At 36.1% G+C, this 72,089-nt stretch overlaps 4 protein-coding genes across 4 annotated transcripts in view; 1 reads left to right on the top strand and 3 right to left on the bottom strand.

Moving 5' to 3' along the window:
• Window positions 1–5,523: 5,523 nt before the first annotated feature.
• LOC130451982 (uncharacterized) lies at window positions 5,524–9,190 on the bottom strand. Its single transcript, XM_056791341.1, has 4 exons — window positions 8,859–9,190; window positions 8,087–8,579; window positions 6,516–6,570; window positions 5,524–6,035 (listed from the first exon to the last, which is right to left on the bottom strand). Exons 1-4 carry the CDS (start codon window positions 9,188–9,190, stop codon window positions 5,524–5,526), a joined length of 1,392 nt encoding a protein of 463 aa, XP_056647319.1.
• Window positions 9,191–45,675: 36,485 nt separating this feature from the next.
• Window positions 45,676–47,283, bottom strand: LOC130451981 (uncharacterized). Its single transcript, XM_056791339.1, has 2 exons — window positions 46,660–47,283; window positions 45,676–46,599 (listed from the first exon to the last, which is right to left on the bottom strand). The coding sequence occupies exons 1-2, from the start codon at window positions 47,281–47,283 to the stop codon at window positions 45,676–45,678; spliced, it is 1,548 nt and encodes a 515-aa protein (XP_056647317.1).
• Window positions 47,284–47,359: 76 nt separating this feature from the next.
• Window positions 47,360–49,866, bottom strand: LOC130451980 (uncharacterized). The gene is made up of 3 exons (XM_056791338.1): window positions 49,456–49,866; window positions 48,876–49,309; window positions 47,360–48,626 (listed from the first exon to the last, which is right to left on the bottom strand). Exons 1-3 carry the CDS (start codon window positions 49,864–49,866, stop codon window positions 47,360–47,362), a joined length of 2,112 nt encoding a protein of 703 aa, XP_056647316.1.
• Window positions 49,867–72,051: 22,185 nt separating this feature from the next.
• Window positions 72,052–72,089, top strand: part of LOC130451979 (uncharacterized) — a 1,296-nt gene continuing 1,258 nt past the window's right edge. Inside the window, exon 1 of the mRNA XM_056791337.1 lies at window positions 72,052–72,089. This exon is cut by the window's right edge and continues 1,258 nt beyond it. Coding sequence (XP_056647315.1) covers window positions 72,052–72,089 — 38 coding nt within the window.

The following is a 72,089-nucleotide window of genomic DNA, read 5'->3' as shown; positions in this document are numbered from 1 at the left end:
CGTCGGCTTCCATCTCCTTCTGCATCATATCAACGAAAAAACTCCCGTCCAGATCTGGAGTATCCAGTGGAAGGTTATTATCCCCTTCATTCACTTCCGTCTTGTCCTCTGGAATCGCATCTTTTTCTATGTTACCTTCCTTACTAGAGCCCATGTCTGTCCTTAGACCTCTAAACTTATATCTCAGCGGCGTAGAACCATGTCCAGCATGCTTCTTCTTCTTCGTTTCCACCTCTTCATTTTCTGTGTCGTCCTCCGAGTCTATGGTTTTTGTTCCAGTAGCATTACCCAAAAAGTCGCCCTGGTTCCCTGGCGGACATTTCTCGCGATCGGTAATCTCCAAATCTTTTCCCACTTCCATTGCCAATTGTCGTTGTGGGTTGGGGGGCAGGGCAGGCGCACATCCACCCGGAAAGGATTTGGGAAAGGGGAAATTGGTAAGTAATTAGGAAACCCCTAGCCCTCGTTTCCCACTAGCATCGGGGAAGAAACAGGAGGTAGGAAGCCGGAGCAAGGTTAGGGATACCGTCTAGGCTGGGAATGTCCTAGACGGGAGGTAAAGTCTTTTTTGTCCGCGGGCAATTATTGGGGAACGGCATTTGTTCCTTATTCATCGCCTATCCGAGAAGGTTGGTCGGTCATGTTTCCTCTTACAGAAAGTTGAGTGATTCAAGACCGACCACTCCTTTCGGAGACACCCTATAAGCCATTGGGACGCGTCGTGTCGGGTAGACCAAACCCCATCCCAGAGATCTCGCGACGAGGATTTGGGGTGAATCACTTTCTGCCTCCTCGACTAGACCCCTCCGAGCACGGAACCTAACCAAACCTAACCTAACCTAATCTAACCTAACCTAACCTAACCTAATCTAACCTAATCCTAACCTAACCTAACCTAACCTTTTTTTGCCCCCAAGGTAGGGTGGAAGCTAATGCCGTCCTCACAGCGGGCGGGTGCAATGCTGTGAGTTTGTGTGGGACTCTCACCCACTAAACCACCCTCCTTGTTTACACATCCCTGGGGATTTGCGTGCGCCGGGAGGACAACAAGTTGTCATTACATCAGCGCACATCCCCTTTGAAATCCCTTTCCTTATTCTACTACTTATCCCTGAGAGTTTTTATATACTGTTTCCTTTCTGTTCATTACTACGGTCATGTACGTCGTTACCGCGTTCCAGGTTGCTTTATCCTCCAACATTTTCCCTATGATCTCGGTTGCCGTAGGCAAGTCACATCCTAGTTGTTCTTTTAGTCTGGTTCTCTCCTCACCCCATCTCGCACATTCGTATAGGACATAGGCCGGGTCGTCCCTTTGCCCACATTTTTTACATGTGTCATCCTCGGTTTTACGGATTCTTTTAGTGAAGGTTCCGAACGAACCATGTCCCGTCAGAATCTGCGTGATGTGGTAGGAAGTGGTTCTGTGTTTACACATGACCCAGCTTCTTATGTCTTTAATCAATGTTTTTGTCCACTGGGCCTTCGTCTCCAGACTATCCCACCTCTCCTGCCACTTTTTATATGTTCTTTCTCTTGCCATTCGTCTATTGCCGGCTAACCTGCCTCCTATATTATATAGGAAACATCTCTCTGCTATCATGAGATCAATCGGTGGGAAACCTGCTATAACCTGGACTACCTCGGCCGATACGTTCCTATAGGCAGCGGCAACCATCAGTAAGCATTTTCTTTGCGCGGCCATTAATCTTTCCTTGTAAGATTGTATCTTCATGGCTTCGCGCCAGGCTGGCGCCGCATACAGGAGGACGCTGTGCATTACTTGGCACAGAACCCTGCGCTTGCAATAACCAGGCCCTCCCACATTCGGCATCAGTCTCCGTAGTTGTGAGATCTTTTTATCGGCTTTTTCGACCGTGTATTTCATATGTTCCAGGAAGTTGAGGTTTTTTGTTATTATTACTCCCAGATATTTTATTTTATTTTTGGCCTCGACTCTTTGTCTTTCCACTACCATTTTGAAGGGACCATTTGTTTTCCGTGGTACCTTCACCGTCAGTATCTCCGTTTTCTGAGGAGCAATTTTAAGTCCGTTTCTTGTTATTCAACGGACCGCTAGAGCTACAGTAATCTCTGCTCTATTCCTGACCTCATTTTCTTTGTCTCCTACGATGTAGAAGACGAGATCATCAGCGTACGCGATAGTGGAAACTTTTGGGCCATAGTCCAACACTAGGATACCATTGTACATGATGTTCCACAGAACCGGTCCAAGGATGGAGCCCTGCGGAACACCCATCGTGCACCTATGTGAAATGATGCCGGAGGTCACCCTCCTGTCACTCAGGTAGTTTTTTATGTAGTTCGTTAAGTAAGGGCTTTATCTTTACAAGCCATGACTATTTTATGCCATTTCGCGGTATTGAAGGCATTTTTCATATCAACAGCCACAAGTACATCCCATTTGTGGCTGGTTTTACCTACTATTTCTTTTAGTTCGTTTATTGCCGACACCGTTGATCTTTTGGGTCGGAAGCCATGCTGATGCGGAGATAGGAGGTTCTTATTCTCGATCTCCTCAGCCAATCTATTTGTAATCATAAGTTCTAGTAGTTTTCCGAAAGAGTTGATCAGGCATATAGAGCGATAGCTGCCTGCCTCGTTTGGGTCTTTACCCTCCTTCGGAAGTAGAACGACTCTGGCTGTTTTCCAGCAGTCGGGAAACCGTTGTTGCTTCAAAAGTTCGTTTAGATAGTTTAGAACTTGCAACGGTTTAGTTTTCACCGCGATTTTTAGAGCTTCGTTTGGCAGGCCGTCTGGTCCAGGTGCCTTGCCGTTTTTAATACCTCTAATCGCTATATCGAGCTCGTCACTGGTGAAATTTGATACCTCATGTAGTGCGGGTTCGTCATCGTCGTCATTTGTTATTTTCCCTCTTGTTGTCGGGAAGAGGGTGCGGATAATATTTTTTCTCCTTTTCGCGCTGAGTTGGCCTTGTGTTCTATTAGCCAATTTGCCCGTCACTATCCTGTAACCCTGGCCCCATATGTCGTTTTCAAGGTCTTTCATGAGGTCGTGCCAACATCTCTTTTTGGCTTGCATAATTAGTCTTTTTAGTAGTTTGCCTTGTAACTTCATACCGTCTTCCCATTTTTGTTTTAAATGTGGGAGCTTTTCTCGGGTGTATTTACGTCTATGTTTATTATATTCGTTTCTGGCATTCTCGATTTCAGGATTCCACCAGAATGGTTGCATCGAGGTATTAGCGTCGTTATTACTGGAGGCATCTTTATATGCCTTCAGTATTTCCTCATCTTTTTTATTGCTCCTTTCGTTTTTATCTGATATCGAATATGTCCATGGTGTGTGTAGGGATTGACATATTCTATACACCAGTTGGTAATCTTATTATTATGACTGCTATGACAGAGAGTAACATCTATATGTGTTTTAGAGTTACCTCTTTCAAAGGTGTGGTGGCCGTTATTGATTGCTACCCATCCTCTTTTGGGCCAACCACTCCTCTACCATTTGTCCTTTTATATCAGATATAGGAGATCCCCGTATTGCGGATTTCGCGTTTATATCTCCGGCCATTATGGATAGTCGTCTTCCGTTGTTATTGGTAGCCGTTTCAAAAGTTTTATCTATGGCCTTTTGGTATTCACCAATGTTTTTGTTTGGCTCGGATATTATCATAACGTCGATGTGATGTTTGTTTGCTTCGTCAAAGGCGATATCATGCGCTATCTTGGACCTCCCCAAGTTCACTTGCAGTACGTTTATCTGGTTTTTGCCTATTTTTTTATCGTTAGCTATTTTGCTTGTATCAGGCCCACATTCTCACCACGCTGTGCAGCAAGATACGTGACCCCGGGCTATCATCATATGGGAAATTTATTCTGATATTAATCTTATGAATAACCGAAGGTATCCTAGTTGGGATTTTGTAATAATGGTCGGGATATGCTTTTCTAAAATCTAGATTAAAATAGGATAAAATGAAATAAATAAATAAGTAAATATAAAATAAATATATAAATAAAAAATAAATAAAACCTTTGTTGTCGTCGTGTTGAGAGTATAGGGATCAACCGACGACAACATTCTAAAATAGGCCTCCGGTGTATATTGCCGGAACCTTGGAGCAACAGCGACGATTACTAACATATTAAAATCTGGGTTACTTCTTTTGGGGTCTAGATCCTGGACAAAGAGGTTGTAAAAGGACCTTTTGTCCATTTTATAGATTTAGACCTCTTTAGTCCTTGTTCTCAGGGACTACTTTCCTATATTCTGGACACCTCATGGTGTCCATCCTATGTCCTTCTACTTTGCAGGCCATACATTTCGCTACGGCCTTACAGTCCTGGGCTCTATGGTTGCGCCCGCCACAATTGAGGCATTGTTTGCTTCTGTCCTCCCCCTTACAGGAGGTCAGACTATGTCCGTATTCCAGACATCTATAACACCTCAGAGGGGCTATTCGCTCCCTCAGCCTACATGCCGACCATCCTATTTTGATGGTTCCCATCTCTCTTAACTTGCCGGCTTTGTTATTCGGAACGGAGAGAGGACACATCTGCCCTCCGAATTTTGTTTTTCTAAACAATTTAATTTTGACCAAGCCTGCTAGGCCGGTCTGTTTTTCGACCTTAGCTTTCTCCTCCTCCGAGGTGACCGCCGGGTCAAGGTCAGTGACGCTAAAGACCGTCCCCCTATTTCTGGTCGTTACACTGACCTCCTCCATTTTATTCATTATTGCATTTTTTAGGATCTGTGCCTGACCCCTGCCTTTGAGGCGGATGACAATGTCACCGCCATTTGTTTTCTTGTTAATGTTGACGTTGAGGCTCGCAACGTCAACTTTCTCTTGCATACTTTTCAGTACTTCGGCGAAGGGCCTGTCTCCTGTCCTGACCAGGACAGATTCCCCCTCCTCCGACCTCTTATCTCTGGAGGCTCTCGGGTGTATAATAATGTTATAGATTCCACCGCTATTAGCAGAGAATTCTATAATTTTCCTCGTGGGAGCTATCTCCCCACCGAGTATGAGGACATTCGTGTCCTCGCCCAGGTTCTCCCCGACCATAGCGCTGATCATTTTGAAATCTTTACCGGGTTCTCCATTAAGTCTGGCGACATAATGCCTCCAGGCTTTTTTTGTTTTTAAGGAGGTTACCGAATTCTCGATAACCTCGAAATCCCCGGGATTAAGGGCTTCCGCTAGCTCCCTGATTTCAGGAGTCATATTCTCCGACTCTTTTTCAGTGCTTGGATTTATTAGGACCATACAGTCCTTTCTATCCAGCGCGTCTTGGCTCCTCATAGGGAGAATCTTGGTTTTGGAGAACACTTTGTCCTCCCAAAATTTATCTTTGATTCCTTCAAAATCTTTGAAGGAACTTCCCTTTTCCAATGCTGCCACTATTTTTTTGGTAGCCTCCGCTTTTTTAATCTTTTCGGCTTCTTTCCGGCATTCATTACATTTAATGCCGCTTAATGTAATATCGGATGTATTTTTTCCATCTGTAGCCTTGTTTAATCTTTTTGTGTGGGTTCTCATTTCCCCCATCCTCCTTTTAATATCTTCGTTTTCAATATTAAGGCTCGCGAGGATCTGTTCGACCTCGCTGAGCTTTCGTTTAATAGCCTCTGGGGCTGTTTCTTCGTTCCTGGAGAATTCCTCCCTCCAGGATTTTTTTTGGCTTTTTTTTCTTCTTTATTGGTGCTTTGGCACCAATAGGGTGTGGTGACCTTTTTCTCGATACCTAGTAGGATCGAGAATAGGTCAGTCTTTCTGAAGTCAAACTCGTCACTTGACTCCTTCTCCTCTTCAACTTCCTCCTCCATCATGGTCGATTTTCTGACAGATGCGAAGGATTTGTTAACCATTTCTTTATGTTTTTGGATTAGCTCCTGCTCGAAGAGCTCCCGGGCGAGGTCATCCTCGACCGTTTTTTTCTCCTCATCAAATATTTTATTGTCGTCTTCGCCAGAAGACGACGTGCATTCCTCATCAACTACCTTTCTTTTTCTGTCGTGAGACCTCTGTCTCCGACGAGATATTCCTCCTACGACGTTTTTTGTTTTGTTTGATAAATGAATCCATACGAATCCCACGAGTGGGGACGAAGTAAAAGTCCGGCGAGGCAGTGCGCCTTTACCTCGCTAAGGCTGGATTCTCTGGGAGGGCGCCTGGTATCCCAGAGGCACCGTTCAAGGCTGACTTCGCGCATCATTCATCCCATAGCCACGGTGGCTAACAGCGTAGGATTACGGATTTTTTCTCCAGGTTTACTCCTGTTTTTTGAGCTGTTTCTTAGCTTCACTCCCCTCCACCCGTCCGTCAAGACGTACCGAGAAGAGAGGAAGTTACTGAGCCACTCCACCAACGTCAAGGTCTTACAGCTCTTAGGAGTGGAACCTAACCTAACCGAACCTAACCTAACCTTTTTTTTGTGGGTGGAAAAATCTTCAAAAGACTTCTGGGAAGGTGTCCCAGGCGTGCTGGATTCACCCGTTACCCGGGCGCCTACCAGCTAAAAACCCACCCTCTTCTCCGCTGACGCGAGCTGTCAGTTTTGCCCTTTTCTCCTTTTCTTTCTCCTGTGAAAAATAAAATAAAATTATAAAAAATTATATTTCTTTGATGTTTATATTGTTTTTATTATTTGTAAAGTTGATTTTTTTGGTTTTGATTTTTATTTCGAAGGTGATGAACCTATGGTGGGTAAACACCTGATCCTCGAGGACATCCCAGTTTGCGATTTTCCTGGATGACCCCTCACTAGCAAGAGTCACGTCAATGTGACTCCTGCTAGCGCCTCTCACAAATGTTGGTTCTCCGTTGTTTATGCAAATTATATTGAGTTGGTCAGTCATCCCATAGGTCGCCCCTCTCGTCATTTGTTGGGGAACCCCACTGGGATGATTTCGCGTTGATGTCCCCAACGATCAAGTAATTTCTTTGTTTGATGGCGGCGTTCATTATGTTTTTTACTTTTCTCCTGTATTCTGTGACAGGGATGTTGGGCGATATATAACAGGTCACTATCGCGATTTCCCTATTAAGCTCTACCACGATGTGGCCCGACTCTCGAATGATTTTTCGTATCCCAACATCCCTATTTCTAAACACCGCCACATCCTTACTTTTGTCTTGTGCCCACCCGCACCTCTCAGTCAGTTTCTTGTTTGGTTCGGAAACAACGAGAAGATCCGCTTCGAACTCCTAAGCTTTCACGTGGGTTAGGTCATGCGCTAGCCTGGCCCTCCCCACGTTAATCTGCAAAACCCTGATGCCGTCCTTGTAGTTGTTAAGGGCCATATTTTTTCAACATGACGATTGTTGTATGCCTAGCCTAAAACCTAACCTAGCCTATTTTCTAACTCCTTCCAAACACGGCTCCCCTATATTTCGGAGAGTCCATCATATCTGTCCGATGACCCTTTTCGTCTCATGAGAGACAGTGTGCTTCATTCTTGCATTCATTGGCCCTGTGCCCTTCCTTAAAGCACTTAAAACAACTTCCACTCCTGTCCTTACCCTTACAGGAGTATGTGTATCGTACAAAGTTGCCAGTGTACTCTTAACTTGTTCGTGGCCCTTACCACAGCCGCCCTTTCTTCTCTCACCGCGACTGTGGCCGTTTGGCCTCCCCCCTGCTGTCCCTCATGCTTCTTATGTTTATATCGTCGTCCTTGAGGCCTGTCCACTCACAGATGGCCGTCTTAAGTTCTTGTGAGTTTACCGACGGGTCCACCTCCATTATTGTAAAGACGGCCCCTCTTCTTTTTACCGTCATTGTCAGGTCCCCTGATAGGGTACCTTTCAACTTTTCCGCTGTCCACTCACAGATGGCCGTCTTAAGTTCTTGTGAGTTTACCGACGGGTCCACCTCCATTATTGTAAAGACGGCCCCTCTTCTTTTTACCGTCATTGTCAGGTCCCCTGATAGGGCACCTTTCAACTTTTCCGCTGTCCCCTGGCCTTTGAGTTTAACCAGGAGGTCTCCCCCCCGGTTTTCTTTACCACCTTGATTCCTAACTCATCAACTTTAATGTTGGATTTCATGTTCCTTAATACGAAGAGTGATTCTCCCCCCGTACCCCCATTATTTACCTTTTCCCCAATTTTAGATATAATTTTGTATTTGATTTCTTTCTTACTGTTTACGAATTCTATTATTTTTCTGATCAGTATTTTATCCAATCCCTCCCCTATCACTATAGCCACTTCCTTTTCGGCCCCACTGTTTATTTCCTCCGATATTTGTTGACAGATATTAAATGTTTCCAACCTCCCCTCTTCTTCGTCGCTTACCTTTGCAATATGGTTGTACCATCTTATTTCATTTTTTTTCGTTTTGATTTTATTTTCGATGGATTCCCACTCCCCCTTACCCAGTTCTTCCCATACCGTCCAGATTTCTTCTTTCGTTTTTCTTATTATGTCCGCCGTTTCTCCGTTGTTGCCCAGTTTTCCTAGAATTACGCACGTTTCCCTCCGTTTCAGCGCTTCTATTACGCTACTCTCGTGCCATACTGTCTTAGAGTATACTTCTTCCTCCCATTCCTCTTTTGCCAGACTGGCCCATTCCTCGAATTTCCCTCTGCTTTAAATAATGCTTCCTTTAGTTTCTCTGTTCTTTTTTTTTCCTTATTTTTTCTTCTTCTTCTTTGCATTTTGATTTAGTTTTATCCTCAATTATTTCCTTGAGTTCTTTTATTTTTTCTATTACGTTTTTTTCCGTCGTCATATTTTCAATTTCAACCAATTTTTCTATTAACCTTTCCTCCCATATCTCCCCGTCCCCCTTCCTTTCCTTTTCCTCTTCCTTCTTCTCTTTTTCTTCTTTTTTTTTCTTCCTTTGTTTCGCTTTCTTCAATCTTACTTTCTTCCCTTACCCTTTTTTTTGCTTTTTCTCCCTTTCACCTCCTCAAACATGATTTTTCTCAGTATGTCCCCCTCGCTGGTGTCTGTGGTGGACGTGTCCTCTTTTTCTTCTCCTTCTTCTTCTTTCTTTCCTTCTTCTATTATGGTTGATTGTTGTGTTACCAGGTCCCTACTCCTGTTCACTTTTTTATTCTTCTTTTGCCTAAGTATTAACTCTTCTTCGAATTTCCGCCTTTCCTCTTCCTCCTCCTCCTTCCTTCTTACCTCTTCCTCTACTGTTCTTCTCTTCTCCTCTACATTATATCCTAGTTTTTGTTTTTGTGATTCCATATGATTCCCACGAGTTGGGTCGAAAGAGTGTCCGGCGGGGCAGTGCGCCCTTACCCCGCTAAGACTAAAATACTCTGGGGAGGTCGCCAGGTATCCCCAGAGGCACACGCTCAAGACTGACTCCGCGTAGCCATTCACCCCGTAGCCACGGTAGCTCACAACGTGGGATTAGGGATTCTTTTCTCGAGGTTTACTCCTCTATGTCTTTTTGGTCCGCGGGCAATTATTGGGGAACGGCATTTGTTCCTTATTCATAACCTATCCGAGAAGGTTGGTCGATCGTGTTTCCTCTTACAAATGGTTGAGCGACTCACGACCGACCACTCCTTTCGGAGACACCCTATGAGCCATTGGGACGCGTCGTGTCGGGTAGACCAAACCCCATCCCAGGGAACTCGTGTTGAGGATTTGGACTGAATCAGTTCCTGCCTCCTCAACCCGACCTTCCTGAGCACGAAACCTAACCTAACCAAACCTAAACTAACCTTTTTTTTGTGGGTGGAAAAATCTTCAAAAGACTTCTGGGAAGGTGTCCCAGGCGTGCTGGATTCACCCGTTACCCAGGCGCCTACCAGCTAAAAACCCACCCTCTTCTCCACCGACGCATGTGGAACCGTTCTTAGCGAACATCGCGTCACATGCGCCGGCTGTACTCTTCAACTCCGTGTTCTCCTAGTTCTTCATCTAGTATGTATAAATAAAACACATGCACTACACATTAAAAACATCACATACAAAAATAAAAAAAGAGGGGACGTACACATAATAAATATAAATAAAATAAAAACCTGCCTAATTTAACTGTATAAATAAAACTTAGCCTAACTTATCCTATCTTTAAAATCACATCTATAGATTAAAACTGAGCCTATCTTAAAATTTGTAGAAAAAATAAATTTAGAAATCTAATATAAATAAAACTTAAGTCTAGTTTAAAATTGTATAGATAAAATGTGAAGTATAAATAAAAAAGTAACCTAAATGTATAAATAAAATACTAAATTTAATTTTAAAAATTTGTATGAATAAAATTTGTCCTAAATCTAACTTTGAAATTGTATAAATAAAAATTCCTAACTCTACTTTGTATATATAAAATTTTAAAATCGGTGTATAGACAATTAATAAAAATTTAAAAACTTGTATAAATAAAATCGTTAAAATTAATAAATAGAGACGTCACACACTACAATTACAAATACATATTAAAAAGTCACGCTTTCATTCTTTTTCCTCCTTGGCTTTTATCATTCCCGTAACAATATCTATAACCCTGTCGTACACCTTCTTTTCTTTGATGGCAGCGATCATAATATTCCTGCATCTCAGGGTGCCATTACTTCTTATTACTTTCTTAAGTTCATTCTGTTTCTGCCGGTGGACTCGACATTCCGTCACCACGTGACGGGGGTCCTCCGTCACACCGCAGATGGAGCATAAGTCATCTCTGGTTTTTTTTATTCCATAAGTGTATTTTCTGAAAGACCCATGCCCCGTCAGAAATTCTGTAAAATAGTAATTCGAACCTATCCTAACCTAACCTAACCTAACCTAACCTTTTTTTTGCCCCCAAGGTAGGGTGGAAGCTAATGCCGTCCTCACAGCGGGCGGGTGCAATGCTGTGAGTTTGTGTGGGACTCTCACCCACTAAACCACCCTCCTTGTTTACTCATCCCTGGAGATTTGCGTGCGCCGGGAGGACAACAAGTTGTCATTACATCAGCGCACATCCCCTTTGAAATCCCTTTCCTTATTCTATTACTTATCCCTGAGAGTTCCTATCCACTTTTTCCTTTCTGTTCATTACTACGGTCATGTACGTCGTTACCGCGTTCCAGATTGCTTTATCCCCCAACATTTTTCCTATGATCTCGGTTGCCGTAGGCAAGTCACATCCTAGTTGTTTTTTTAGTCTGGTTCTCTCCTCACCCCATCTCGCACATTCGTAGAGGACATAGGCCGGGTCGTCCCTTTGCCCACATTTTTTACATGTGTCATCCTCGGTTTTACGGATTCTTTTAGTGAAGGTTCCAAACGAACCATGCCCCGTCAGAACCTGCGTGATGTAGTAAGAAGTGGTTCTGTGTTTACACATGACCCAGCTTCTTATGTCTTTAATCAATGTTTTTGTCCACTGGGCCTTTGTCTCCAGACTATCCCAACTCTCCTGCCACTTTTTATATGTTCTTTCTCTTGCCATTCGTCTATTACCGGTTAACCTGCCTCCTATTTTATATAGAAAACATCTGTCCGCTGTCATGAGATCAATCGGTGGGAAACCTGCTATAACCTGGACTGCCTCGGCCGATACGGTCCTATAGGCAGCGGCGACCATCAGTAAGCCTTTTCTTTGCGCGGCCATTAATCTTTCCTTGTATGATTGTATCTTCATGGCTTCGACCCAGGCTGGCGCCGCATACAGGAGGATGCTGTGCATTACTTGGCACAGAACCCTGCGCTTGCAATAACCAGGCCCTCCCACATTCGGCATCAGTCTCCGTAGTTGTGAGATCTTTTTATCGGCTTTTTCGACCGTGTATTTCATATGTTCCAGGAAGTTGAGGTTTTTTGTTATTATTACTCCCAGATATTTTATTTTATTTTTGGCCTCGACTCTTTGTCTTTCCACTACCATTTTGAAGGGACCGTTTGTTTTCCGTGGTCCCTTCACCGTCAGTATCTCCGTTTTCTGAGGAGCAATTTTAAGTCCGTTTCTTGTTATCCACCGGACCGCTAGAGCTACAGTAATCTCTGCTCTATTCCTGACCTCATTTTCTTTGTCTCCTACGATGTAGAAGACGAGGTCATCAGCGTACGCGATAGTGGAAACTTTTGGGCCATAGTCCAACACTAGGATACCGTTGTACATGATGTTCCACAGAACCGATCCATGACTATTTTATGCCATTTCGCGGTATTGAAGGCATTTTTTATATCAACAGCCACAAGTACATCCCATTTGTGGCTGGTTTTACCTACTATTTCTTTTAGTTCATTTATTGCCGACACCGTTGATCTTTTGGGTCGGAAGCCATGCTGATGCGGAGATAGGAGGTTCTTATTCTCGATCTCCTCAACCAATCTATTTGTAATCATACGTTCTAGTAATTTTCCGAAAGAGTTGATCGGTCATATAGGGTGATAGCTGCCTGCGTCGTTTGGGTCTTTACCCTCCTTCAGAAGTAGAACGACTCTGGCTGTTTTCCAGCAGTCGGGAAACCGTTGTTGCTTCAAAAGTTCGTTTAGATAGTTTAGAACTTGCAACGGTTTAGTTTTCACCGCGATTTTTAGAGCTTCGTTTGGCAGGCCGTCTGGTCCTGGTGCCTTGCCGTTTTTAATATCTCTAATCGCTATATCGAGCTCGTCACTGGTGAAACTATTTGGTACCGCATGTAGTGCGAGTTCGTCATCGTCGTCATTTGTTATTTTCCCTCTTGTTGTCGGGAAGAGGGTGAATATGTTTTCTCCTTTTCGCGCTGAGTTGGCCTTGTGTTCTATTAGCCATCTTGCCCGTCACTATCCTATAACCCTGGCCCCATATGTCGTTTTCAAGGTCTTTCATGAGGTAGTCCCAACATCTCTTTTTGGCTTGCATAATTAGTCTTTTTAGTAATTTGCATTGTAACTTCATACCGTCTTCCCACTTTTGTTTTAACTGTGGGAGTTTTTCTCGGGTGTATCTACGTCTTTTTTTTATTATATTCGTTTCTGGCATTCTCGATTTCAGGGTTCCACCAGAATGGTTGCATCGAGGTGTTAGCGTCGTTATTACTGGAGGCATCTTTATATGCCTTCAGTATTTCCTCGTGTGTTCCATTACTTTTCTTTAGTATTTCTACGTACTTTTCGGTGTCCAAGTAGGTCCTTTTCCTGTTGTTAGGGCTCATCTTTTTTATTGCTCCTTTCGTTTTTATCTGATATCGAATATGTCCATGGTGTGTATAGGGGTTGACATATTCTGTACACCAGTGATCTTATTATAATGACTGGTATGACAGAGTGTAACATCTAGTGTTTTAGAGTTACCTCTTTCAAAGGTGTGATGGCCGTTGTTGATTGCTACCCATCCTGTTTGGGCCAACCACTCCTCTACCATTTGTCCTTTTATATCAGATATAGGAGATCCCCATATTGCGGATTTCGCGTTTATATCTCCGGCCATTATGGATAGTCGTCTTCCGTTATTTTTGGTAGCCGTTTCAAATGTTCTATCTATGGACTTTTGGTATTCCCTATCGCTGATATTCGGTGAGATATAAACGGCCGTCATAATGGTGCCCTTGGTTTCTATTTATACGCAGTTATCACCTCGAAGCGTCTTGTTTATTTCCAAGTTTTTATTTAGGATGGCTATCGCCACTCCTGCGTTCTTATCAACGAGCCATCCTTTTTTTCGCGATGTTTTTGTTTGGCTCGGATATTATAATAACGTCGATGTGATGTTTGTTTGCTTCGTCAAAGGCGATATCATGCGCTATCTTGGACCTCCCCAAGTTCACTTGCAGTACGTTTATCTGGTTTTTGCCTATTTTTTTATTGTTAGCTATTTTGCTTGTATCAGGCCCACATTCTCACCACGCTGTGCAGCAAGATACGTGACCCCGGGCTATCATATGGGAAATTTATTTTGATATTAATCTTATGAATAATCGTAGGTATCCTAGTTGGGATTTTGTAATAAATGTCGGGATAAGCTCGTCTAAAATCTAGATTAAAATAAAATAAATAAATATAAAATAAATATATAAATAAAAAATAAATAAAACCTTTGTTGTCGTCGTGTTGAGAGTATAGGGATCAACCGACGACATCATTCTAAAATAGGCCTCCGGTGTATATTGCCGGAACCTTGGAGCAACAGCGACGATTACTAACATATTAAAATCTGGGTTACTTCTTTTGGGGTCTAGATCCTGGACAAAGAGGTTGTAAAAGGACCTTTTGTCCATTTTATAGATTTAGACCTCTTTAGTCCTTGTTCTCAAGGACTAATTTCCTATATTCTGGACACCTCATGGTGTTCATCCTATGTCCTTCTACTTTGCAGGCCATACATTTCGCTACGGCCTTACAGTCCTGGGCTCTATGGTTGAGCCCGCCACAATTGAGGCATTGTTTGCTTCTGTCCTCCCCCTTACAGGAGGTCAGACTATGTCCGTATTCCAGACATCTATAACACCTCAGAGGGGCTATTCGCTCCCTCACCCTACATGCCGACCATCCTATTTTGATGGTTCCCATCTCTCTTAACTTACCGGCTTTGTTATTCGGAACGGAGAGAGGACACATCTGCCCTCCGAATTTTGTTTTTCTAAACAATTTAATTTCGACCAAGCCTGCTAGGCCGGTCTGTTTTTCGACCTCAGCTTTCTCCTCCTCCGAGGTGACCGCCGGGTCAAGGTCAGTGACGCTGAAAACCGTCCCCCTATTTCTGGTCGTTACACTGACCTCCTCCATTTTGTTCTTGATTGCATTTTTTAGGGTCTGTTCCTTTAAGGCGGATGACAATGTCACCGCCATTTGTTTTTTTTACCTTCTTAATGTTGACGTTGAGGCTCGCAACGTCAATTTTCTCTTGCATAGTTTTCAGCACCTCGGCGAAGGGCCTGTCTCCTGTCCTGAACAGGACAGATTCCCCCTCCTCCGACCTCTTATCTCTGGAGGCTCTCGGGTGTATAATCATATTATAGTTTCCACCGCTTTTAGCAGTGAGCAGTGAATCATTTTCCTCGTGAGAGCTATCTCCCCACCGAGTATGAGGACATTCGTGTCCTCGCCCAGGTTCTGCCCGACCATAGCGCTGATCATTTTGAAATCTTTACCGGGTTCTCCATTAAGTCTGGCGACATAATGCCTCCAGGCTTTTTTTGTTTTTAAGGAGGTTACCGAATTCTCGATAACCTCGAAATCCCCGGGATTAAGGGCTTCCGCTAGCTCCCTGATGTCAGGAGTCATATTCTCCGACTCTTTTTCAGTGCTTGGATTTATTAGGACCATACAGTCCTTTCTATCCAGCGCGTCTTGGCTCCTCATAGGGAGAATCTTGGTTTTGGAGAACACTTTGTCCTCCCAAAATTTATCTTTGATTCCTTCAAAATCTTTGAAGGAACCTCCCTTTTCCAAGGCTGCCACTATTTTTTTGGTAGCCTCCGCTTTTTTAATCTTTTCGGCTTCTTTCCCACATTCATTACATTTAATGCCACTTAATGTAATATCGGATGTATTTTTTCCATCCGTAGCCTTGTTTAATCTTTTTGTGAGGGTTCTCATTTCCCCCATCCTCCTTTTAATATCTTCGTTTTTAATATTAAGGCTCGCGAGGATCTGTTCGACCTCGCTGAGCTTTCGTTTAATAGCCTCTGGGGCTGTTTCTTCGTTCCTGGAGTTTTCCTCCCTCCAGGATTTTTTTTGGCTTTTTTTTTCTTCTTTATTGGTGCTTTGGCACCAATAGGGTGTGGTGACCTTTTTCTCGATACCTAGTAGGATCGAGAATAGGTCAGTCTTTCTGAAGTCAAACTCGTCGCTTGACTCCTTCTCCTCTTCAACTTCCTCCTCCATCATGGTCGATTGTCTGACAGATGCGAAGGATTTGTTAACCATTTCTTTATGTTTTTGGATTAGCTCCTGCTCGAAGAGCTCCCGGGCGAGGTCATCCTCGACCGTTTTTTTCTCCTCATCAAATATTTTATTGTCGTCTTCGCCAGAAGACGACGTGCATTCCTCATCAACTACCTTTCTTTTTCTGTCGTGAGACAGAGATGCCTCTGTCTCCGACGAGATATTCCTCCTACGACGTTTTTTGTTTTGTTTGTTAAATGAATCCATACGAATCCCACGAGTGTTTTTGACTTCCAATATTTTATTCTCTATTTCCTCCTCCTCTCCCGTTGTTGTTTCTCCCTCTTTTTTTTCTTTTTTATTCTCAATTTCTCTCTCTACTCTACTTTCCTCCCTTTCCCTTTTTTTCCCCGATTCTACTCCAAACATAATTTTATTAAGTAGCGCCCCTTCGCTACTTTCGTCTCCTCCTGTTTCTTGTTCTTTCACCTCTTCATTCTCTTCTTCCAATATCGTTGGAAGAAGAGAAGTGCTTCTGTTTATTTTTTTGTTCTTTCTTTGTCTTTGTATTAGTTCCCATTCAAATTTCCTTCTTTCTTCTTCCTCTTCTTCTTTTCTCCTGACTTCTTCTTCCACAGTCCTTCTTCTCTCCTCTTCCTTCTTAAGTTTAAGTTTTAATTGGTTTTCCATTTGGTTCCCACGAGTTGGGACGTGTGAAAAGTCCGGCGAGGCAGTGCGCCCTTACCTCGCTAAGGCTAAAATACTCTGGGGAGGTCGCCAGGTATCCCCAGAGGCACACGTTCGAGACTGACTCCGCGCAACCATTCATCCTGTAGCCACGGTAGCTCACAACGTAGGATTACGGATTCTTTTCTCGAGGTTTACTCCTCTATGTCTTTTTGGTCCGCGGGCGGGCAATTATTGGGGAACGCATTTGTTCCTTATTCATCACCTATCCGAGAAGGTTGGTCGGTCACGTTTCCTCTTACAAAAAGGTTGAGCGACTCACGACCGACCACTCCTTTCGGAGACACCCTATGAGCCTTTGGGACACGTCGTGTCGGGTAGACCAAACCCCATCCCAGAGAACTCGCATCGAGGATTTGGGCCGACTCACTTCCTACCTCCTCTCCGGGCACGAAACCTAACCTAACCTAACCTTCAGTGTGTGAAGGGAATTTCACAGTATATCTAGCTTCAGAATTTGCGCCGAAGTAAATCGAATCGAAAAGAGTCTAGAGTTTGTCACAATAATGGCAGATGAAAATGAGTGGAATAATTAAGAAAGTCCAAACCAGAATTTCCAAGATTTAACTTCTTGTAGTATACAGCAACTGTCCCTATCTCCGATTGAATTGAGCCAGGTAAATATAGTTCAAAGTCACTGTGTAAAACAAGGTGTATAGAAATGCTCGAAACTGTGTTGACCTTAATGAAACATCTTCCTGCACTCCCCGCTCTTCTAGAAGCTCTTGATAGTTCAACTGAAGGTAGAGGAAGTAATGAATGTGCTTTCCTGCACTCTAGTCTCTCGTAAAAGTTTTCATCAGTGTTTTAGTTCTGTCTGAGAAACTTGGAATAACTTTACCTTCAACTCCAAGCAGAGTACATGGATGTGCACATAGCTTCTCAACTCAGATACAGAAAATTCAGGAAAAACGAGTCAACATTAGTCCATACTTTTATACGTTACATCTACAACTTTTCTTGAAATAGGGTGTCCAGTAAAAATTGAAAATCAAGTACTCGTCTCCTCCCGATTTTTCCAGGTTTTTTTTCACATTTTCCCAGTCGAAATTTTGTTGATTTCCTATCACCCTTCTATTATGATGAATATTAATTTTAGAAACTACAAGTATAATACAACAACCAAATTTTTTTATTTTAACTAATTCTTCGCTCACTGCTGTTTTTGAGAGTCTCCAAAAATTTTCTATCTATTCTTTTTACGATACGCAACAATATTCTACCCCAACGACGTATATAAGGGAGGGGGGTTTGGGGGGTTTGAACCCCCCCCCCCCAATAGAACCGTCCATGCATACAATTATTATCATCATTCTTCTACGTAAACAATTATTCAATCTAAAAACTAGACTTAAAGTAAACAAACTTATTTTGAATGCACTTATGTATCAGCAGCATTGGAGGAAAATTTGTACGGCGATTGCTGACCAATAAGGTGGCTGCATGTCTTCCACTCCGCGTTTGATTTCTGCAACGTGGGTACGTGGGAGTGGGACGTCAACAACAGTCTTAAGTCTTATGTACTGAATAAACTAGAGTAGTTGTGCGACTTATGTGTATTGTTTTTCTTTATTTTGTTTATATTGTGCAAACTGAGCAAACTTTTTAGTGTTGCGAAGTTTTTTGAACTTGCAAAGTTTGTGGTGATCGCGATAAAGTAGCTGTGCGACATACGTGTGGTGTTTTTCTTCATTTTGTTTATATTGTGCAAATTTAGTAAACTTTTGAGTGCTGCGCAATTTTTTAAGCTTGGAAACTCTGTGGTAAGTATCTATAGTTCCCTAACATATACTTATTTAATAATGTAATTGCTGTTACGTTAAAACTAACTTAAAAATCAACATAAAAAAGAATTAATGCGCTAAGCAGATGGCAAAACTCACTGAACTTACATAATAGAGGTGGTGGCATTATATATAGCTGCCTATATGATTCCATCTATGGATGAAAAAAGTATTTAATTGAGTACACTTGGGAACGTTACATTTATTAGTCACTTCACATAATACTGATCTCCGAGTTATAAGTTACAATACATAGTATAGTTATAAATGTGTGATTTAATATATAAAAAAGTTCATGTTTACCTGTATTTACTTAGGTTTAAAAATGACGTTTTTGCTTAAGTTCGGCGCTCGATTTGCTAGAGTCTGCTTTTTCTTTTTTTCATTGGTAAAATGATGATCAGTCACAAGTCTTTATAAAAAAAGAGTATGCACATGTATTTTGTATTTATTTACGTATTACGTAAATTCAACATATGTGGATCGGCGGCCGATCAGCATAACTTATTATCAGCTAGCTATAAATGTTTCTATGTAAAATTAAAATCATATATATTTTTATGTAGTCATATTTCTCAAGTTTTGTTACACCCGCGCCGCCAAAAACATTCTCTTCCTACGGTGTACTAGTGGTTGAAATAGTCATGTATTTCATTGCTAATTCGCCCAGTCGAAAGTACTGATTTTTATAGACTTGTCATTCCTGAATATAAGAACTACATTCCTGATCAATGCTACGTTACATACAGTAAAGGAAGCAGCATAATAAAAATATGTTAGCTGCTAACCAAATGTGGAGATCGATGAGGTCATAAGCATAGCCGCCCTTTCAAGAAGTGTACAAGATAACAATAATTGTTACATGTGTAGTCTGTCCATTTGCCTGAAATGTCACTGTGTCAGTACCTCTGTAGCTATAAGGTGCCTAAGTCTAGCACCGGTCCTTTTATAATTCAAGCTATTTTATTATTAGAAAACACGTAACTTTCTATGCATTTACACTAGAAATTGTTTTATATTTTAGTGAAACAAAAATGAAACGTACTTCACAGCAGTCGCTTTTGGCATTTTTTCCAAAGAAGGTGAAAACCAACGACGAATCGAACTCGCAAATCAATGAAAGTACACCCCAGTGTGCGTATGGATATCAATACAGATGCTTCAATTCCCTCCAGCTCTAAGAACAAAGATGAAACAGGCCACAGTAAGTTATTTTAATTTTAATCTCACACCCATCTTTAACGTGTTTTTCTTTTTAGATAGCCTGGATTCTGTTATAATGGAAGACGAGTACGATATTGGCAAATATGTGTCAAAAGCTCCAAAAAATGATAATGAAAAATTAAAAGCTTTGAAAGAAACCTGGACCCCTCCTGAGACTTTTAAGTTTCCCGTCACTGGTAACAGTAATCTTTGTTTCCAACGTCATTGGACCCAAAAGAACCCATGGTTAGCTTATTCAAATATAGTACAAGGGGCACTATGCAAAATGTGCGTTTTGTTTGGACAGACCGAAAGTGGTCGCGGTGATCAAAAACTTGGAAGTTTTGTCACAAAGCCATTTAATAACTGGAAAAAAGCTCTGGAGAAGATCGAACAACATCGAAATACAATTTACCATAAATATGCTGTTGAACGGGCAAGCAATTTCGCAAGTGTTATGGAAGGTCAATCCCGTGATGTTACAGAATCATTTAATGCGCAAAATAAAATCATTGCCGAAGAAAACAGACAGAGGCTGTGTGCCATAATAGACACAATCTTATTTTGCGGACGTCAAGAGTTGTCTTTGAGGGGAAATCAAGACTCTGGTGAAATTGGCATTATAGATCCATTAAATAATGATGGAAATTTTCGCGCACTACTTCGTTTTCGAGCACGATCTGGTGATGAAGTTCTTAAAAATCACTTACTTACTCAAAGTACTCATACTAGGGCTATGTACACATCGTCCGTTATTCAAAATGAAATAATTGAATTATGTAGAAGTGCTATTCAAGAGGAACTAATAGGTAGAGTCAAACAGTCAGGTTTATTTGCTATACTTGCCGACGAAACTCAGGATGTGTCATGAACAGCTGTCACTTTGCCTTCGCTATGTTGACTGCTCTTCTGGAAGACTTTCTTGAATTTGTTCATGTTAGTGACGTCACAGCTTTAGCTTCGACGATCATGCGAATCATAATTACGAATAAATATCCCCGAGCACAGTTCGTACACTGTGCAGCTCATACTTTGAACTTTGTTTTGGCTCATTCTTGCCAGATCCCTGCAATCAGAAACTGTATCGGGACTATTAAAAGCATAATTAACTTCTTTAGACAATCAGCACTCCGAGATGGCCTTCTAAAAAAAACTGCGGACGAGATTGGAGCACCTCATTCAACCCTTATCTCGCTTTGTGAGACAAGCTGGACGGAGAAACACACAGCCGTTGAAAGGTTTCTCGAGATGTTTCCCGTGGTACTTGCTACACTTCAAGCTCTCCAAGAGTCGGAAAGGGAAGTAGCAACCCAAGCTTACCAGTTGCAAGTCGCAATGGAAAATAGCCAGTTTATAGTGTCAATAATAGTTTTAAAGAAAATTTTCTCTTATACATCAGATTTGAGCCGTGTCCTGCAAAAAGTCAATATTGACTTAGCTAATACTTGTAATTATGTGACAACAATTAAAACCACCTTGCAGAACCTACGTAATGAACAGGAATTCTCAAATCTTTTTGAGGAAGCAAGAAAGTTGAGTTCCACTGATATAAGTGCTCCAAGAGTAAGTGGTAGACAAATAAATCGCAGTAATATACGAGGTCAAACTGCTGAAGTTTATTATCGACGAAATGTGTTCTACCCGTTTATCGAACACGTAACCACCGAGCTTGATGCTCGCTTTAAGTCTCACGAAGAAGCAATTTCAAAAATTCAATTGCTTCTGCCTAACCAGACTCAAAATACCGAAGCAGCAAAGAAATGTATAGTAGGGATAGGAGCAACATTTCTTAGTGAAGTGGAAATAAAAGGTTTGGTAAGCGAGTATGAGCTCTGGCACAATCATTGGTCTAATCAGGAAAAGCCCTCTACCGTATTAGAAGCTATGATGACGAACTCTTTTTCCCAACGGTTAAGAAGCTTCTTCAAATCTTAGCGACACTTCCAGTGTCAACTGCCACGCCTGAACGCAATTTTTCCACTCTTAAGAGGCTAAAAACGTACTTAAGAAATATAATGGGAGACGAGAGGCTTACAGGCCTCGCGCTTATGAGTGTGCATGGAAATATCGCGATAAAATTAAATGCCTCCGAAATTATAAATAAGTTAGCTGAAAGAAGAAAAAGAATGAACTTAATTTTGTAACAATGAGTACCTTAAGTTTTAATAAATTTTTTGGCATGCCTTTCTTTTTTTTATAATAGGTACTCCAAAACAAGGATACGGTTAACTCACTTTAGCCTATGCTAAAGCTACTTTCGAGTAGATAAACTCAAATATTTGAGATCACTAAAATCCTTTTCGTAGAAAATATGTATTGTTTTAATTTTGTATGAATGTAAATATATTTTTGTTTCCGCTCTAACTCCTTCATTATTTCCAAGTCGAACAACATTACTAACTAATTAAACCATACGATAAGATCGGGAAATATAAAAAGCTTTTCTTAGGTGATGAGATGTTTAAAAAATGTTTTTAAAGAATTTGAATTTTAAAAATCTGTCCCCACTTTCATGAATAAATTGAAGGCATTTTTTTTGTAAATTAGTTTTTCCTTATCCTTGTAAAATGAAGTAACCAATAGGTCCCTTGCTTCGGGTAATACATCAGTATTCATGTTTGTTTCCTGTTTTTATTTTTTATTGGAATCTCAATATCAGTGACATTATTAGAACATTTTTCTTATTGGTTATTAGAGAGTCTCACTCTTGGAAGCACTTACAGTTTCAGATGAGTGTAATAATTCAATTTAGGAAAATTTAGATGAAGCGGCTCTTTCATGCAATGGTTTTTTTCATTTATTTCAATCTGTGCCTTATACTGACTCGATGTCGGTAGACTTGCGGAATCAAGTCGCCATGATCTTTCTCTATTTATATCAGTTCTCTGACTCCACTGGATAATAGCGGGATTGCGGAATTATACCGAGGCATCTTAACTAGACATAATTTTTTCCTTGGAGGTTTATCGTTATTTTCCTCTTGCGGTATTAAATTGGATTGATGTTCCTAGTTCCTTTTCTCTATGAATGTTGTTAGACTGATAGCTTCGAATCGAAATGGTCTTTCTTCATTTATTTCAGTTGCTGTCTCATTTTTACACGATTTTTGTAAACTTGTGGTTTGACAGTAAACCTCAATGTTGTCAAATATTTATCTATAAATCGTAATATAATTAAAATCATTATGATCTGGCTTCAGTTCTCACTAAATTTGATTAATGAGCAATATTTTCCACAATTAATCTAAACAAAAATAATTTCAAGACCAAGAAAATAATTTTGGTGAGAATGTTTATGAAAAAATATAAGCTAGGCAACATCGTTATGTATCTATTTTCGTTTGCGATAAAATGGCTGTCATTGTTTCAGTGTTTAGATATTTTTCAAGTGACATATTAGTCTTTTTTTTATTGTAGAGCAAAGACAAAAGTAGCTAGATGCATTGAAAATACAGTAAAAAGATTTATCAGAAGTTTATATTTGTGAAAATATTTTTGAAAAAGAATGTGTAACTGATAAAAGAATTAGCTTATATACAGAAAATTTTGTTTTCGGGCAAAAGTTATGTTAAATTTGGGCATATTAAACCGGGTACTTCTTGGCAGTGTTTAGGTTCAACATCTGAAAGGTATTTATTGTTTGTTGGAAAAATGTTGTTAATGCATACTTATTGCAGATTTTGTAGTTTACATCAGTCTGAAAGATTCGCTTCATCCAAATTTTTAGAAATTTAATTATTTCACTCACCTGAAACTTCTTCTTCTACTTCTGAAAGTATGAATAACTCTTGTAACCAACAAGAAAAATGTTCTTATAATGTCATTGGTATTAAGGTTCCATCAAAATTAGAAACTTTGCAGGAAATCTCAGCAGTTCTGATTTTGATATACTGATGAAGGCCAAGAAAAAATATGAGTATTCTGAAAAATAGAGTGGTTCTTCAAAGAAAATCTCTCTTCAAATTAAATTCGAAATCTGTGAAAAAATAGGTTTTAAGGAAATTATTGATAAATTTGCCACTCAGAAAGCAAGAAAGATTATTTTATAATTAGGTAATTATAATGATTAGGTACCTAGTCTGTAAACTGTAGAACAACTGATTGATATACATACTTTTCGTTGAGTATTGAGTTGGTACTTTTTATGCAAAGGTGATAATATTGTATGTTTTTTATTTTGATAAAGTATTTTGTTGATATTATATAAGCTGGCCAAAAAAATAATGTTTTCAAATTTTATTTGCATTTTTACTCATGAATCACTTCTTCACAACGATTGTGATGTAGGAATGCGATAAAAATATGTAACTATCTAATCTATTTTTCCCTAAAAACTGAAAAATAACAAAACTGCAGCATAACAATAAATTTAAAGGCATTTGACTTTGAACAGAAAAAGAATTTAGCCAGCGGCGGTTGATAATACAGTGAAGATTGTAAATTTCATTAAGTCGCAGCCTAAGCAATCCCGACTTTTTTCCATTCTGTGCGATGAAATGAGTGAAAGTGTTGTCAAGATTGTTTGGGCTTGTTAATGAATTATGATTGTTTTTGTTGTAAAATTACGCGATGGGGCATAATTTTATCTTCTTTATTTCCTTATTTCTTGTTCTTTCTTTCTTCATTTTACACTTTTGACTTTTCTGTTTCTTGTTTTTTGTTTTCAGCATCATTTTCCTAATCATGGCTCTTCTTCACATTACTTTCATCTTGTTTTTGACTACTGCTTTCCTCATAATAATATTATAAGTCAAAATATACATTATTCGAGTATCCTATTCTGTAGAGTTTTGTAAGTAACTAATTTAACCATATGACTGGAATGGGGAAATATAAAAAGCTTTACTAAAATTTGAAACTAAGACTAATATATCACTTGAACAATATCTAAACACTCAAAAATATTTCACTCCAACAAATCTATTCAAAATGCTTTCTCAGTATTTAGTAAACAAAGGCAGCCATTTTATCGCAAACGAATACAGATACATAACAATTTTGCCTAGCTTATATATTTTCATAAACTTTTTCACCAAAATTAGTTTCTTGGTCTTGAAAATATTTTTATTTAGGAAAATAACGATAAACCTCTAAGGAAAAAATCATGTCTAGTTAAGACGTATCAGTATAATTCCGCAATACCGTCAATATCCAGTGGAGTCAGAGCACTGAATGAAAACGTTAGCCCTCCAAAAAGAAGAAAGTAAGATTTGATCTCGAAAATATATCTATATTCACTTACAACAAAACCACAAACTGAAAAATCTTACAAGATGCTTTCAAGAAAAACATTAATCCGATTTAAATCCTTCAGACCTACAGCATCCAGTCGAAATTCTCCACAATATATAAATATATAAATAAAGATCATGGCGATTTGATTCCGCAAGTCTACCGACATCGAATCTGTATAAGATACCGATTGAAATAAATGAAAAAAACCATATTATAAATAACGATTTTCTTCCACGAAGAACATAAATCCCGTTTGACGCAGCAATGCCGTCAACATCTTATGAAAATAAATCAAAAATGGGTCTTTGTAACTGCTTGAATTTAAGATGCCATGGTTGCTTTGGAGAATGCTTAAAATGTGCTTCTAAGAAATGTGGACCAGAATGTAAGTTTAACCGACCGTTTTACATTAACAGAATCATTTATTTACATTCTCAAAAGGTTATCACAAACCATTTGGTGAAGTAAAGATCTTAATTGTGTTTTTTAATTGTTTTGAAGAAAAATGTTTATATATGTGTTTGAAATTGAAGGTATGTAGATTATTCATTCATATAAGATATACTTGAATTTTTTAATAAAAATTTCAGACCTCGTTGAGCTCCAAAACTATTAATACGTTTACCTCCGTGTCCTTGCTGTTAATAAAAAAAGTTGTTTAAATAACTTAAGCAGATTGAATAAATTATTGTTAGCAATTTTTTCGTGTATAGATATAGTAATAATAGTAATAAAACAACACTGCCTATTGACATGTGCAGTGTTGCCGTTTCAGTTGGGAGGCGGGAAATTCAAACAAGAAAAGCCTTTTACATTAGCCTACAGAATGTTGTTATTGAGTAGAGAGTGAGTTTACTAATTCAATCAACTGACGATCTTGAATCAAATTATACTCGGTAATATTTTTTTGTTTTATACAAAACACATAGAGACTAATGGAGAACATTGAAACAGGTGTCAGACAGTGAAATAGTGAGTGTGGTAATAGTAGTACATGTCTTGGATTTCTCAATGTGAATATTCTTCTAGTATCTTTTAAGGACTTTTACTTTGATGAATTGTTTATTTAACAAATTTTGGGCAGCTGTGTGTATGTTCTCAGTGTCAATTCATTGTACAATCAACCAATCAATATGTATATCATAAGTTTTTACATATATTTATTGTAATTAAATATTTACCTCTATTATTCGATTCACTTTCCCCATTTTGTATTCTATAAGCATCTTCATTAGCCATCAATTTGTGGTGAGCAAAATAGACAAGCTACAATTGCATCATATCACCTATTCATATTGACAGTTAAAAAAGGATCAGAACACTCTCTAGGGTAGAATCTGAAGTTTCATTCACTGAAAAGAAAATAAAAAAATCACTCAAATTCACAGTTACAGTTTTGAAAAAAAACTTTTCAAATCAACTTTATGAAAGTACTGAAGTTGCTTGCTAACTTGCTGACTTTTTGCTATTCTGTGTGATCAAATGGGAAGTGAGCACAAAGCATTCCTGCTTCATTGTGAAGTACGGTGGCTCTCAAGAGGTAAAGAGCTGTCAAGATTGTTCAAGCTTCTTAAGGAAATAATATTGTTTTTGTTGGAAAATCACAATAGGTCAGAAATTTTTCTTTTTGATTTCCTTATTTCCTGTTCCTTGTTCTCCTCAATATTATTTTACACTTCTCACTTTACAGTTATTTGTTCTTTGTTTTCAACATCATTTTCCACATCGTGGCTCTTCTTCACATTACTTTCATCTTGTTTTTGACTTCTGGTTTCTTGATTATCTTTTAATATCCTAATTATTTTTATATCATGTATTTCAATTTTATTCCAGAGCAGATATACTTTCGAGTATCCTCGCCAAATCCTCGCATCTGAGCCAAATACACTTAGATTTCTTATTGTCCAAGGTTTACCCTCAATCCAATTTTCCATTAAGTTATGGGAAGTTTTCAGGAGTATAATCAAGAATAGTACCTCATTTTTTCATATATTCTTTCATTCGTTTACTCGTATATTCTCCGTCATTTCCGATCTTACTTAATGAACTTTTGTATCAAATTTAGTTTCAACCATTTTTATGTATTCTATTATCCAGTCTGACACTTAACTTTTGTGTTCCAGTGAAAACATTCTGAAGAAAGCATTCATCAAAATGTTTGTTTCCAATACCTTTTATGCTTATGTCATGTTTTGTTTGTATGCTTTGATCTTCTAGTTTTTAAATGTGTACTCATCGCCTCTCATTGTGGTTATTATTATCGCTTATGAATACAGATATATTGAATGTCATTTCTCTTATAGATATAGCTGAAAAATTTTTGAGTGACCTTACCTTTTAATTGTCCTGTATCTCCTTCATACAGCCTAGACAATTTTTCAAATATTTCATCATTTACCAGTACAGCTCATAATATGTGTTATGTATGTATGTATGTACAAATGTATGTTTTTATATATTCATAATCATGAATACTACTCGGTACCTATGCGGTTTATAACCAAGTCCATAATTCTATATGCTTTTAAAGTTATTCCATTTATGTTACAGTTTCCAGAAAAGTTTTTTGTTATAATGAATTTTCGTTTTTAGTTTCGTAATCCGAATTATTTATTTATACAGTGAAAAGTCTCGGACCTATAACTTGTTGTTTTTAGTATTATTAGAATAAAAATATCCTTTTTATTGTTATAACTTAATATAAAGACAGATATGCAATAACCTAAACTGTCTAATATCACTAGGAGCCAACTTCACAGCATACTAGCATGTTGCCATTTTAACTTTCAACACAAAAAATATTCTATGCAACGTTGTAAAATATTATTTTTGTTATAATACGTTGTCTAACATACTGTAATAACATTGTATAAAGAATATTCTTTATACAATGGTTATACTATTATTACTCATATAGGTAAGACTCCTATATGGACAGTTGGTATTACATATATGTCTACATATTTTCATTTTATTTGTTTCAGATAGTTAAATCATCGTAATTATAGCGGTTTTATTTCGTGATGTACAACGCGAAAAATCGTTTTTTTCTTAAATATACGTAAAGATATCATCAATTGATTTCGATTGGTTAACGAGATAAACATTTCAAAGTGCTTAAATTTCAAAAGTCAACAATTGTCAAAAATATTTTTTTAAGTGAATGAAAGTAAGACGGTTAATAAGTGTTATTTGTATATTAAAATTGTAGAAGTTTTAAAATGCCGTCGACTTTGAGTAAAGAAACCAATTTGTATTACAAAAATTTGGTAGTGACAAAATTCAATAACTGGTTGAAAATGGTTAAGGAGAAGAAAAAACAAACTTATCAAGACCAAAACTCAACGGTATCGTTCCAAGCTCCAAAGGAGGAAAAAGATGCTAACGATACAAACATTATCGTGACTCCTGCAGATAAGTTCGATTCATCACCACCAATGAACTGTAGCGACGCCAATTCCAAGGAAGTTCTAAACTGAAAAGATGCGAAAGAGGAGGAACATATGGATTTTTTGAACGAGAGCTTCTACGAGAAAATGAGATTACTTCAAGAATTCAGAAACGTCGGTCTCTACGTGTATTGCGACTCTTGCGATAAGTATAGATACCTGCCCGACGTGAAAGATCCCCTGGATCTATCTGACAAATGGTATTGTTGGATGAATCCAGATGGGAGGTATAATAGATGCGAAATCAAGGAAGAATCGATCGACGATAAAGAAAAGGAGCTGATGATATTTAATAAATATAACGCGGGTAGCATCGTCTGGGCGAAAATCGAAGATTATCCATGGTGGCCGGCTATGGTGGAAGATGATCCGGAAATCGAGAATTATTTTTGCTTGAAAGATTCCTTAGAACCGGTAAGTCTAATATTTCTCTTGGTCACTTTCATTAGGTTAGTGTTGTAAGTACAATTTTTTTAGTTCATGTCACGTACAGGATGATTTTGTTTTAATATCGAAATTATTAGGATACCTTATATACAGGGTGATTTTTTTACTTATTCCAATATTTCATTTGGAGTGGAAATCGAAATAAATTTCAAGTTACCTTAAATAGAGTGCGGTTCTTTTTATCAACTGAAAGTGGAGACTGGGAAATTTGTAAACTCGTATACAGCTTTATTTTTTTTTTAATTTGTAAATTTTGATGGCCATATACTGGGTGATTAATCGCCTTTTTTTCCTAATATATTTCGATAAAATTCTTGAAACGACACAAGGTATTCGATCTATGGAGTTAGTCACACTGTGAATTGACGGATAACGATTATTTTCAGACGCACTACCACGTGACATTTTTCGATTCTGACGCGGTGACTAGATCTTGGGTGAAGGCCGAAAATTCGAAACCGTTCTTGAAAAATATCGACGATAACCTTGTGCTGAACGATAAATTCAATAAACTCAAACTCAGGATGGACGTAGCCGACAAACAGGCTAAAGAAGCCGTCGAAATGAAACTGCTCGACAGACTGAAAAAGTACAGCTTCATACATAGATATGCGAAATCTTTGAGAAACACGAAGCGACAGAGATACGCGAGTGAGGATGGCGGCGGTAAACAGAAGAAACGCGCGAAGTTGGGTGATGAGACGGAATCTTCGGCGGAAGACTACGAAGAAGAAGAAGAAGAGCAAGAAGTAGAGGAGGATGAAGAAGAGAAGGAGGATGAAATATGAGGAGAATAGCAGAAAGATACTTTTGAGTGATGGTGTCGTGATTTGAAGGAAAAATTTTAATTCTAATTTTTGATAAAAATTTGTTAATTTTCTCAATAAAGTTTGTTATAAAATCATTTTTTTTTTAATTTTATGCAAATCATTTTTTATGCCTAATTTCAACAGTTTCAACCTTATCCTTAAATAAAAAAATAAAATTCACATATTACAGGGGAAACAAATAGAGAAAAAATCGATATTTATTAGAGTAGTCTGGGATACAGTTCTCACTCACCTCATCAACATTTCAGAAAGAGCTGTTATTATACCGATACTCAATCGGTTCATCCTATACATGCCTCTATGGTTGGTAATAGTTTGAATGACACTGCCCCGCTGGTATACTTTCGAAAGCAAATATGCTTAATATGGATCCAGCTTGAAAAAGTATGTGGGACACTCCCATCGGGTTCCGGAATAACCACCACAGGGGAGCCCAAGTCGATAGTGACAACAATTTCAAGCTGCTCATACAATAAAGGAGTGAACAGTATAAAATAGAACAACAATGAAATTGTATTAAAACATACATATAAAATAAACGAAGTAAAGCTAAATCCTAAAATATACACAGATCTTCTTTGAAATAAACAAATTTAGTTCTGTTTAGAGGTTGAGTAAATACAAAAAGATTACTATTATTTACTAATATTTATAGTTGAAAAACTAATAACCTTTTATGGAACTAAAACGATCTTTCTTTTTTCTTAATTTCAAAACTTTCCCATTTTCTGAACAATTCTCTTGTTCATTGGCAAACAGAAACATCATCTAAATAGTTTTAGTTTGAAAATAACAAGGTATAAGACATCAATCAATACAAAATATAAGTCAAAGTTTTAAAATTTCTATACAAAATCTGTCACACTGGGATTTTCTAGAAAACCAAAATAACTTCACAATTTTCAATAATTATTTTTGTCCGTACATTAAAATTAGGATTTAGTTACATATTCACTGAGAAGTTCAATCAAGACAGATAAAGTGTGTTAAGTAAATGGATTACAAAAACATTTGTGTGAAGATCAATTATAGAAACGAGCACTATTATACAAAATCAGAAACAATTTTTCTATATAGAGAAAATTCTAATTTCAAATTAACTTCTGTTAACAATGTGATTTTTAATTATAAGAAATTTTTTAATCAAGAAAAATGGCAAGTAACAAAAGCAGTTCTATACGATTCCCATTATATTATTATCGAAAAAATTTGAGAGCATTCATTTGCTATTTTTCAAAGAGCATAAACTAGAAAATAATTATAATAATAATTTCAAATTGTTCACAGTATCCAGTACAAGATGAGTAATTATTGAACTTACCACTGAATTTTAGAGTTGTTCTAATTCAGTCAGAGTAATGATAATCTTTCCTTTAAGAAATAATCCTTTGATAATTTGCAGTTATTACAAATACCAAAATCAGTAGATATCTTATAAATCACTTCTTCCTGTAGTTTTTTGTATCTTTCGACCAAATGGATCAAATTACATATTTTGTTCAATACCTTTAGTGAGTTACTAATTCAATCAAATAACCATCTGATATCAAATTATACGCAGTAATATTTTGTTTGTTTGTTTGTTTTGTACAAATCACATAGAAACTAGAGGAGTACATCGAAACCGGCGTCAGACAGTATAATAGTGAGTGTGGTGGTAGCAGTAGGTAGTAGTAAATACAGCACACAAATTGTCCTGCGTACTTTATGAAATAATAAACACTTTTCCATTCAATCAAACGTTTATTCCATAATTGTATCCATTCGAGTTAAAGATCATTATTGGAGCTATCTTCGGCTCCATTTTCCAATTCTCCATATTTATACAATTCTAAATTATGTATGATTGTATCAATCAAGTTCAGAAAGAAATCATTTTATTTGAACGTTTTAGCTAGTCTCCCTTATAATCTATAATATCTCAACCAAGTCACATACAATCAAAACTTTTCAGATCAGTTCTCCATTACTCGTTTAGTTCGATTTGCACATATAATGTTTAATTTGTACAAAGTGATTAGATCGGTTAAATGGTAATTGCCTTAAAAGTACTTATTTAAAAACAAGTGATAAGGCAAAATTCATTTATTAATAATTTATAATAATAAACATCTCAATGCAAAACTTATTTTTATTAGGCTAGTTTAGAATTTTTAAAAGAAGTCCCTAAGAAGGCAAAACCGAACCATAAGAACATTGCTGATTATTTGAAATATGGTTTTTGTGGTTACTGGCACAGATGACAACCTGCTACTTCAGTGTGTTTTATGTTTCGAAGTATTTGCTGATGAGAGTATGAAACCTTCAAAACAGTAAAGACTTTTCACAAAAAAACATATGTATTTCTTTCAGTACAAAGAAAAAGAATTCTTAAAGTCAAACTCAATAACGAAAACATCAATTTCTGGTGAGAAAAATAGACAAGCTACATTTGCATCTTATCGCCTATTCATATTGATAGCTAAAAAAGGAACAGAACACTCTGTAGGTTAGAATCTGAAGTTTCATTCACTGAGAAGGAAGCAAAAAAATCGGTCAAATTCACTGTTACAGTTTAAATAAAACAAACTTTTCACTTCAACTTGATGAAAGTACTGAAGTTGCTGGCCATGCTAATCTATTAACCTTTGTTTTTTGTTTTCACATTACTTTCATCTTGTTTTTGACTTAAATTGACTAATAATTATAATAAATAAGCATATCCTCATTAAAAACCTATATGTTTGTCTCGTGAAGGCACGAAACGTCGTATCGAAGATTTGTTGGTACATGTATATAGTAAATTTGTATTCAAATAAAACTAGTATTTGATATTATTTCTTTCAAACATTCATTCTATGCTAGATAAAACAAAAACATAAATGAATACAGTTACCTAGCAATGTTGCCTAGCTTATATTTTTTCATAAACATTCTCGCCAAAATTATTTTCTTGATCTTTGTTTAGATCAATGTGGGAAATATTGTCCATTAACCAAATTTAGTGAGAACTAGAGCCACATTCTTATTGGTTTTTAATATTATTACGATGTATAAATAAATATTTTTGAAACGTAACATGCATCCAGATAATAAACAAATAAATTGTAAAATTTGACAACATTGAGGTTTACTGTAAGTTGACTTCAGTTATATTCAAACATGCCAGCTGCGTTAATCTTTTTTATTCGTCCAAGGTCAAAGTAAACCAAAGTTTCAAACAAAGGAACTTCGGAATTCATTATAATATTAGAAACGGAATTGGTATCTAGTTGGAAAACTTACTTATGTTTAAGTTTTATACGTGAAGATTAAGTGAATGTAGTTTATGTAATGAAGTAAATATTGACTGAAAATGTACAAATTTTTAAAATTTTGATTCTTATAGTAGGTATGTACAATTATTTTTCACATTTTCTACACCTTTAAATAAGTAATTTGATAAAAATACTCACGTACACATCACAATGTTTTATGTTGCTGAATATGATTTAAACAAGCTAAATGCTTTTAAGGTGTTGGCAAGTGTTTGAATATCTCTTTTAATAACAAGTATAGGCACTACACCAATACTGGAAGTAGTTTACAAATAATTTATTTTTAGGTAAAGGAGCGTGATTTCTCATTTACCAAAATGGCCTCTAATAAAAAAGAATTGTATGTACTCTAACATATTTACTAATTTCGCTATGGTAGCTTGATCTGAACTGGGCCTGGAAATTTGTATTGTAACGTCTGTGAATGTCAAGTTACAAAAAAAGAATTAGATTATTGAAGTAGCAACAAGAGAACCGCATCTACCCGGCTTTGAAGATTTTTGCAGTGATTCTATCATTTAGGAAATATTTTTGGAAATTTGATAAAACAATCCCCAACAACACATTTTTTTAAAATATATTCCTGTATATAATGATTGATATAATAGGAGCGTTTGGATGGATTCACATGGGGACCTTTAGTAGTTTTGGAGTACCTACCTTATGGAATTGCAAGATAAAGATCATTCAAATGAACTGTGGTATCTCTGCACATTAAATAAATGATAGAAAAGATCCTCGTATTGTTCTGACACATCTTACTTTTTTTATTCAAATTTCTGAGGTAAGAAAATAAAATATTGAGTAATTTTTGATTGGTTTGATTTAAAGAGACTCCACCCCAATTGTGAAGAAGAAGTAACTTGTAGTTTACAATGAATTGATGAAAAATGTTGCCAGTGAGTTGATATTTGTCTAAATATTAATATTTTTCTAATAAAGTTACTCTTAATCAAAATAATTAGTAGTTGCTCATCAATATTTGATATTAAATCATATATTTTGTTAAGTATTTTAGGTGACTTCCTTTGAAAATCTCAAACTAGTCTGAAAAAAATAACTTTAGCAATGTCATGTTTCCATCATTATTTCAAATTATTGTCTTACCAGTTTTTGAATAAAAACTTTCAAGTCACTTACCATTTCATCACTTTGTACAAATTCAACACTATATCTGCCAATGAAACTGAATGAGTAATGAAGAATTTTCCTGAAAAGTCCTGTATGGATATGACTTGGTTGAGTGTAAATTTAGCTTAGCGAATACATTGTAATGCAACTTAATGGTTTATTGCACTCCATGTCAAAGGTATTTTAGAGTTGTTGAATATTGAAGAAACATGTTTGTTTGAATTGGGTGAGGTAATGCCATTTCTACTGCCATACATACCCACACACTTTTGTTTTATTTTTTTAGCTTCTCAACAACCAGTTGAAAGTATATTGTTATCAAGTCATTCTAATGGAAGCAAAAACGTTGAGAGAACGAAAAGGGAACAGTATTCTTTTCAAAACAAGTCCTAAACATCAAAATCTAGGCTTACAGCTGTCCTATGGAAGGTATCTATTTTATATTAATTATATGTATAAAGAATTTTGAGGGGACCATATTTCTAAATGTTTTCGCACATTTGTTCTTAGCTTTTCAACTCTCTGTCATCATTTACTGTTACGAGATATATAGAATAATTGTAGATTAGGAAAATTTTGAATATGCCTCTTTCTGTTACTCCTTTTAATTTTGTTGGTACATGTCTTCTTTTTCCCTCGATGTATTTCCTATAGATTATCTTCTAATGCAGAAGATCAAAATTCATTATTTTCATTACTAAAGTGGAGTTTATCACTCCACTCTATCATAATCCTTTTTTTTTCGTGTTTAAAATTCATCAGATTGATTCCTTATCATATATAGCTGTCATAACAACTCCTGATCTCATTTTTTACATTGCTGACTTGCTGTACTATTATGACAAAAACTTTTTGTAAATTACTGACATCCAACCCAATTTTACTTAGAAAATTGTTGATTTGTTAAACAAGATATTTTCTAAAACGACTCATTTCTTCATTAATTCACTTCATTTTCTTCAATTTTCCTGATTTTCATGTCTCTTCTTATTTTAACTTATGCAAGAAGTTATAACTTCACAACTTTCACAGTATGTATTATATCTTAAATATTCATATTATTACAATTCATGCGTTTAAAAAAAAGTAAAGGTGGTAGGAAGCTTTTGTTTTTTTATAAACATCGCTAGAGTGTAGATTTTCTAATGATATATAATTTTTTTTGATATCTTTTTGCTAACCAGAGTTGTAATTGGACCATTTCGACGAAATTCCAAGTTGCATAATTTGCGAAATTTATCAGTGTAAAGGTGGAAACAATGGAACAGCTGTTCCTCTTTATTTATCGAGAACAGATATTAATACATATTTCCATAATGTAGGTACTACAGATGAATTTCTTCTAAATTTTAATGATTTATTTAATATACTTAAATCTCGTAATAGATTGGCAAAATAAATATTTTAAAAACCACTTAGCTCAAGAACAAATTATTATTTTCAAAATTACCTTAAATCACATATTTCGAAATATTCGTAGTAATGTGAAGAGCCATGATGAGGAAAATGATGCTGAAAAGAAGTAAGAATGCTTATCGTTTGAAACGTATATGAGCATGATTTCTTTCTGGACTTGAATGGTACAATCATACATAATTTCGAATTGTATAAGTATGAAGAAGAATGGGAAAATGGAGCCGTAGATACCTTCAATAATGATCTCAAATCTAAATGGATATAATTATAGAATAAACAGTTGTTTGGATTGCATAGTGACAAATTGAGAAGTGTCAAATAAGCATAAGAAAACGAATGCCAATATCTGACTGGCGGGAGGCGCTAGTGTCTATAGAATTGAATTTAATTTGGTATCTGGCCAGCAGGGTGCGCTAGTGTCTATGGAACCGTGTTTAGTTTGGCGTCTGGCCGGCAGGGGCTCTATTGTTTATGGAATCGTAATTAATTTGGCGTTTGACCGGCAGGAGGCGCTTGTGTCTATGGAACCTTGTTTAGTTTGGCGTCTATGGAACCGTATTTTGTTTGGTGTCTAATTGGCGGGGGGCGCTAGTGTGTATAGAAATTAAACACAAAGAGAATTTTTATTTAGTTTAACTTGCGGCCGCTAAGTACTTTCAGTTCGACTATACCTCGCTAGATGGCGCTAGTTCATGTTTTAGTTTATCGTTTGGCCGACAGGGGGCGGTAGTGTCTATAGAATCGTTTTTAATTTGCCGTTTGGCCAGCGGGAGGCGCTACTGTCTGTGGAATCTTGTTTAGTTTATCGTTTGGCCGGCAGAAGGTGCTAGTGTCTGTATGTTTGAATGGAATCGCGTTTAATTTGGCGTTTGGCCGGCGGAAGGCGCTTGTGTCTATGGAACCGTGTTTAGTTTGGCGTTTGGCCGGCAGAGGTTACTGGTGTCTACAGAATCGTATTTAATTTTGCGTTTTGCTAGCGAGAGGCGCTTTTGTTTATGGAACCGTGCCGCCGTAGTTTGGCGATTTGTTGAAATAGATTTATATGTCTATAGAATCGTGTTTAATTTGACTGTTGGCTAGCGGGAGGCGCCAGTGTCTATGGCAACTTGTTTAGTTTGGCGTTTGGCTCGCTGGGGGCACTACTGTCTATGGAATCGTGTTTAATTTGGCGTTTGACCGGCAGGTGGCGCTAGTGTCTATAGATTCATTTTTAATTTAGCGTTTGGCTTGCGGGAGGCTTTACTGTCTATGGAATCTTGTTCAGTCTGTCGTTTGGCTGGCAGAGGGTGCTAGTGTCTGTAGAATCGTGTTTAGTTTGGCATCTGGCCAGTAGGGGGCGCTAGTGTCCATAGAATAGTGTTTTAGCTTGGCGATTGGTCGATAGAGATAGATAGTGTCTATAGAATCGTGTTTAATTTGGCATTTGGATATCGGGAGGCGCTAGTGTCTATGGAATCTTGTTTAGCTGGGCGTCTAACCGGCAGCGGGCGCTTGTGTCTATGGAATCGTGTTTAATTTGGCGTTTGTCTGGCGGCAGGGGCTTGGGTCTATGAAACCGTGATAGTTTGGCGTCTGGCTGGCGGGAGGCGCTAGTGTCTATAGAATCGTTTTTAATTTGGCATCTGGCCGGCAAGGGGCGCTAGTGTCTTTGGAATCGTGTTTAGTTTGGCGTTTGGCCGGCAGGGAGAGCTACTGTCTATGAAACCGTGTTTAGTTTGGCGTCTGGCCGGCTGGGGGCGCTAGTGTGTATATAAATTAAACACAAATAGAATTTTTATTTAGTTCAACTTGCGGCCGCTAAGTTTTGTTAAGACTGGTATAAGGGTCCTATTTACCCTTTCCACTTCTTCATTACCTCGTGGGACTTCACAAGTTGTTAACACATGTTTAATATTTTCTTCTCGACAATATGATTCGAATTTTTCAGAACGGAACGCGGATCCTCTGTCAGATATTATACTTGACGGGTACGTTTAAAATATTTTTTATTTTTTATTAAGAACCTGATATATTTCTTACCTGCTTGCATAAGCTAATTACCAATGATATTTTAACAAAACTATAATTATTATATTTGTTGCGGATAGAGTTCAATATTTTATTTCTATGAACAAAAATGTTTTATTTTCAATTATTTTATTATTCTCATTGATATTTTTATATGACTATAACTATTATATTAGTTGCTAATGAAGTTCAATATTTTATTTTTATGAACCGAAATATTTTTTTTATTATTCTATTTTTATTGATCTAATTATATTGCTATAATTTTTATATTAGTTACGGATAAAATTCAATATTTTATTTTAATCAACCAAAATGTTTTTTTTTATACTATTTCATTATTGTTACATGATTCTACTTTTTTTCATATTAGAATATATGCATTATCTAAACCAAATAAATAGCTAAATAATTTAACGAGATTCTGTTTTGTTAATCGTTTAATTATTTTATTTATTTTAATACTACTAATTTCATTATCACGGTGCATTATTTAAAGCATTACTATACAGTTATTTTCAAATCAGCGCGTAAAATTCAAGCGAATACCCTCTATAATCAGCGCCACCTATTTACCCATCAAAAATCAGCTCACATTTTTTATCCCAGAGACGTTACTCCTTCTCTGCACTCCATAATATATATATATATATATATATATATATATATATATATATATATATATATATATATATATATATATAAATACAGGAAAAAGATTTACCAGAAGTTTATATTAGTGACTCTCATTTCAAAGGAGACGATTTTCAATGGAAGAAAATCATGAAAAAATATTTTTGAAAAAGAATGTGGAATTAATACGAGAATTAGCATATTTACAGAGAATGTTGTTTTCAGGAAAAAAGTTATGTTAAATTTGGAGTTATTAAACCGGGTACTTGGCAGTGTTTAGACTCAACATCTGAAAGGTATTTATTGTCTGATGGAAAAATGTTGTTAATGCATACTTATTGCTGATTTTGTAATAAACATCAGTCTGAAAGATATGCTTCATCCAATTTTCATAAATTTAATTATTTTACTCATCTGAAACTTTCAAGTGCTTCTGAAAGTGTGAATAACTCTTTTAACCAAACAGAAGAATGTTCTTATAATGTCATTGTTATTTAGGTTCCAAAAAAACAGGAAACTTTGCAGGAAATCTCAGCAGTTCTGTTTTCAATACACCCTAGAGGCCAAAAAAAATATGAGTATTCTGAAAAATACAGTGGCTCTTCAAAGAAAAAATATTAAGTAAATTCCTCAAAATCTCTGGTATCAGTTTTAAAAGAAAAATCTTTAATTATTGAAAATGCCGAAAAAACCTTGTTGGTAAGTTCTTTGAGTAACAATTTTCTCATAAATAATAGATTTTCTATAAACCGATTATCAAGAAATGTATTTTAATAACTATTTTGCTTCATTTTGAAAAGAATGCTGAAAGCAGAAGTAAAGGATTCTCGAGTTAAGGATATTTTGCTGTAATATTAAGTTATGCATTGCTAAAGCAAAGAAGCTTTAAATGCTATAAAACCAAAAGAATTTTGTGATAGGGAAATGATTTGGGATGAAATTGCAATAATAAGACGAATTGAATGAAGGAAAAAAATTTACAGGATATGTCGACATTGGAACAAATGTTAAAACTGATGAATTACCAGAAGCAAGGGACCTGTTGGGTAATTCTTTTTACAAGGACTTTGTGGTAGTGAAAAGGCTAATTTAATAAGAGAATGCGTCGAATTTATTCATGAAAGTAGGGACAGATTTTTCAAATTTAAATTCATTAAAAACATTTTTTAACCATCCCATCACCCAAGAAAAGCCTTTTACATTTCCCGATACCTGTCATATGGTTTAATTAGTTAGTAATTGCTTAGCTGCTTAAATCAAATTATACTCGGTAATATTTTAAATTAAAGAAGAATAAATATAAATATAACGCGGGTAGCATCGTCTGGGCGAATATCGAAGGTTATCCATGGTGGCTGGCTATGGTGGAAGATGATCCAGATATCGAACATTATTTTTGCTTGAAAGATTCCTTAGAACCGGTGAGTCTATTTCTCTTGGTCACTTTCATTAGATTAGTGTTGTACTATTTTTTTATTTCATGTCCCGATCATCTAGAAGCGGATACAAAAGCTGTATTTTTTGCTCGTCAAATGGAAGAAGAGTCTACTGTCACCATCAGAACCTCTGATACAGATATCGTGGTTATTATGTTAGCCATCATGGAAGATATGAAATCGTCTGTAAAAGTCGGGATTGATCTCGGAGTAGGGAATGCACGCCGATATATCGACATTTCCGCTCTTTTTACGAAATTGGGTCCATTTGTATCAAAAGCACTACTAGCTCTACATGCTCTAACGTGATGGGATTACAGCCCAGCTTTTTACAGACGAGGTAAAAAAGGCCTCTACAGATTCTAATGGGATCTGTAAATATACAAGAAGTATTTGGAAACTTGGCCTCTGAAGCATATAATATTAAGGTATTATCTTCCACCGTGGAATCGTTCATCTGCCATTTGTACAGGTTTAAAAAACTAGCTGACGTTTATATCGCTGGGGTGGAAGTATTTAATAAAACGTACAAAGTAAATGATACGTCTCAACCCTTTTCACTGAATGCGAAATGAATGAATTACTTGTAATTTGCCATCATGTCGATCGGAGCAGCAACATTTATTGCGAACGAAATATATTGCTTGTATGTGGAGAAACGCTCACAATCGTATTCCTACGGAAATGTCACCACTAGAATATGGATGGAGAAATGTGGATGGAAAATTGGAGCCAACTTGGTTTCTAGGAAACCAACTTCCTGAGGCGTATGAAGACATCGTTAAAACACCTGACATTTTAGGAGATACTTTAGATTCAGGTACGTTCTCTTTTCCATATTATACTATCACATCATAAATATAACATTATAATGTATCATAACCATTTTTAGTTACAGAATCACGAGATGACGAATCAAATTTCAATGTTTTGTAATTTATTATAAATTGTAATGATCTATTTTTAATTTTATATTAATAAATTATCCAATTTCTGCACGTAAATGCGGATATATTATTTCTAAATTTCCATCAAAATGGTCAGACTAGCGATATCCCTCCATATAATTGTCAGATTATTATTCAGGAGGACTATGACATCAACTTGACTCTCCTGCATAAAAATCTGACACGCTGGAGTATGTCAAGGTCACCTTTTTTACATATACAAAAATATATTATGAGTTTGTGTCATCATTTTTTTCAACCGCTCGTTACGGCCAGCCCCCTTGAATTAATCGTCAGATTAATATCTAATAGTTACCAGAAACATAATACATGGTAGAGGTACATTAAAGGATGCAAGGATTCTCCCTATATAATTTTCTGACACTCTCGAGTCACTTCAAAAATCCCTATTATACCATTAAGTTGAAATTTATAGGGTAGGTGAGGTTAGTTAATTGTTAATGGCGTTTATTTTTATAGATGTTCATTAGCCACTCATGTCTATCATATAGACATATAAACGTGTTAATTTCCGTGAGATAACGAATCTAAAAATCAAATATCTCTTAAATTTAGATCAATACTTAAGCAGGTATCAATTAATCCGTAACATTAGGTGCTAATTAAATACTTGTGGGAAATTTAGGCTGATGACCTTATAAAAGCTGATATTACGAATATTAATACCTAAATGCAAGAAGAGTTTTTTCAACTACAAATTATCTTTTTTAGTGCTTGCTTCTTGGTTGTTCAACATAGAGTCTTGCAAAAATAAAATTAAAAAGATATCCAACGACGCATTTTTAGTCTAACGAATCTTTATTATTTTTTCTAAACTTTATAATCCTACATGAATCGATTATAAATACCTTAATACACGTTTTAAATGACCTTATCTTTAGCTTGATTTTGAAACCTACTGTAAAAATTAACAGCAAAACATACTCGTACATCCAATCTGGATCCCAACATCAAGCATGTTAATAAAGCCACAACCATTTGTTTATTTAAAATTTCCAATAAGCTTGTGCCATTTATAAAATATATAAAATTTTATTTCACACAAATTCTCTACTTTACACAAACAGCAGCTTTCCATCATTATTTATTGTTTTAACAATTTCAAATAATATTTTCCTATCTGACATTTCCAGTTTTTTAACACTTGGTACATATAAAACATTTACATTAGTATAACTTATTTTTTCAATTCCTAAATTACTAATTGCTACTATATTTCGAACTGCTATGGCTAACAAAAATCATTATTTTTAGCAACAGCAATATGTATGAGTTTTTTTTATTATTATAAATCTTGAAAAGAAAATCCTTTGTGGTTACCCATATGGGTTTAACACACCAACGCAATGCAAAACAACATAAGAAGGATGGAGCTAAATCATCTCTGAGTTCTTAAAGTATCTTGAAGTGCCCTTTGCCCGTTAGTGTCTTATTACCTGCCACTCATTCTATTTTGAGATATTGATATTTATAGTGATTTAGTAAGAACCATTTTCATGAATTTTAACGAAGTTTTAGCCAGCTATATTATGAGCGGTTGCTTATTGGGAACGTGGTAATGAAACACCAAAGTAGATTTTCAGTGGTTTTGATTTTTAATTCTTGTAAAATTTTTAAATATCATTTACAATAATTATTACAATTCAGAACCACCGATAATCTTAATCTAATTATTCCCCAGACGATGAATACATAAGTATTCGAAAGCTCGGAAAATGTATTAAAGTTATTTCCCGTGGAGATTAAACATATTTTCCGAACTTGTGAATCGTCTGGGACTGAAATTATGGTCAAATACAAGAAATATATATAAATGTTTAATAATAATTTTTTTACTTACAATAATTAATTAAGAGTAGTTTTTAATTGGCTAGATGTTGTAGTGAGCGATGTTCAATAATGATTGGTTAATTTATGGATAACATTAAGTTGAAATTTATGGTTAAAACTAGTGATTGGAATGAACAAAAATTGAACAGCTGTCAATATCAAATATCAACTCTTGGTTTATTAACACCACGTTATAGCAGACAAACAGCTTCAATTTTCGACTAACTTTACTGAATCATGAATTATATAGAACAAATTTGAAAGATATGTTATAAATTTTTTTTATTATTAGCGTAACGTTTAGAAGATAATGAATTATTTAAAAAGTACCTAGTAACTAAGCAACTATCTATATAACTTGGCATTTATCTTTCAATTAGGTTCGATTATGAAATTGTTTCGTAACGCCACACGTGGGTTTGTGAGACCTATGTGGGAAATTTTATGAGTGTGTTGGTGAGACTGTGTCATCTGTTCACATCTCGCTGTCATGTAAATTCAATCTTGTATGCTAGTGAAAGGCACATTCTACCGTTTAACTAAATTTGAAACATCAAATAATATAATATAGGGTTAATATATCTCCTCTGTAGAAAGGTCAAAATTTATCAAATTTATTAACTTTTGTCTGTGCAGATGGACAAGCAAATATTTTGGACTACGAACCCAAACTTTTCCTCCGATATACAGAGACTGCTCTCACAGGAAAGTGAGAATGAAGAGGATCAAGACCCTTGTGACAGTGGAGAAGAGAATTCTTCAGTCCAGTTAACAAGTGAACCTGCTGAGGTCATACTACGAGATTCCCCACGTCCAGGTACGAGTACTCAAACTGATCCAGGTCTTTCTCATGAACATCTAAGCCATTCTTTTTTGGAGTCTGAAGATGATTCAGATTTCTCACCAAATCTTAGTTAGTTAGAAGGCGCGAGTGACTGTAACGAATCTGATTCCACTCGAGCTCAAGTGGTTCCTCCAGCATGTCATTCCAAGCATCCCAAGAGTGGAAAGAAATGGACTTAAAAAGAACCTAGAAGGGTGGGAAGGCCACCATTTTATAATGTTGTGGAATGTAAGCTACCAGGGTTTACTCAATATCAATTACATTATCAGCAAACAAGGAACATAATTGGAGTGGCAAAAATTAGAAATTATTAAAACGGAAAATGAACTGCGTACATTTCTTGGAGTTTTGCTGTTTACATCAATTTACAAATCGAATAAAGAAGATACAAAATCTTTATTTGGCACTAGTTGAAAAGCAAGAAAACAGTTTCTCATAGCCTCAGCTATTTCTGAAATATTTCATAAATTCCTGAAAAACAGTCGACTTGTTTATAAAGTTAGTGATCGATGTACCATCGATGAAATATTGCTTTCGTTTCGAGGGTGTGTTAAGTTAAATATTAAATTAAATATATACATGCCCAAGTTTTTGTTTTTGATAGTTTTTAAAAGAAAGATAAATTTTGACGTTTCGACTTCTTTAAGTTTTTATCAAAATATGATATTGAAACTGACAATTTTCTTATTTATAGTGATCTATAGATCACCTTCATCATTTATATCAAAATAAGGATAAATCAACTTAGAACTTTGTTCCCATAAGAAAAATTAATTAATTTTTGTAAGAAAATAAGATCCATAGAAACCTGCATCGTCTGCTATACAAACTTTGAGCCCATTCTCAAAGATGGCGCCAATATTTAATTTACAATATAGTTCCAAGCGACAGTCAACGTCATTATTAAGAATAATAGGGTTCCAAGCGACAACCAAGTAATCGTTTATGTGTTAAGTTCAAAGTCTGTGCCTGTTGGTGCCTGTTTTACGCGATATAATATGTCACGTACTTCAGAAGAAGGGTTTTTTGAAGACTTTTCAAGCTCTGGATCAGAATATGTGCCAGACTATGAAGTTAAAAAACGGTTTGTTTATGAATCTATATATTTAGAGATTTTTAACCTCAATGTTTTTAGAAACTTATTGCAGTCAAGCAACATCAGCTTGGAGAGCGAATATTCAGAGCATGAAGAATCTCTTTCTCACCTAAAAGCAAATGGTGTAGCAGGAGTAAGAAGGTACAATAGTTTTTGACAAAAATAAAATTTTAGAAAAAAAACTTCCTTATGTTTAATGTTTGTAAATTATTCCGGAGATTGGGAGGCCTCTGGTTGGATATCTTGATTGAAAATGTTTTAAAGTGGACTGTATACAATGTGAGAAGCACACAATAAAACGATTTGTTTCGATTTTCACTTTATTGTACAAAATGCTTTGTGAGCCTGAGCAAAAAGCGCTCTCGGCCTCGTGGCTCCTTGATGATTTTATGTCTGTCTTCTTCGGCGCAAGCCCGGTTACTCTAGGTAGGCGCATGTGCCAAGTTCAGTAGCGCACTCAACATAATTTAAATATATACATTAAATGGTTAAACATACCGGCCTCCAAAGGCTCGACTTTCAAACGAAAAATAATATAAAAAATTATGAAATTTATATGTGTTTTCAAATAACTTAAAAATAAAATGTCAAAATAAATGTCAATCACTAAGAAACATTTTTTAAACGTCTATGGGTAGGACGCAAATTTCTGACACCGCCCTCTTCATGATTCCATTCTTCGTACGGAGATTTACATTTGCTCCAGTGTATGATACGTTGATAGCCTGTTAACTGGTATTTGCTGAACGTTTGATTGAGGTATGGCCTTCAACACGTCGCCAATTAAAAAGTGACTCGGAGTTAAAGGACAAAGGTCGTTGGGATCATCGGTTAATGGGATGAGAGGTCTAGAATTAAGAGTGGCCTCCATCTGAATGCATAGGGTGGTGAAATCTTCCAAAGACGAGCAGTTTTGACCTACCACTCTTTTTAGATGATATTTGGCCGATTTCACAGCCGATTCCCACAAACCAACCATATGCGGGCTGTTCGTAGGGTTAAAATGCCACCGAATTCCTTGTGTGTCACAATATGTAGAAAATGAATTGTCTTGTTCTAATGTTTTTAGGAACAATCGCAAATCATTGTTTGCTCCAACGAAACATCCCCCATTGTCAGAATATATATCACTGCATAGACCGCACCGTGAAACAAATCTTTTGAGGGCGTTTAGAAACGAGTTTACAGTTAAATCAGTTGATACCTCTAAATGCACAGCCTCGGTAGGCATGCAAATAAAAATACACAAATATGCCTTTATACATTTTCTATTTCTGTGCTTAACTTCCTTGACCGAAAATGGCCCCGCGTAATCGACGCCACTGCTTAAAAACGGTCTAGCTTGTGCGAAGCGTTTCCCATTTTTTCATTGTAAGAGCGAGGCTTTACTCGAAAGCAAGTTATACATTGATGCAAAATCTTTTTGACAATTTGTTTACCCCGCAATGGCCAAAAGTTGTTTCTGAAAGAGGCCAAAGTTGCTTGAGCACCAGCGTGTAATAATAATGTATGCTCTCTTTCGATTAGGAGGCGCGTGACGTGACCATTATGAGGTAGGACGTAAGGGAATTTTTTATCAAATGAAAAGTTTGAATTGACAATTCTCCCCCCTAACCGCCATAAATGGGTTTAAAGTTAATAATTTTAAATGAGCGTTTAGCAGTTTATTTTTAATTAAACATTTTATTTCTTCCGCAAAATACACTGATTGCGTTGCCCTTATAATACTTTGTTTTGTCAGTTTTAATTCGTGCACTGTGAGTTTTGTACCGTATATTCTATCATGTTTTGCACGTAATGTGTTACCTTTAAATTGTAAAATCCACGCTATGACTCTGTTTAATTTGTCGAAATTAGAATATCTCTCGAATATCGTACTATCAGCTATAATTACATTGTGTGTTAACGCGGAATTTTTTACCTCTGGTAATTCATTGAGTGGTAAAAAATTATTATTCGTTACCGGTTGATTATGATTGCTTAGAAAGAATGGCCCGTTCCACCACATGTCGCATTCCAGCAGCTGACTGGGTAGTGATCCCATCGAGATGATGTCAGCCGCGTTTTGTTCGGATTTTACATGTTGCCAATTTTCGATTTTGAATTTTCTTTGCATGTCCGCTACGCGGTTTGCTACAAATGTTTTTAAAAGTGCGGGTTCCGTATTTAACCACGATAAAACGATGGTCGAATCAGTATAATAAAAAATGTTAGATATACGACAAGTAAAAGCCTCCATGAGCTTAGCTGTCAGATTCGTTGCTAATAAAGCTGCGTTTAGCTCCAAGCGTGGCAACGTGACAACCTTTAAGGGTAATACTCTTGATTTAGCACAAATTAAACGTACAGAGCATTGTCCGGAGTTATCTACAGTTCGTAGGTATGAACACGCACCATACGCGATAGTAGGTGCATCGCTGAAAGTGTGAATTTCAATAACATTGGCTTTGGGAACTGTTATTTGTCTAGGAATTTTAATTGTAGCCAAAATAGGTAATTCCTTTTGTAAATGAATAAACTCTGAAATTATTGGTGAAGGAGCAATTTGATCTCAATCTACTTTGTGCTGCCAAAGTTTTTGCATGATAACTTTGGCTTTAACAATTACTGGACCGACCAAGCCCAATGAATCGAATAACTGAGCAATTACGGAGAGTATTCCGCGTTTTGTGAAATTGTTATTTTCAATTTGTATTGAATCTGTGCTGATATGTAGCGTGTCTGATTGAGAGTTCCAGACAAGCCCTAAAGCTTTTGATTGGTCATCGGTTGATAGATAATGATCTGGTAGATCTGAAATGTTGTTAATATCGTTGAAAATGTTCGGTTTGTTAGTATTCCACTTCCGAAGAGGAAAGGATCCACTTTCTAAAATGTTGGTGATGTTTTGCCTCAAAATTTGTGCATTTTCAATGGTGTCTGTACCAGTGATGAGGTCATCAACATAAAAATCGCGAGTTATTACTTGTGATGCTACTGGGTACTTTTTACTGTTTTCTAAAGCGAGTTGGTGCAAGCATCGTATAGCAATGAATGAAGCTGGAGCTGTGCCGTATGTTACGGTGTTTAATGTGTAGACTTCTAGAGGCAGGTTTGGATCAGAACGCCACATAATTCGCTGTAAATCACACTGCTCTTCTACAATTTCCACCTGCCGGTACATCTTCTCTATGTCCGCTACCATTGCTACATTGTGTTGTGAAAAACGAATGATGATAGCAAAAAGATCTTCCTGTATTAAAGGACCCACCATGAGCGTATCATTCAATGAAATACCGTTTCCTGTTTTGGCGGATGCTCCACCACTCGTAGTTTAGTGGTTGCCTATCCTTCACGACACCATGATGTGGTAGGTAAAAAACTCCCTTTCCATCCACTTCCGTTGCCCACGTCGGCACCTTGGTCATGTGCCCGAGTTTGTCATATTCCCTCATGAACTCCGAATATTGTTGACGTATGACTGTGTCATTGATCAGTTTACTTTCTAATTTGTGAAACCTTTTAATCGCATTCATCTTCGAATTCCCCAAATCGCCTACACCTTCGCGAACTGGCAACGTTGCACGAAATCTGCCAGTTTCGGTCCGCTGAATTGTTTTTAGGAAATGTTCTTCGCATTGTTTTTCTTCGATCGTCCGTTTGGTTTTGTTATCGTCTTGGTATTCCTCGATTTTCCAAAATTTCTCAATTGCGTTTTCAAGCGTAGTTGTGATTAAATTACATGATATGGTAATACTACTGTTATTTTGAATTGAACAATTTTGATATATGGGTCCCGATATGACCCATCCAAATAATGTTTTCTGAAGTATCGGTTTACCGTCGCCGAGCTTAAATTGCCCATCCGCTAAAATATCCCAAAAGACACCTGCGCCTAAGAGAATATCCAGTTTGGCGGATTTATCGAATTCAGGATCCGCAAGAGTAATGTGTTTCGGTATATTTAAATGTTGACAATCGATTTTGAAGTTTGGAATATTACCCGCTATTTGGTTTATAACTAAAAATGTAGCATTTTGTTGAAAAGAATTGTTTTCTCTTGAAATTATATCAATATTTAATTGCTCTGTGATATTAGTAGTAACCTGATTAACACCGATCACTGGTAAGTTTATTTTGGTAGTACCGATATTTAATTTTCGCGCAAGGTCAGAGGTTATTAGATTTGATTGAGAACCCGAGTCTAACAATGCACGTGCTTTGGTTAAATTGCCTGATTTGTCTTTGAGGAATACAGCCGCTGTACTAAGAAGAACATTTTGTTTTTTATTATTTAGATGATGTGTGATTGATGAGAGTTGGATAGTTTCTCGAGGTGCGGCTGTGTTTTGTTTATTTTCAATTGCCAAATGTGTGTTTGTGGCTAATGAAGGATTGCTGTGATTTTGTGTTTGAATGTTGTCATGTTTAGCTAGTTGGTTTTGTGTATCATGATGTTGAATATTGTCTCGATGAATTAGTGTGTTATGTTTCTTTTGACAAACCTTGCAGGTTCCACGAGTGCAAGAATCTGACCTATGATCACCTCTGAGACAATTAAAGCATAATTTTAGTTTAAATACCTCGTTTTGTCGCGTTGAACTTGGTAACTTAAGGAATTTTTTACATGAATAAATGTAATGATCTTGATCTTTGCAATAAGCGCATTGCGCCTACGTGACGGCACATGTGATTGTTTGACCTTCACCCCGTGACGGATATTTAGAATTAATTTTGTTTGTTTGTATACTGTTATTTGCATTTTTGTGCGTGTGATTATAATAGTTAGATTTTAACATGGTTTGCTGATTATCAGTTTTTTCTTTGCTTTCTAAATATTCACAACGATTTACTAAAAAGTCGAGAAATTCTGACAATGGTGGAGGTTCTCTTTTATTTTGTAAATGTAAATGTTCATGCCAACGTTCCCTAGTGCGTGCGTCTAGTTTAATTTTTAATAGTTGATTTAATAGGCGATCCCACGAATCAGTTGGTTCACCTAGAGCTTTTAGTGAAGTAATTAGTTGTTTGAATGTGTCAATTAAATTTCTTAAAAACGGAGGTGATTCCTTAGTAATTACTGGCATGTTAAATAATTCTTCTACATGTTTGTCTATAATAATTTTTTTGTTTTCAAATCGTTCTCGCAATATACGTAAAGCTACTAAATAATTCTCATCTGTCAACTCAAGTTGCTGAATTAATTTTTCTGCCTCACCCCTAAGTCGGCCCTGTAAATAATACAACTTTTCTACTTGAGATAACCGCTGATTCTGGTCAACTAATGCCTGAAATCTTTGAATGAAAAATACCCATTTTTTTTATCGCCATCAAAGATAGGTAAGTCAATTGGTGGCAGTGTAATTTTTGAATTTACAGTAACACTATTGTTGAACAAATTATTTTGACTAGCTACATTATGACTAGCTGTTATTCTGGCTTGTATGTTGCTGTGAAACTCTACAATTTTATTTTTAGCGCTGGCTTGTGCTTTGAAGAAGCTGTTTTCGAATGTTTCACGATATTCTGAATTAGTTGTACACTTTTCTAGCGATTCTATTCGTGACTGAACTTGTTCGAAATGGTTGAAAATACTCGATACGTGGTCTAGACGTGATTCTAATTCTAATAAATCGGATTCGTTGGCTCGTTTAATGAAATTTATAAACCTACTCAGCTTTTCGATAACTACATCACGTTGCTCTTTTAACTCTAGCAAAATATCGGATTTGTCCGATTTCGATTGATCTACTTTTGACACATTTACTTCATTTTCTCCTGCTAACATTGTGATGTTTTGTGAGAACCGGCTAAATGAAATGAACTAGTTTGCAGTAAAATACTTATAGAGATTCAGAATGAAATAATATCGATTTTAACGATTTGAAATCCCTATGCATGCAGATGATAAAATGGAACAAACTTACGGTTTGGAAGAATAAATGATTTGCACTACACTTTTCAGCCTGTGATTGTCTGATTGTTGTAAGTACTGTCTTGAATTGTTGAATCAGCGTGAACTGTTGCCGCTGCTTTTACACTAAATCCGGCTCGAAGGACCAAAATGGTTGGATATCTTGATTGAAAATGTTTTAAAGTGGACTGTATACAATGTGAGAAGCACACAATAAAACGATTTGTTTCGATTTTCACTTTATTGTACAAAATGCTTTGTGAGCCTGAGCAAAAAGCGCTGTTGGCCTCGTGGCTCCTTGATGATATTATGTTTGTCTTTTTCGGCGCAAGCCCGGTTACTCTAGGTAGGCGCATGTGCCAAGTTCAGTAGCGCACTCAACATAATTTAAATATATACATTAAATGGTTAAACAGCCTCAAACTCAGTAAATAAGAATGTTCCAATACCAGAGGATTATGGCTCGATAGTCAAGTATGGAATATATAATATCAAGTATGGAATAATTCATAATTTTATTAGGTTATTCATTCAAATTCAGTTTTGAGTCTTGTCATGTTTTTAATTTTAGTTTCATGGAGTAATAATACTTAATTAATAGTACTAACAAATATTGCTAGTCAACGAGCATGCTTTCTCCGAAGTTATAAAAAAAATGATGATAGTGTATTTACAATATAGTAAAATATATTTTCCTATGACCACATATGAAAATGATAGATTGCATACTCATTTTTTCCTGAGAAAGTAGCTTATTTCACACATATACTAAAAAATAATACATACATATATTCAAATGCTTCTTTTTCTTATGTTATAAGTGGTCTCGAACGATGGAGGGAATACGCGATACAATATTGAATCTGGCTGGGTGCCGAAAAGCAAAATGCAAAATTTAAGAAGACTGAAGAAAAAGACAATATGATTTTTTAAGGTTATACTAGTGTTTACAATGAAAATGGAAAGTTTGTTGTAATTTGTGTTCAAATACATACTAGTCTCTGCAAGGTAATTGAGCGTTAAAATTAAGTGTTATTACTATTACCGTGTAATGTATAAAGTAGTTGAATGAATATATATTCTCCATAATGAAGGAAAACATTTTTTTGATTTTACTAACAAGTTAAAAGTTTAAAAATTATATACATCCATAGATAATCCTGCAACTAATAGATTGAGGAGTGCTAATAATAATGAATGCTATTAGTAACAGTAGCACATTAAACAAAGAAGCTGCAAATAGAAACATTGAACATAGTGTTTAACAAAATGCTGAACAACATACTGACACTGCACAACCCAAAAACAATGTAAGTTTGTTTACAGCAACAAGAGGCAATGAACATATATGTTAGCGATACCAGGAATGCTGCAACATTACAAAATCCTCTGCAATTCAGTAATTGTTATAATAACTACTTTACATTTAACTTTTATAACGTCTCAAAAAAATTGAAACAAAATCCTCAATAATTATTTAGTTCTTCTTAGGTATCTAATATAGTTACAAAAAATTCATTGTTCTAATGGTTCTTTTTCTGTTCTTAGTTATAAAATATTTCATAACCATTCTTTTCGCTTTTGTCTTATCTATTATCACAAAATAACAAATATTTTGTAGAATTTTTCAACTTTTCAGCACCCATGTGTATATACTTTTCAACATACGTGTGATATTGTTTAAATAACTTTCTTATTTTAAAAATAAGTTTTTTTGAAGAATCTTTCACGTGATCGCACTCTTTACTTTAGATAGATATAAAAAAATTAATAATAAAGTGTTACTCCAGCCGAGACAATTAGCAATTCATGTTACAATTAATTGGCGCAACAGGCATGGGAGGTTGAGGCTAGTGTATAGTAAAAGATGAGGAGCATAACCTGGCAGTTTTATGAACATGTTGAATAAATACACGTGGTGTAATAAGATCAATTTAGTTTTATTTAAAAGCGCTCGGATATCATACATGAAATACAAACAATTGATAAAGTTAAATTTGTTTTTAATTTTCGATTCGTTAAAATATTTAAAATAATAGTCGTAACGATTATTTCTAAAGAATTGACAATAATTTCGATTTGATAAATATGAGACCTCTCTTTTTATGTTAGGTTGAGAGTAATACTTGTAAATTAAAACTTTTTAATCACACTAACCTTATTTTTAAGGTCGCTGAAAACTCAGATTCAGACGTTGCATCAAGAGCTTGAGCTCAATTTACCCCACACAGGAGAACATTATTTTACAATCGCACAAACTTTAATTCGATTTGAGAAGAAAATCACGTTTAAAAAAGAAGAAGATTCTGATTATGCAAATATCAATTACTTTCTCTTACCTATGTATTCGGCCGTAGTTAACATGAAGATACTATTTTATCAATTTGGAATAGTTAATCAAGCGAAATTGGAATTAACTAATGACGATATTAACATGTTAAAGATGTAGATGAACACTCTTATAGAAGATGAAGATGGAGCAGTTCAATACATTAATAAAGTATTTGTTGACCAATACTATTTAGAATATGAGACCTGTTTTCCTGATACAGTGTTCAATTCTATGGGAGTGGTGCGTCAGTATTGCGCGCTTAACGATTTTGAATATATTGATTATTGGCGATCAATTTTAAAAGAACCACACATTTTTCTCGGCTTACGCCGCTTTTAGCTAGAGGGATGATGCCTATTGAAGTATGTTGTCCATTGCAACCGAAATTAATCAACGGTAGAAGAAATAAAATGATAGGAATCGCTGTAGCTATTTTCAGATCATCTAGGATTATTCCGAAAATTCAAGGGATGGTTATCCACTACGAAAATGGTGATTCGATGAATTTAGGAGAGGCATCTCCCGAAACAATTCCGATAGATTTCAAAAGAGCTTATTTGAAAAAATTGACAGTATGGGGATGTAATGGATTAGATATGTTTGAATTTTTGTTTACAGATGGTCGTACAGCATCCTGTGGATCTAATGTGGATTCAGCAAATGTGAATAACATTTTTGAATTAGATTATCATCATATTGCTAGAATTATTATCAACAATGATGCCACCGACTTAAAAGGACAATCCGCCAGCATATCTGTATCATATTAGTTAACCCCAGAAGAATGATCCGAGGATTTTTTTCTTCATTATTATCAAGCTTTATATATTTTTAATCGATAATAAAATGTATCAATCTATCAAATTTTCGATTATTTTTACAATCCTTCATTCCAATATAATCAATTTCAAATATATAAATACCCGTTTCAGTCCTCTGTTCTTTCTCTTCAGTTATTTCCACTCTCTTTAAAACCAATGTTACCTTAACACATACTTCTATTTTTTTAGCACTCGGGAATCTTTGTTTCTTTGGAGGTTTTTGCTTTAAAAATGTTATTTGAGAACGCCATTATTTTGCTACTTGATTTTTTAGCGCTATCGTTCATGAGTATATAACTGTCAGTGCAGCTACTAAAAACAAACCTCTAGATAGTCGAAGAACTCATTCGTTCTTTGCCGTTGCACTTCCATATATTTATTTTCGCCATTCTTCCTAAAGCCAAATCTTTTTGATTCCTGTACCAATCGATTATAGACTTTTCCCATTCCCTACAGGATCTGGCTATTAAAATTTTCATTATTTCTTTATTGTTCTTATTAACAGGCAACAAAGAATTTTATTACGAATAATTGCCCAATCACCAGCTTTGGTTAAGAATTTACTTTGAAAAGTTCAAACTTTTGTCTCTTTCTCAACATATTCTCCATTTTTTTTTCAACACACACATGAAGACGGTGCTCTTGTATTTTTAAGTCGAAGAAGTTTTCCACCAATCCGTTTTTAAACCGTGTGACCTCTACTTAGACTTAATCCTTGATTAGTTTGAAGCGGTTGCTACCTAAGTGTTCTTTTAATTTAAGAAGAGGTGAAAATCACTGGACGCTAAATCCGAACTGTATGGGAGATAAGGAATAACCAATTTGTGGACTTTTTTGATTTTTTCTGGAGTAACCATCTCAATTGGACGACGTTCACCATGATCGGTGTCTGTACGACCACGTTTAAATTCAGCAAACCAATAACAAATGGCTCTTTTATATGTATATATGGAAGAAGACAAAATATTAAAAGAGCAAAGGTTTTTGTGGCGTTTTTTCCGGGAGGTCTATGTTCATCAATCAGCATATGGGGACTAAAGAAACTATGGCAGGTTTTTATAATTTTCTGGCGCCCTCAAGGAACAATTAGGTGACATACTAACGCTTAGTGACATGACCTGGCATCATTAATCTGATGAAGTTGACTTAGTACAATATAAGATTGAAAACAATGATTTGTTAGCTTATTTTCCTTTATATATGATTGTTGTTGAATAGTGTCAAGGAAACCCTTTTTGGAGGACAAAGAAACCTTGATAATCAACATTTATGGTGAGAAGGGTTAATTGCTTTTTATATCTTGAAGCATCCTTAACTATAAATAATGTTCCAATCTTTCAGATTTCACGAAACTATAACCCGAATCCTAGCCTACAACGAGATTTAGATCAAAATTTCCGAGCACCCATTCTTAGGATTTTGCAATGAAAACTGTTTCTTCCATTTTTTTCTTTCCAGTAAAAGTGAAATTAGAAAAATTTTAGCTATTTTCTATTCATATTCAAGTGCGAAGTTGATAAACGAATAATACATAGAAACCATTTGAAGGATAATTTGTTTAGGAATTTTTACTTTTTCATAATATGTATATATATATTTTTTTTTTCGTGGAAAGTAATGTCCTTATTCGATCCATTTATTTCTTTACCAAACTCTGCCTTTCTTCTGGAATACTCAGCTGTGAAATTGCAACTGGTGTTATGTATCCTTTATTGAATTGCCAGATTTAGCGTTTGAACGTGACATTTCTACTATTTTTGGTATATTGATATATGATTTCATGTTTACAATAACGTAAACAGTATAGTGATTGGTCGGACGGAGAATTAAGCTGTTATTAAAAGGTACGTTTGTATGTTTAAAATGTCTTTATTTTCTTTTATGTTTCCCTACCTATAATACATCTAAAAGATAACAATACATGAGTTGGCCGTTGTTCTGGCGATCTCTAGATGTGTTGTGTACGTCTGTAAGTACTGTTGTGGATCCTTGCACCGGGGCATTATCCACAAGTTTGATGTAGCTACAATAACTCTGTCCCTGGTATATAGTTGTGACTCCCAGAATCTTTCGGCTGAAATATCCCTGAAAAGCAGCTGAAAAACAGGGTTTCAAAAATCGATCGGGGTTTTAGTTTTCGAGAAAGCAACGTGGCTGATATTGATTAATGCGTATGAATATATTGAAGTTTTTATTTACTATGATTCCGGTATATATAAATTTGGATTTCTCCAACTAAACTACGTGATTAGTGAACCACGCAGAAGCCTACAACCACTGTCGTGGATATCTTGACAGTGGGTATATCGGCTATGTCATGTAACCAGGAGGTTCTATGAAGTTTTGGGTAGCATGAATATTTAATAGCCATACGGAGGCATTTGTTTTGTACCACCTGCAGGGTGCGGAAATTTTGTTTGGTACCTGTGTAGTAGACTGGGGCTGCATATGTTAAAATGGGTCTAATGATTTGTTTGTATAATAAAAGTTTGTTTTGTGTGGTGATTTTACTGTGTTTACAGATGAGAGGGTAAAGTCTGCCCATTGCAATCTTAGCTTTTAGTATTTGTTTGGCTATGTGGGCGTTAGCATTCGTATTTCCTTGCACAATATACCCTAGATATTTTAGGGTACTGCTTGGCAGGATCGTTTGTCCGTTTATGTGAAGCTGCGATTGCAATGAGCTGCTTTTCCTGTCTATACGTCTGAGTAACAAGTACTCTGTTTTTGACGCATTTATAGATAGTTTATTATTCTGAAAATATGGTAAAATTTTGTTGTTTAAATGTGTTTGGATGATGTTAAGTGCTTGATCGGGATGTTTTGCCGATACTACAAAACAAGTGTCATCTGCATACATAGCTGTTAGGATTTGTTGGGAAGTGGGTATATCGTGTGTGAAAAGGGAATATAACAAAGGTGATAGTACGGACCCTTGCGGAACTCCAGCCTTTATGGGGTATGGACCCGTAAGACGTAAAATTCTCTATTCGTTAAATAGAAATGCTAAATTTTTATTAAATAGTTTGGAACTTCTAAATTGATCAATTTAAAAATTAAACCCTCGATCCATTCGGAGTCAAATGCTTTTTGGATGTCGATAGCGACCATGATGGACTTATTTTTGTTCTGGAAGCTTTCTCTAATATAATTAAAAACTCGTATTATTTGGGCCGTCGTACTGTGTCCACTTCTGAATCCGTATTGCTCGGGTGGTATAATTTTTTGTTTGTCAATAAAGTTTTGTAATCTTTTATGAATTACTTTATCACCTTTGCAATATTATTGAGCAAGGATATAGGTCTGTTACTATCCACTTAGTATGGTTGTTTATTAGCTTTGATAATGGGAACGATGTTGGCAATTTTGAGTTTACCGGGTAATGTCCTGTTTTTAGAACAAAATTAATTAAATGTGTAAGTTGCACTAAAGCAGTTTTATTTCTCAATTTGAAAATTATATTATAAATTTCAGTGCAAGTTGTAAGATATTTTGAATTTTGTATATTTAGTACGTGTTTAGATATCGGTGTTTGTTCTTTTCTTCTTTTATTGTAATAATAATGATACACTATTATATTTCGTAAACGCACAACTTTAATTACTTATATTATCCTTGCATCTCATATATTGATATTGAATTATTATACATTAAACGAATTTTTATAAATTTTACGTCTGCTACTCTTGTGGTGTGTATCTTGAATGCCCTGGGTTCTTGCTGTCTCTCTTCTGGGCCCTCGTGGTCGCAGCGTTGCCAGGTTTAGCTTCCATATAAAATTTAGAAGTTGTAACATACCCGCGGCATTAAAAGCACCAGCTTTTAACAGAGTATATATCAGTTACTTAAACTTAAGCACACACGTTTATTTTTTTTTACGGCAAAGGGCACAGTTTGGAAAAATCTCTAATGACAGTTCCATTGTTGGTGAGAATTTCTGCAACTCGCGAGATATTATCACTACCCCGGAATAATTTTGTTACGCGCCCCAATTTCCAGTTAAGAGGTGGAAGTTTGTCATCCTTTATAAGTACCAATATACCTTCTGCCAACTCTCCATGGTTCGTCTTCCATTTAGATCGTTGCTGAAGTTCGGAAATGTATTCCTTATACCATCTCGTCCAGAAGTGTTGCTGAGCATTTTCGATTTTTTGGTATCTGGATAACCTGCTTTCCTTTTCTAAAATCATAACTGGCTCCAGAATTGAAGTTAGTGGACGACCAATGATGAAGTGAGCTGGTGTTAAATGAGAAGGATCTAAAGGGTTAGTAGATAGCGGACAAAGAGGACGGGAGTTTAATATGGCCTCTATCTGACAGAGCAAAGTCGTGAACTCTTCAACAGTAAAGTTAGATTTACCAGAAACACGTTTCAAGTGATATTTCATTGCCTTAACCCCAGCCTCCCATAATCCACCAAAATGTGGAGCTTGGACTGGATTAAAGTTTCAGCGTATGCCTTGATTGTTCATAGAATCACTAATTAAACATTCATTTTGAGTGAGAAAATCATAGAATGCTTTCAAGTTTCTATTTGCACCAATAAAATTTGTACCGTGGTCTGAATAAATTTGAGATGGTTTTCCACGTCGACTGATGAAGCGTTTCAGAGCCAAAAGGAAATCTTCATTTGAATGACTACTTACAAACTCAAGATGAATGGATTTTGTAGCCAAGCATATGAACAGACAAACATAACCCTTCATGATTTTTGAGCCACGTCCCCTTTTATCAAGTACATGAAAAGGTCCGGCATAATCTGTACCTATGATTTGAAAGGGGAAACCAGATAAAAATCTATCACTTGGTGAATTTCCCATAATAGGTTGCACTGATTTTGGTTTTAATCTATAACATTGTATACATTTATGAACAATAGATCTAGCTAGGTTGCGAGCGGCAACTGGCTAATACGTTTCTCGTATATTATATAAAAATTGTAATGGTCCTGCATGTAATAAGTTTTTATGCTCTTGTTCAAAAAGAAGTTTCGTGAAATGGTGTTTCGACGACAAAATCATTGGATGTTTTTTATTTAAATGAAAATTTCAATTCTGCAAACGACCTCCAACTCTAAGTATACCGCTCGTGTCCATAAACGGGTTTAAAGATAAAAGTTTACTTTTTTTGTCAATTTCATTCCCAGCTTTTAAATCATTATACTCCTTATTGAACGAAGATATTTGGGATAGTTTTACAAGCAACTTCAAAGAGTTATTTAATTCTGTTGTTGTAAAAACACCAAACGATCGATTTTCTTTATTACTTGAGCAATTTTTTATAAATCTTAAAATGAAAGCCATGCACCTCCTCAATCGATTCAAATTAGAAAACCTTTCGAATGGAAATTTAAATTCAGACACCGCTACCAAAGTAGTTTTTATTTCTGGAAGGGGAATAGACGTCTTGTTGTCTTTTGGCCAAAGGTCAGGGCTCTCTTGAAGCCAATATGGACCCTGCCACCATATATTTGAATTATTCAAACTACTAAGATAAGAGCCAACCCAACACTATTGTGGAGTCAGACCATAATGTTACAGAATTGAAATCAAGCCTCAAAGAAGTAGTAACCTTATTAACAAGTTTAGCCAGAAGGGAATTCTCTTTCACAAAGTTTACCTAATTCTACTAAACACCTAATAGTTAAAAATGGTGCACATGTAGTACCATAAATTACCGTTGAACGTTCACAGACACTTAGTGCTTTATTTTCGTTATCTCGCCATAGAATTCTTTGCATTTTATGCTGATCTTTTGACACCAAGACCTGACGGTACATTTTTTCAATGTCCGCGGTAACAACATATTTATATTGTCTAAAGCGTAATAATATTGACACTAAATCATCTTGAATTACCGGTCCTTTTAGCTGAAGTTCATTAAAAGGAACTCCACTTGTAGATCACGCCGAGGCGTCAAAAACTGTCCTTAATTTCGTTGTTGCGCTATGCATACGTAGAATTCCATGGTGCGGTAAATAATAGGCATCCTCATGATTTACTTCAGATACTTCTCCGCATATGTTTGAGCTTTTCATATTCGAGGATAAAATTCTTGTACATTCTTGAGAATTGGTATTCTTTTGAGAATTTTTGTTCAAGCGATTTGAATTTTCTTTTGGCTAGACCTAAAGATTCACCTAATATTTTTGGACTTGCTATCAATGGAATCGATACAACAAAACGACCTTCTTGAGTTCTTGTTGTTGTGTCTTTAAAATGAGTTTCACAGTCCATTTCCTCTTTGGACCAAGGACTGGCAGTTTTAACACTTTCTATTTCAAAGAATTTTGAAAACTGGTCTTGGATATATAAATCACCTTCATTGTTAACCAAATTACAAACTATATTATTAGAAATTTGAAAGCCTTGTATTTTACCTGAAACCAACCATCCAAGCTGAGTTTCCTGTAAAACAGGACCATTTGTATTTAACTTCAATTGGTTTGGACATAAAACATTCCAAAAAATATCAGCACCTATCAGTATCTCGATTGGTCCGGGCTTATGGAAGTTTTTATCAGCCAAATTGATATATTTAGGTATCATTAGCTTTTGCTTATCAATGTAAAATGTAGACAAGTTTCCAGTTATTTCTGGCAAAATAAAACAAGACAAGTCCGTCATAAAATTTTTATGTTGAGATTTAAATTTTAAACAGCATTTATATTTCACATTAGAGACGGCACTGTTCAAACCAGAAACAGCGAAATTCATTGTTTGCTTTGGAATATTTAGTTTTGAGTGAAAAGACTCAGTTATAAAGACATTAATCCTGAATCTAGAATAGCTCGAACAGGTACGTAAGCACCATAACGGTTTATAGATGGGGAGCTGGCTACAAAAAACAGGGTCGATAAGGTGCGCGCCATTTCAGCTTGTAAACTGGCGGCTCCCACTTAATACATCACCGAACGCCACTTCTTAAGGTCAGCACAGGTCAGATATGAAAATGCCAGCCGGTTTTTCCGAACGAAAAAATTGGCTGAAAAACCTCATAACGGGTGCGCGTTAAACCCTTAGTAACGTGGGGTTCAAACCTCAAATAAGAGCGGTGTAATAGCACAAGAAAGTTTGCAGGCCGGAAAACCCTCGTAAAAAGTGATCGAAAGTGTCGGAAAACTCATCTGAAAAACCTCATAACGTGTGCGAGCGAAACCTTTTGTAACGTGCGGTTTAAGCCTCAGATAAGAGCGGTGTAATAGTGCAAGAAGTTTTGCAGGCCGGAAAACCCTCGTAAGAAGTGATCGAAAGTGTCGGAAAGCTCATCTGAAAAACCTCATAACGTGCGCGCGTGAAACTTTTTTATTGGGTAATTGGTATTTTCATCTTACCTCTTTATTCACAAAGCTATCCTCAAATCCACTTGATAAAGGACTGACTTTTCCACTACATTCACTTTGTGATTGCTCTTCTAATAGACTTTCCGTGGTTAAAATGATCTTTGGAGCTATACGCAATAGCAGAACATTGTAAAATAAAGTGTTACGAGAAATATGCTAATTTAAAGAAGACTACACTGTTCATATTCCGAGCTGATCTACTCGAGGTTACTGGAATCTGGAGGAAGCCTGATGTGAGAAGTATTTTTCGAAGTCCACGAACTAGTGATCAGTGGCGGAAGGCTGCGAAAATTTTTTTAGATACATTTTAACAATACTTGTTTAAAATAAAAAGGGCACAATACATTTGTACAAACTATAATTATCGAAATTCAATTATTTTATCTGAATTACAAAATATTTTCTGTAGCTAAGGTGAATAATAAATTTATATGGTATTGATTGTAACTGACATTTTTGAGGATAAATTGGTTTTTCCTTTGCTGTAAAAACGAGATATTTTCTTATATAGCATATTTGTTTTCTGAGTAGAAAGGTACAGGATTAAGTTTTAATAAACGAAAGACAAAGAGTTATTTAATTTTATTTTTTTTTAAATTTTATATATTTTGCGTAGAATAAATCATGACAACGTTAAGTTCTGTGGGTAGAATTGGTCACAATATTGAGTATGTAAAACTCAAAGTTATTAAAGTTTTACATTTGTTTTTCTAATGACTGTGAACCGAGGAGAACTCGTTAGGCGCTACATGCTTTTCCGAGGTTCAATAGGGAGAAAGTGAAGAAATTAATAGAAAACTACTAACCACTCAAAGCAAAGACAACTAATATTGAGGTGAAAATTGTACTGAAAAGCGAAGAACCAATTACTAATGTACTAGTGAGAAAAAAGGATGGCCGAACCGAGGTACACAAATGGCGATAAAAAGGATATTGACTACAGAAGATTATGAGGATTTTTATTTAGAGCACGATATATTGTATAAATACGATAATGGATTAAAATTACTTGTCATTCCAAAGAACATGAACAACAAAGAACAAATAATTATAATAAAAGTCCACGAGATAGAAAATTTTTGAAAGAAAAAAACAGAAGAAGTAGTAAACAAGGAATTTTACATACCAAGACTAAAAGACAAAATAGAAACGATTAAAAATAACTGTATACCTTGTAAATTATAGAATAAAAAAAGGAAAGAAAGAAAGACTGCTTCATCCTACACAAAAGCTAGAAGATCCGCTAGAGATGTATCACGTCGACCAATTAGGACCAATGAAGTCAACAAAAAAAATTATCACTACATTTTTGTGGTAGTTGATGACTTTTCCAAATTTATGTGGCTTTACCCAACAAAATCAACCACGACGAAAGAAGTAACATGTTGTCTTGAAAAATAGCGTAAAATATATCACCTCGTCCCGTAGGAAAGAAAGAAGGAATGCTTCATCCTAAAATCAACAAAATCAACCACGACGAAAGAAGTGATATGTTGTCTTAGCGTAAAATATTTGGAAGCCCGTCAAGGATAATATCTGACAGAGGATCCGCGTTCCGTTCTGAAGAATTCGAATTATATTATCGAGAAGAAAATATTAAACATGTGTTAATAACTTGTGAAATCCCACGACGTAATGGAGAAGTGGAAAGGGTAAATAGGATCTTATACCCGTCTTAACAAAACTTAGCGGCCGCTAGTTGAACTAAATAAAAATTCTATTTGTGTTTAATTTCTATACACACTAGCGCTTCCTGCTGGCCAGACAACAAACTAGACACGATTCTATAGACACTACTGCCCTCTACCGGACAAACGCCAAACTAAAACACGAACTAGCGCCATCTAGCGAAGAACAGTCGAGATGAAAATACTTAGCGACAGCAAGTTGAACTAAATAAAAATTCTAATTGTGTTCAATATCTATACACACTAGCGCCCCCAGCCGGCCAGACGCCAAACTAAGCACGATTCTATAGACACCACCGACCTCTGCCGGCCAAACGACAAATTAAAACACGAACTATCGCCATCTAGCGAGGAATAGTCGAACTGAAAGTACTTAGCGGCCGCAAGTTCAACTGAATAAAAATTCTATTTGTGTTTAATTTCTATACACACTAGCACCCCCAGCCGGCAGACGCCAAACTAAACACAGTTCCATAGACACCAGCGCCCTTTGCCGACCAGATGCCGAACTGAACACGATTCCAGAGACAATAGCGCCCCCTGCCGGCCAAATGCCAAATTAAATACGATTCTATAGACACTAGCGCCTCCCGCCGGCCAGACGCCAAACTATACACGGTTTCATAGACACTAGCGCCTCCCGCTACCCCAACGTCAAATTAAACACGATTCTATAGACATATAAATCTATTTCAACAAATCGCAAAACTAAAACACGATTCTATAGACACTAGCGCCTCCTACCGGCCAGACGCCAAACTGAACACGATTTCATAGACACTAGCGCCTCCTGCCGGCCAGACGCCAAACTAAACACGGTTCCATAGACACAGGTGCCCGTTTCCGGCCAAACGCCAAATCAAATACGATTCCATAGACAGTAGCGACCCCTGCTGGTTAGACGCCAAACTAAACAAGATTCCCTAGACACTAGCGCTTCACGCTACCCAAACGCCAAATTAAACACGATTCTATAGACACTAGCGCCCCCTACTGGCCAGACGTCAAACTGAACACGATTCTACAGACACTAGCATCCTCTGCTGGCCAAACGACACACTAAACGAGATTCCATAGACAGTAGTGCCTCCGGCTGGCCAAACACCAAATTAAAAATGATTCTATAAACACTAACGCCTCCCGCCAGCCAGACGATAAACTAAAAACGGTTCCATAGACACAAGCGCCTCCCGATAGCCAAACGTCAAATTAAACACGATTCCATAGACAGTAGCGCCTCCTGTCGGCCAAACGCCAAACTAAACACGGTTCCATAGACACTAGCGCCCTCTGTCGCCAAACGCCATATTAAGTAGTGGAAGTACCTAGCGGCTGCAAGTTGAGCTAAATAAAAATACTATTTGTGTTCAATTCCTATACACACCAGCGCCCCCTGCTGGCCAGATACCAAAATAAACACAATGCTATAGACACTAGCGCCCCCGCCGGCCATACGCCAAATTAAATTACGAACTTACGCCATCTGGCGAGGAATAGTCGAACTGAAAGTACTTAGCGGTCGCAAGTTGAAGTAAATAAAAATTCTGTTTCTGTTTAATTTCTATACACAATAGCGCCTCCCGCCAAACAGAGGCCAAACTAAACAAGGTTCCATAGACAGTAGCGCCTCCCTCTAGCCTAACGCCAAACTGAACACGATTCTATAGACACTACCGCCCTCTGCCAGCCAAACACCAAACTGAAACACGAAATAGCGCTATCTAGCGAGGAATAGTCGAACTGGAAGTATCTAGCAGCTGCAAATTGAACTAAATAAAAATTCTATTTGTGGTCAATTTCCATACACACTAGCGCCCTCTGCCAGCCAGACGCCAAACTAAACTCGATTCTATAGACACTTGCGCCCCCTCCCGGCCAGACACCAAAATAAATACGATCCTATAGACTCTACTGCCCTCTGCCGGCTAAACGCCAAATTAAACACGATTCTATAGACAGTAGCGCCCCCTGCCATCAGGACGCCAAACTAAACACGGTTCCATACACAAGTGCCTCCCGCCGATCAAACGACAAATTAAACACGATTCCATAAACAGTATCGCCCCGTGTCGGCCAGACCCCAAACTAAACACGGCTCCCTAGACACTAGCTCCTCTGGCTAGCAAAACGCCAAATTAAATACGATTCTGTAGACACAGACGACCTCTGCCGGCCAGACGTCAAACTAAACACGTTTCTATAGACACTGCCCCCTCTGCCGTCCAAACGCCAAACTGAAACACGAACTAACGCCATCTAGCGAGGAATAGTCGAACTGAAAGTACTTAGCGGCCGCAAAATGAACTAAATAAAAATTCTATTTGTGTTTAATTTCTATACACACTAGCGCCCCCGTCGGCCAGACGTCAAACTAAACACGTTTCTATAGACATTGCCGCCCTCTGCCAGCCAAACGCCAAACTAAAACACGAACTAGCACCATCTAGCGAGGAATAGTCGAACTGAGAGTACTTAGCGGCCGCAAGTTGAACTAAATAAAAATTCTATTTGTGTTTAATTTCTATACACACTAGCGCCCCTGTCGGCCAGACGTCAAACTAAACACGTTTCTATAGACATTGCCGCCCTCTGCCAGCCAAATGCCAAAATATAACACGAACTAGCACCATCTAGCGAGGAATAGTCGAACTGAGAGTACTTAGCGGCCGCAAGTTGAACTAAATAAAAAATCTATTTGTGTTTAATTTCTATACACACTAGCGCTTTCTGCTGGCCAGATGCCAAACTAGACACGATTCTGTAGACACTAGCGCCTCTGCCGGCCAGACGCCAAAATTAACACGATTCTATAGACACTACCGCCCTCTACTGGAAAAACGCCAAACTAAAACAGAAACTAACGCCATCTAACGAGGAATAGTCGAACTGAAAGTACTTAGCGGCCTCAAGTTGAACTAAATAAAAATTCTATTTGTGTTTAATTTCCTTCCACACTAGCGTCGTCTGCCGGGCAGATGCCAAACTAAACACGATTCTAGAGGCACTAGCGCCCTCTGTCGACCAACCACCAAACTGAAACAAGAAATAGCGCCGTTGAACTATCAAGAGCTTCTAGAAGAGCGGGAGTGCAGGAAGTTGTTTCGTTAAGGTCAACACGGCTTCAAGCATTTCTATACATCTTGTTTTACACAGTGTCTTTGAATTATATTTACCTGGCTCAATTCAATCGGAGATATGGACTGTTGCTGTATACTGCAAGAGATTAAATCTTGGAAATTCTGGTTTGGACTTTCTCAATTATTCCACTTATTTTCATCTGCTAGTATTGTGACAAACTCTAGACTCTTTTCGATTCGATTTACTTCGGCGCAAATTCTGAAGCTAGATATACTGTGAAATTCCCTTGGCCGAAACAACTCCCAGTTGCATCTATAATTTCATCTTCTATATAATACGTTTTGGACACAACATGAAACCACCATTTAATAATTGGAATAAGCTTTTGTTGGCAAAAATCTTGAAGAAGCCTATAGATATTTAACGTCAGTGTGTGAAGTAACTTCTCTTAATTTCAAAATTTTCCTATTTTCTGAAAATGTCTACTATTCAATGGCAAACAAAAATTTAAATATCCGGATCTGGTCGACGGTTATTGAACAAAGTCATCGAACATTCTAATCCCGGAGCTTTTGGCGAACATTATCTAATCAAAGTGTATTTCGAACTAGAGTTTCCATAGATAATCCAATTGTTTTATCCTAATTTCATAAAATCTGGTTGCGATTGTAAAGAATCATAGATCAATGTCCAATGTGGCGAGAATCAACTGAAGAAATCGAATCATATTGTCGAGAAGAAAATATTAAACATGTGTTAACAACTTGTGGTGTCCCACGAGGTAATGGAGAAGTGGAAAGGGTAAATAGGACCCTTATACCAGTCTTAACAAAACTCAGTTTGGAAGAGCCAAGAAAGTGGGACAAATACGTTGACAAAGTACAGACTGCCTCGAATTCAACCTATCAGCAAATCATAAGTACCACACTCTTTGAAGTATATACGTCTGATCCAAAATTGAAGAGAAAATTTTTAGATCCTCACGAAATTGTTAAGGTTAAAGAAAATGATAGATATAACGTTGTTAAAATCGGAGATCACGAGGCACCCAATCGAACGACAACATGTGCTGAAGATATAAATCCATGGGTCAGCTATTAAAGAAACGAATCCGAGGCGGATTTTGATCAGGATTGGCGAATGTAGGATTGAGATTATTGCTCCACTCCATCCTACGGCGAGGCACAAATTCTGTAATGAAAGTATTTTCTTTCTAACCGGCGTTTTAAGCAGAAGAGAACCCTATACAACCAAGAAATTCCTTTAGTTATGCGTTATGCAGTTCTGTGGTGATACGAGGATATATTGAAAAATTTTTAGCCTACTATAGAACCAAACAAAATTTCAATGTCAAAATATTTTCTTACGCAACCAGACCTACACAGCTTTTATTACCTCCTCGTTGGAAGAAAATTTACGACCTATTGAATTTTTTTTCAGTTGAGTGGTCAGTAATGTCGAATAGTAATCTCCAGTTATTGTTCTACCCTTAATAAAAAAATCAATCATGATTACTCCATGGCAATCCCAAAAAATTGGGGTAAGAACTTTTCCAGCACATTTTTGGAAACGAAACTTCTTAGGTCTGGGAAAACCAGAGTGTCGCCATTCCATCCATTGTTGCTTTATTCCTGGATCGTAGAAATGTTCCCCTTCTCATCCATAGTAATAATGGGTTTTTAGCCCAATTCGACGGTCTGATAAAATCATGTCATCTTCAATGAAAAATTTACCTCGTTAATCTGCTCACCTCTTAACGCTTCTAAATACAGGTACTTGATGATGGCTCGATACACCAATTTTTCGATTTTCACAATTTTGGTGGACATATTTTTTCTTTCAATTTATTGCGTAAATGCGTATTGAACTGGTCTATGCTACCAACTTATCAATACATCGTCGTATAGTTCAAATCGGGGACGACAATGACCCTCCACTTTGGGATTCTCAAATATTTGAGGTTATCTACTGGAAAATAACATTTTCATCACTTTAGGGTTATGTGACACACAATACCATTTTGTTGGGGTTTATATAAGAGATACAAATATTTCAAATCAAAGAGATAAACAAATTTTAAATTGTTCACATTATCCAGAACAAAATGAGTAATTATTGAATTTACCACTAAATTTGAAAATTATTCTAATTCAGTCTAAATAATGATAGCTAGTATTTCCTTCAAGAAATAATCCATAGATGATTTGCAGTTATTACAAATACCAAAAATAGTTGATATCTTATGAATCACCTCTTCCTGTAGTTTTTAGTATCTTTCGACCAAATGGATCAAATTCTATATTTTATTCAATGCCTTTAGTGAGTTACTAATTCAATCAACTCACCATATGAAATCAAATTATACGCGTTAATATCTTTTGTACAAAACACATAGAAACTAGAGAACATCGGAACAGGCGTCATACAGTGTAATAGTGAGTGTGGTGGTAGCAGTAGTAGTAGATGCAGCACACAAATTGTTCTCACGTATTTTATGAAATAATCATCACTTTTCCCCTTTTGTTTTCTATCATCATCTTCATAAGCCTCTCGAAGTATTATCTGATCTGAAGTTGTCAGTATTGATATTGTCATTTGTTTTCTTAATGTTTATTTGACACTTCTCAATTTGTCACTATGCAATCCAATCAACCGTTTATTCCATAATTATATCGATTCAGATTTGAGATCATTATTGAAGGTATCTACGGCTCCATTTTCCAATTCTTCTTCATACTTATACAATTCGAAATTATGTATGATTGTACCATTCAAGTTCAGAAAGAAATCATGCTCATTTACGTTTCAAACGATAAGCATTCTTACTTCTTTTCAGCATCATTTTCTTATCATGGCTCTTCACATTACTACAAATATTTAGAAATATGTGATTTAAGGTAGTTTTGAAAATAATAAATTGATGCAATTAAATATTTTGTTGTTGAGCTAAGTGGTTTTTAACATATTTATTTTGCCAATCTATTACGAGATTTAAGGATATCAAATAAATCATTAAAATTTAGAAGAAATTCATCTGTATTACCTGCATTATGGAAATATGTATTAATATCTGTTCTCGATAAATAAAGAAGAACCTCTATTGTACTTAAAATTTGGGTTGCCAATTTAACTTAACTCATAGCTATTATGGTTGAGCGAGAATGGAAAAAAAAATCTAGCTGCTCAATAACCATCAGAAAAAGCCGTTACATTGTTTACACCTTTACACCGATAAATTTCGCAAATCATGCAACTTGGAATTTCGTCAAAATGGTCCAATTACAACTCTGGTTAGCAAAAAGTGGAGTGATAAACTCCATTTTAGTAATAAAAATAGTGAATTTTGATCTTCTGCATTAGAAGATAATCTATAGGAAATACATCGAGGGAAAATGAAGACATGTACTAACAAAATTAAAAGGAGTAACAGAAAGAGGCTGATTCAAAATTATACTTATTTACAATTATTCTAACAGTAAAGGATGACAGAGCTGAAAAGCTAAGAACAAATGTGCGAAAACATTTAGAAATGTGGTCCCCTCAAAATTCTCTATACATATAATTAATATAAAATAGATACCTTCCATAGAACAGCTGTAAGCCTACATTTTGATGTTTGGACTGGTTTTGAAAAGAATACTGTTCCCTTTTTGTTCTCTCAACGTTTTTGCTTCCATTAGAATGACTTGATAACAATATACTTTCAAATGGTTGTTGAGAAGCTAAAAAAATAAAACAAAAGTGTGTGGGTGTGTATCAGTAGAAACGGCAATGTATTCGCTAAGCTAAATTTACACTCAACCAAGTCATATGCACACAGGACTTTTCAGGAAAATTCTTCATTACTTATTCAGTTTCATTGGCATATATAGTGTTGTATTTGTACAAAGTGATTAAAGTGATGAAATGGTAAGTACTTCGAAAGTTCTTATTCAAAAACTGGTAAGACAATAATTTGAAATAATGATGGAATCATGACATTGCTAAAGTCATTTTTTTCAGACTAGTTTGAGATTTTCAAAGGAAGTCACCTAAAATACTTAACAAAATATATGATTTAATATCAAATATTGTTGAGCAACTACTAATTATTTTAAATAAGAGTGAATTTATTAGAAACATATTAATATTTAGAGAAATATTAACTCACTGGCAACATTTGGGCACTGGCACAATTGGGGTAGAGCCCGAATGGATACAATTATGGAATAAACGTTTGATTGAATTGCATAGTGACAAATTGAGAAGAGTTAAATGAGCATTAAGAAGAATGGCAATACCAATACTGACAATTTCAGATAAGATAATACCTCGAATGGCTAATGAAGATGATAATAGAAAACAAAAGGGGAAAAGTGTTGATTATTTCATAAAGTACGCGAGGACAATTTGTGTGCTGCATTTACTACTACATACTGCTACCACCACACTCACTATTATACAGTCTGGCGCCGGTTTCGATGTTCTCCTCTAGTTTCTATTTCTTAAAGGAAAGACTATCTTTACTCGGACTGAATTAGAACAACTTTAAAATTCAGTGGTAAGTTCAATAATACTCATCTTGTACTGGATACTGTGAACAATTTGAAATTATTATTATTATAATAATTTTCTAGTTTATGCTCTTTGAAAAATAGTAAATGAATGCTCTCAAATTTTTTCGATAATAATATAATGAGAATCGTATAGAACTGCTTTCTATCATTGATCTTCACACAAATGTTTTTGTAATCCATTTACTTAACATACTTTATCTGTCTTGATTGAACTTCTCAATGAATATGTAACTAAATCCTAATTTTAATGTACGGACAAAAATAATTATTGAAAATTGTGAGGTTATTTTGGTTTTCTAGAAAATCCCAGTGTGACAGATTTTGTATAGAAATTTTAAAACTTTGACTTACATTTTGTATTGATTGATTTCTTATACCTTGTTATTTTCAAAATAAAATTATTTAGATGATGTTTCTGTTTGCCAATGAACAAGAGAATTGTTCAGAAAATGGGAAAGTTTTGAAATTAAGAATGAAGAAAGATCGTTTTAGCTCCATAAAAGGTTATTAGTTTTTCAACTAGAAATATTCAGGTAATTTAAAACAAAATTTGCTCCAGTCTCAACAACTAGGACACGTAAGGATTCGTATTCCTACATCAAAATGAATCATTTGTTGAGATCTCTCTGTGGTAAAGCATTGTCGGTCGAATATAGAAACACCCCGTATTTACTAAGTTTTATATAGATTATGTAAATTCCAAAGATAATAATAATCTTGATGTATTTACTCAACCTCTAGACAGAACTAAATTTATTTATTTCAAAGAAGTTCTGTGTATATTTTAGGATTTAGCTTTACTTCGTTTATTTTATATGTATGTTTTAATACAATTTCAATGTTGTTCTATTTTATACTGTTCACTCCTTTATTGTATGAGCAAATTGAAATTGTTGTCACTATCGACTTGGGCTCCCCTGTGGTGGGTATTCCGAAACCCGATGGGAGTGTCCCACATACTTTTTCAAGCTGGATCCATATTAAGCATATTTGCTTTCGAAAGTATACCAGCGGGGCATTGTCATTCAAACTATTACTAACCATAGAGGCATGTATAGGATGAACCGATTGAGTATCGGTATAAGAACAGCTCCTTTTGAAATGGATGACATGATTTGTCAATGTGCCACAGTTAACGAGTGTAAACAGAACAAAACCCAAGCTGTGGTCTACATGCCTCGCCCCAGTAATGTTGATGAGGTGAGAACTGTATCCCAGACTACTCTACTAAATATCGATTTTTTCTCTATTTGTTTCCCCTGTTCTTTGGAATTGGGCATCAAATTGACGGAAAGGAGCATAAAAATGATTGACTCGGCGGATAACGCATTAATCATGGAATTACTCATATTTATGACGTTTTAATAACAATATAATTGAATTTTTTTCTGAAATTTAAGGATAAGGCTGAAACTGTTGAAATTAGGTATAAAAAATGATTTGCATAAAATTAATTGGAAAAAATGATTTTTTAACAAACTTTATTGAGAAAATTAACAATTTTTTCTTCTTCCACCATAGCCGGCCACCATGGATAACCTTCGATTTTCGCCCAAACGATATATATATATATATATATATATATATATATATATATATATATATATATATATATATATATATATATATATATATATATATATATATATATGAAATAAATATGATATAAATGATATAAACAGATTATGTTTCAGTCAGTAATCTTCGTCCTGGTTTCCGAGAGACTCAGATCGCAACCGTTCTAGTTGACAAAAAAACTGGTAAAAAACTTACGGATAAGGGAAATATAAGAATAGGTTTTTGTAAGCTGCACCGTTAGGCAGAGAGTTAATGTGCTAACATGTTACAAATGCTGGGGTATTGGACACACGACGTGGCAATGTAGCGGACCTGATCGATCCAAATGCTGCAAAAACTGCGGAAAGGAGGGACACCAAAAGAATAAATGCACTGAGAAATCTTACTGTTTAATGTGTAGTGAATCTGGTCACAGACCACACACGATGCGTTGCCCAAGATACCGAAGAGATATCACAAAAGGCGATATAGTGGGAACAGGCTAAGAAATGGCTAAATTTGTACAAATAAATCTAGGTCGCAGGCGACCTGCACACGATCTGCTAAAGCAAACAATAATAGTGAACAATATAGACATTTCAATAGTGAGCGAACCGAATAAAATACTCATAAAAGACTCAAAATGGTACGCACAAAAGGCGATATAGTGGGAACAGGCTAAGAAATGGCTAAATTTGTACAAATAAATCTAGGTCGCAGGCG

Source organism: Diorhabda sublineata, chromosome Y (assembly GCF_026230105.1).
Source record: "Diorhabda sublineata isolate icDioSubl1.1 chromosome Y, icDioSubl1.1, whole genome shotgun sequence".
Taxonomy (NCBI): Eukaryota; Metazoa; Arthropoda; class Insecta; order Coleoptera; family Chrysomelidae; genus Diorhabda; species Diorhabda sublineata.
This window is presented reverse-complemented; position numbering and strand designations above follow the sequence as displayed.

Coding starts and splice junctions, on each gene's coding strand:
- LOC130451982 (XM_056791341.1), bottom strand. CDS start 9,190: ATGGAATCACAAAAACAAAAACTAGGATATAATGTAGAGGAGAAGAGA. Junction 6,571..8,086: donor TATCTAAAATTGGGGAAAAG/GTAAATAATGGG, acceptor TATTTTTCACAG/GAGAAAGAAAAGGAGAAAAG. Junction 6,036..6,515: donor TCGCGTCAGCGGAGAAGAGG/GTGGGTTTTTAG, acceptor AAAACGTCGTAG/GAGGAATATCTCGTCGGAGA.
- LOC130451981 (XM_056791339.1), bottom strand. CDS start 47,283: ATGGTAGCGGACATAGAGAAGATGTACCGGCAGGTGGAAATTGTAGAA. Junction 46,600..46,659: donor AAAAACTTTGGCAGCACAAA/GTAGATTGAGAT, acceptor CATTTACAAAAG/GAATTACCTATTTTGGCTAC.
- LOC130451980 (XM_056791338.1), bottom strand. CDS start 49,866: ATGTTAGCAGGAGAAAATGAAGTAAATGTGTCAAAAGTAGATCAATCG. Junction 49,310..49,455: donor TGTTCAACAATAGTGTTACT/GTAAATTCAAAA, acceptor TATTATTTACAG/GGCCGACTTAGGGGTGAGGC. Junction 48,627..48,875: donor ACTGATAATCAGCAAACCAT/GTTAAAATCTAA, acceptor TAATTGTCTCAG/AGGTGATCATAGGTCAGATT.